The following is a 72,089-nucleotide window of genomic DNA, read 5'->3' as shown; positions in this document are numbered from 1 at the left end:
CTGCAAAATCAAGCTGGAAATCTTGCAAGATGTAAGTGAATGGTTTGTTTGGCTAACTATCCAAACAAGTGAATTCTTTTCTGAACCCAGCCTGAACTCCAACCCTTCACTGCTCACTCCTCTGGGGGTGTCTTTTGTACTCCTCACAACACACTCACGCGGACTGCAATAATTCAGCATGACTGGCATTTAAGAGAGGTTCAGGATAAGTTCAGGACTAGAACAGCAGGTCAGGATTCAGGTACATTAGTGAAGCTCTGTCAGGAACTCGGCAGAGTGGCGATTTTCTCTGCGTGGTGCTCTTACCAATTGCCTTAATCTCTCACTTTCATAAGCACTAAATTTATTCCAACTTTATATTTCAAAAATTGAGAAATAAAACCTGTAAATCATCTTGCTGTAAGTGACTGTTCTGAGGAAGGTGACTAATTCTCAATTCTCCCTGCCAATCCACTTCTTTGGGGCCAAAAATATTTTAAAAGAAAGAAAATGGACATACTAAAACAGAAAATCAAGCCACACCATACACACATTCAGCCAGAAAGTTGGTGGACAATGAGATTATTTATATGTACAGACTGTTCACACCTGATTGTACTAGACTAGACACAATACCAGGATTCAAAACTCCTTAAATTCATGGGATTTTGAAAATTCAGATCCCAAAACAAACAAATATCAAGTCATGTTCAAGGTCTCAGCCCTTGACTTCAAAGTGCTCAAGGGTTTGGGTCCAGGACCCCTGAAAGATCAGCTAAAGTTCCAGGATGAGGACTGTGGTTGACAACTCTTCTCCTTGGGCATAACTGAGCTTCTACCACACAGGTAAAGCTCACCTATGCAGGTGACAGAGCTTTCTTGGGGTCCAGTCCCAGATTGTGGAGTGAACTCCACCAGGAAGTAAGGACCATCACAAGCCGCAGCACTTTATGTTCCAAGTGCAATGAGCACATCTTTGACTTGCCTTCACTAACATAAACACAGAGCACTGTAAACATAAGATATAATTTATTTAAAAAAAAAACCACCAAAGGAAAAACACTCTGCTACACACATATTCCCCATGAAGAGTATCTGAGAAAAAGAACCACTCCAGATGTTAGTCATATCAGTTACAACACTACTGGGAAGGGCTTAGATATTAGGGTGGTAATATAGGAACCTGTATAACTATTATTTATGTGTATAAAAGTAGCACCTACAGGCTGCAAACAAAATCAGAACACTGTACAAACACTGTTAGAGTCAGTGCCTACCCTGAAAAGCTTCCAATCTGAAGGCAAGACAGACTGGGAAAAGAAAACAGGTCTGAAGTGATTTGCGTAAGGTCACACAGCAGGCCAATGGCTGAGCCAATAACAGAAACCCACTTCTTTGAGTCACACTTCAGTGCCCAATCCACTGGTCCATGCTGCAATAGCTGGAATTGACTCTATATCTGCTCATAATAAATCCAAACCTTGTTCTGATTTGTCCTTAAACTGAGGCAAAGCCTAGACTTAAGAAATCCAGATATACACTACTGAAGTTTTACACCATCTCCAATTTATTTAGGACACTTAAATGTAGATTGATTATGATCTAGTTTTATCTAATGGTTTATCGACACTGATGGGCTATTTAATTATGTATTTGCAATACAGCCTCACATACTTAAGATAACCAGATATGGTTATATTTAGATTTGTTTTTTCTCTCATAGTCTTTCTCAATAACATGTATTTTAGTGCAATTCCTTTGATACTGGGAGTATTTCTGAGAAATGCAAGTACCATGCTTTCATCTTTAACATTAAAATACAATCATCTTAATACTTTATTAACAAGCTGATATTGAGGCACCAGGGACTTTCCCTTATTAAACTAGATCTGAATATGTTTTAAATAAATACTTAAACACACCCAGGCTCCATCACGGGCTAGTTATTCAATAATATATCCAGGGTTGCTCAGTAATGCATATAATGTCATGGCTTGTAACGTTTCTGTCTTTATTAATCCCCCACACTTATTGTTTATTATTATTTTTGGGTAGTGCCCACCAGAGATCAGGGCCCCATTGTGCTAGGCTTTGTACAAACAGGGCAGCCAAACACGTGTCAGGGAAGGTCTAGATATACTTGGCCCTGCCTCAGCACAAGAAGCTGGACTAGATCAACTCTTGAGGTCCCTTCCAGCCCTATATTTCTGTGATTCTTTGAAACGTAAAGAGTGAGACAGCCCTATCCTCAAGGTTTTTATCTAAGCATTCAAGATGGATGACAGGTGGGAGAAAATAGTTTTTTTTTATCCCCATACTACAGATGGCACAGAACCAAGGTTGCTCAAGGCCCCATGAAATGCCTTAACCATAATACTAGACTGCCCGTCAGAGTTACTGAGGAACCTGTTTTGCTGAAAATGGTATCATAATAACCAGCCTTGTACCTATGTCACTTTGTGGATCAGCTAGAAGTCAACGCATCAAAAGGTAGATACAAACATATTTTATGTATTTATGTTTTTATAAATGAAGACCTTTATTTTTAGCAATTCAATAGTTTCAAGGTCAATACAATGGCTATACTAGCCACGGATTCAATGATTACATTACATTTATATATTAGCACTTTGCCTAGTAGGAAACAGGCTTATGCAATATCTTTGAGGAACAATAGAGAGATCCTTTTGTGGTCAAGCAATGAGTTTGAGATCCCTGTCCATTTCCTCCTGGGAAAGGAAATGTCCAGCAGAGGATAACACTGAAATTTACATCACATATTCCAGATTAATGTTACACAAACTGCACATGTGGCAGAGTGGATTAGCATAAAGCAGAAGGGATGAGACAAATGCACATGTAAACATGTTATTTGGGAGATGAGATTGCATCTGATAGATTAATTCTTGGGATGGGTTGTTCTTGCATTGTGAGAGGGCAAGACAACCTTTAGACAACACCTGGGGACCAAAATAGTGGATGGACCCACCTGCTTTATATATCAGCAAAATATCCATGGGTAACGCAGGATACTGAGATTTTTGAAAGCTGCTTTCATCTAAAGAGCTAAAACCAGGCATCAGCTCAAGTATGGGATATGCAACCTACAGAGCACCCTCTAATCCAGGGCCCAGTGGGGGTTTGGGTCAGGATAGTGCTGTGCTGTAAATAATGCAGATGTTGTGGCCTGGCTGGTGGCTCTGGAGCTGTACAGCTCCCTTGGTCAGCCCTCTAACATCAAAGGAGGAATGTGGGTTCTAGAAGCAACAGTAATATCTACTGCAGTGCCATGGTCGCACAGGAAGTCTGGGGCATTGTTGCTCAGTGGGGAGGACTTAGTCCCCTTCCATTTTGGTACCCAGATGTTGCTGAAACATGTGTGCACACAGCACACCCCATTTTGGTTTGCTGTGAGGTCCATCCTTGTGCCTATGCGATTAATTTTTTTATGAGGTTCTTAGCCCACTGGAGACAAGGTCAACTGGTGAGATATGTCCAAGAGTTCAGTCGAGTGCTGGATGAGGGTCTTCTTTTGGTTTAGAGGAGGATCCAGAATCAAGGGAGGAAGTTTTGCCTCTGAGAGGGAATGAAGATTTACTTAGATTGTAAACCCTTCAGGCCTGAGGCCATATTGATATCACGTCTGCACAGTGCCCAGCACAATAGGGCCCTAGACCCTAATGGGAACCTCTGGGTGCTACTGTAATACCAATAATTATTATTAATCATAATGATAACGTGAATGTTAAAAACAAAACAACCCCCCCAGAGTAAAATTATCAAGGATTAAAGAATAATGACTCAAAGATGAGAGTAAAAGGCATTACAATACGAATGAAAATGGATTACAGGGCTAAGGCCTGTCAAGTACTTTCCTCCATCCTCCCACCTCTGCTTTTTATTGCTTGTTTGCGGCAGATTTTTTTCAAGCCATTACATATGTGTTCATGATGGGGGGAGTAGAGCGTGGAATGAATCCCTCCTTCTCTGTGTAGATCCCAGGCAAGACCCTGTCATAGTTGCACTCAAAGAAATGAAGTTATAGCTCACCCGTGCACGTCAACAGGGACAGGAAGAATTGGGGCTTTAGTACTGCCTGACCCATGGGCCTCACAAGGTCAAACATAAATTATTTTAGGGACATTATCTGCCCTGGGCTGTATAGGAGGTCAGACTAGATGATCCCAATAGTCTCTTCTGGCCTTGGAATCTATGAATAGTAAACCAGGGCATGAAGTAGGAGCAGGAGTGGTGAAACCTGAATAGGCAGGGCTGGATTAAGGTATAGGCACCACAGTCCTCAGGTTATCGAGTCTCAGTTTTTCATTAAAATAAAACAAAATTAAGTTTCTGGACCTCCTGGTTGGGAAGAAAAGTTTGAAAATGTGAGTCAAGTGTAACCAACGTAAAGTTGTCTGTTCAAGTCTGTGGACAGCCTGAAATTATGCTCTGAACAGTGCGTGATCTCTGTGGGGCATAAAAGTCCTAGACCAACTACTGTCTGGGGCCCTGCCAACACTATCTTAGTAGAGGATGTGTGTGCAGCAGAAGACTATGTCAGGCCTGCCCAGTTTATCCAAGTAGATACTCTGGCTCCTGGGCTAAGTGTGTGTGTTGGGGGAGAGGGGGCACGCTTGCTGCCAGGTTATCCTCTGTGGGGGGTGGGAAGGGACCCTTGCTGCCACCCCTGAGGGGAATGGGGTCCTGCTGCCATTCCTAGGAGAGAAAAGTAGGGAACCATATTGATGCCCGTGCCTCTGTGGAGTGAGAAGAGGGACACTTCCACTATCACTCCAACTAAGGGGAGGAGACATGGGGGGTGGGCAGATTCTTTTAATCATGATTCTCTTAGTCACTCTCTGTGCACTTTGCAACTTGAGGGACTGTCCCTCGCCAAGTATCCCATGGGAGGGCTAAACTAGTCTCCATCCTCTGCATAAATCAGTGGCCCAGATCCTTATAGGTATTTTGGCTGCTAACTTCTATTGATTTCAGTAGAAGTTACACTCCTAAATACCTAAATGCAGGGCTGCCCAGAGGATTTAGGGGGCCTGGGGCAAAGCGGGGGAGCTGCGGCGCGTGTACTCACCCAGCGGTGGTCCGGGTCTCTGGCGGCATTTCGGTGGAGAGTGGCCCTTCCGTTGCTCCACATCTTCGGCAGCATTGAAGAGCCCCCCCGCCACCGAAGACCCGGAACGACTGAAGGGCCCCCCGCCGCCAAAATGCTGCCGAAGACCCGGACCGCCGTTGGGCCAGGGCTCACGGGGCCCTTGCAGGGCCCAGGGCCTGGGGCAAATTGCCCCACTTGGCCCCCTCTCTGGGCGGCCCTGCCTAAATGCCCCAAATTGGCTGCTATACCACACTTCAGAGCAGGCCAACAACTCTGTAAAGCCCTATTCATGCATAGTGCTACATAAAATCATTTTTGGTCACATTATGTAAAGCACAAATCTACAGTTTCAGAACTTTATCTCTTTCCCCACCCCCATCTTCATTTCCTTTAGAAAGACACCTTTCATTCTATGTTGCTCAGATGTCACTCATTTTAATAAACACACATTTGATTATGTGGAGGCACAGGGGCCAGCTTGCCTTTGTTGATAGTCTTTGTGGCATAGTTAAATGTTATTTAGATGAAGTCACTTTCCAAGAAAATTACTCTCCTCAGGGGAATGAGAGTGGCAAAGTTTAAAAAAAAAAAAAATTGGAATCCATGCAGTGTTTCTTGCATGTGAATAGCTGTGAGCAGGTGGTTATGGAATTTTAATGCTTTGATTATAACTTCTATTTTTATAAAGAAGTACAGTTACTACAGTTTGAAGTATGTTGTCTCTTTTTTTTTAACTAATTGCACATGAATTGTCTTGAAACAGCAATATGCTTCAGATACTGAGTTCTTACACTTAATATACAATATACCTGGGATGGAGGGCATGTAAATCTTCAGAATATCAGGGTTGAAGGGAGCTCAAAAAGTCATCTAGTCCAACCTTGTGCTCAAAGGAGAACTACTCCCCAGGTAGAGTTTTACCCTAGATCCCTAAATGGCCCCCTTAAGGATTGGACTCACAACCTGGGGTTTAATAACCCAATGCTCAAAACACTGAGCTATTCCTTCTCTTCTCATAGAAAGCCAAGGTTAAAACAATGTCTGCTGGATTGTTTTTTTAATCTTTAAATGTGGACTGTAACCTGTTTTTCATGGATTAGGAAAGAGAATGGAAAAACAACATAATAAGAGAAGGCAGCCATAGGACAGAGTAACGGATTTGGCATCAGTGGATTATAGTCTGAGCCCTATGTGGACCAGTTGTGTGATCTTGAGTCAGTCACTTCACCTCTATTTCTCCTCCCACTCTTTGTCAATCTTCTGTCTGTATGGAGTCAGGTGTTCAGGACAGTGACAGGCTCTTTCCAGGAGTTTGTGCTGTCTCAACACCATGGGGCACTGATCTCGGTTGGGGCTTTTAGGAAAGAGAAAATAAGCATTGAAATCTCAGTCCTCACCTTCACTGGGAAACTGCTGATATTTTCAAACAGCAGAGACTGACCTTAAAAGCTATTCCAGGTTCTGTAGTCAGGCAAGCTGTTGCTGAACAATGTGGATGTAGAAAAAATTTTCAGAGAGTCTCCAGATTTGTCATGTTGTTTTCAACAACTGTCATGGAATACATCATAAACAGAGGCCAGCTCAGCTAGTACAAAAGCTCATTCCAGGAGAGGGTGTCTGATGTTGATTGCTGTCTGCTGGGCCTGATTTCAAGGGTTTGCAGACTCAAAATGCCAACCGAAGCCAAAGGGAGCTATGAATGCTCATTACCTCTGATAATCAATCCCACTGATTGGAGAAAACCTGCTCCTATTGACTTAAATGGGAATCTGTTCTTAGTTTTCAATGGGAGCTAAATGGGACCTTAGTTTTATATCAAATTTTCTTAGTCATACAAGACTTAACTGGTATCTGAAGTCTCAGGATTGATAGTAGGAGCCTCTCTTTCCTAGGAAACAAATGATCAGTTCATCAAGTTCATAGGAAGACATTAAAGCATATTACAGTACACTAACAGACAAGTTTTTTAGGTTTAACCCTAGGGAAGAATGTGGTTGCTTAAACGATGTTTCAGACAGCCCTCTATACAGATGTACAAGCTTAACTTTGTTGATCTCCCAGGATTTCTTTGTTGCTATGGTAATTAATGGATAAAGATACAGTGGTTTAAGGCAAAACGCTACAGGAAAAAAAGGTGTATTGACTCGAATTGGATAAATGTAACTGATGTACAAACAGCGTAGCTTCAAAGGCTTTTCACTGTAGAAGTGACAGTTGAAACCTAAGAATAGGTAACTCAACTTCTGCTAACAAGATGCTGCAGAGATCATTTATGGTCTGGAAATGCAGGGGGAGGGGCTGCATTTTCTACTCAAGTAAGGTTGACTGAATGGAAGAAAATAATACATTTATATTCCTAGATTGGAGGTGAGAAGATCTTGCCTTTTTCTCAAAGACTTTGGAAAATAAATTCCACAGAAGGACTCATGGTGTCTAGCATAACTGTTCTTTTCTGTATTAAAATCCCAAATCAGAAAAACACTTGAGCACATGAGTTATCTATCTCCTTTACTTTGATTAAGTTACATTTAAAGATAAGCATACACTTAAGTGTTCTGCTGTATCAGGCCCTAGTGTAGTTTAAATGAGACGAAATAATAAGGCAGCCATTTTCAATCATTGGTGCCTAACATTGGTGCCTTACATTTGTCCTGTTTAGGTCACCTGCTGGGTGATCTTGGGCAAGTCACTTAATCTCTCTGTACCTCAGTTTCCTCATCTGTAAAATGGAGATAATGACCTCTTTGTAAAGCACTTTGAGATTTCCTAATGAAAAGGGTTATCTATGATCTAGTGTTAATTATTTTTATTATTAATAATTATTATGATTTTATTGTAATTAGGCACTTACATATTTATGTAAGTGTCTAATATTAGAGCATTTCATTTGAAAGTTATTGGCCTATATCTTTAAATATACTTGGTTGGAGATGGTAACTCAACTTCTACTCCCCATCCTGAAAGCCCAAAGTGAAGTATCTCTAACCGCAGTATGAAAGGGAATAATAAAGGCCAATCTGGGATTTAAAATACCAGGATTGATGTAAGCTTCTGAGCAGAGCTGTACAAAAGCTTCCTACATAAAATGAAATGATTATTAATTATGATTATTCATATTTCACACTGCTACAGCACTGTTCACTCAAAATGATCCTACAGTGCTTCAGAACTATATATAGAGATTGCAGATGATACCACCACTCAAACAGTCATCTCTGCCTAGAGCATGGCAGCCAACTGGCACAGAGTGCTGTGTGTAATATTGGGCAGAAGGAACAAAAACTTAAACCAAGGACTCCAGGCAAATCCCTACCCACAGAAAAAGTTCCATTAGTTCTTTGATGTCCACACAGAACAGGCAAGATCTTAAACTTATAAATGTGGGTTAACTAAAAAAGTCGCTTTAAGTTAAAATCTGTACAGTTGCTGAGGTTGTATCCAGATGTGAAGATCAATTCTGGCCTGTGCATTTACACTGCATCCCTCCTGTTCAACAATCTTGAAAATTGTGATCTGTTTGATGTGATGTGCAGGGCAAAAAAATGTGTGATGTAGCTCCTTGCTGGAAAGAATACCTGACATTATTGAGACAGGAAATCGGAATGACTGGAGATGTTGGTCCCCAGTTCTCATTTACAGGCCACTTCATATCATTCTGACAATGGAAAGAGGATCCCTTAATGTGGAAGTGTGAAGATCAGAGTTTAGATAGCCTGAAGGCAGAACAGAAGGTTTAAAGCCCAAAATGAAGCAGTTAAATCAACCAATTACATACAATCGTTCTGCATAATAAAAATATCCTGAGTGAGGTCTTTTACAAAGGCTAGTAATGTTCCATATTCAGTAATGCTTATGAGAAAGGAACAGACGGTGGTTATGAATTTGTTTATACAGAAAACTATGTGGGCTGGTGAAAGCCAGGGCTGACTACCGGTGTCGGGGGTCTGACCCATAGCTCCACAGTACAATGGCTCCCAAAGTTATAGGGCAGGTAGGACAAACTCTTTACTGGGCTGGGTGGTTCCCAAAACATCACAGGAAGTAAATTACATTTACTGTTATGGAGTGAAATTCTACCCGCACTGATGGGGTGAAACTCTATCTTCACTGAACCCAATGGCAAAACCCTCATTGACTTTAGTGGAGCTGGAATTTTAGCCATAATCATGTTTATTGCTGCCACTTTCTCCTTTTCCAAGAGGTACAACAAGAAGGGAAGTCTTCTGCTTACAGTACCCATATCATTATCAGTGGAACTGCAGTCAGAGGGTCTGTATTCCCTTGAGGGACTTTATTGTGGGGACACCATGAAAACAGGGAATGCAGGGAGTTAGGCTGGAAGCAACTGAACTTAAAGTCTAAATAGGATAAAAATAACAAAAGTTGGGTGAAAAGAAGCATCTTTGCCCCCACTGTGCAAATGAGTCACAGAGAGCCAAGGGTATGTTTACATTACAGCAGTGGGCTAGGGGTGAAGGCTGCTCATGTTGACATACCAGCACTAGCTCACTAAAAACAATGGTGAGAATGCAGCAGTGAGCCTTCAGCACCAGCAAGTGTGCACCCAGGAGTTTCAGGTGGCCATGTGCAGCACAGGGTGCAGGTAGCACAAATACATCTGCATGAATGACTATTCAGTCCTCTGGCTGCAATATAGATATACCTGAAGTGACTTGTCCAAGGTCATACACAAAGTCTGTGGCAGAGCCAGGAGTTGACTTCGGATTTCCTGAGTCTCAATCCAGTGTTTTAGCCACAAGGCCAACCTTCCTCTAGAACCATTTGGAAAAGGAAACAGTAGCAGCTTAAAACATCAGTCCATGAAGAAAAATGAAAAAGACCAGGGATTCAAATGGGGAACTAGCTGAATTAAAACACAATAAAAAAATAATGGCACATTAATGCAATTATTCCCCTACGTGTCTCTCAGAGTAAGAATGGCTGTATATGTAGCCACGTCTGCTATGCAAGGATGGCAATGGATAAAGACAGCACAGTCTCTTACCAAGCTCAAAGCTAACTAACAAGCAATACATGAATAACAGAAGCAAACTGCAGCTAAAGGGAGAAAGTTAGAAAAGTCCACAGTTTAAAGTAAGAATAGGGAAAAACATCATTTTGAAAGAATTCAAGAAAAAGGAAGAAAACAAAAAGAACTGGAAAGAGACCAATATTCTCCTTAAAAGAGGACTAGCACAGAAGACATAACTACATTTACTTTCTAAAACTAAACTAGACCTTATGGTAAAACAAAGGTGGAGCGATTTTTATTTTGAAAGTTTTGCCAACTTCTTTTTGTCAAAATTCAAAATTTGGACACAGCTTTTCATTGAAATTTCAACATATGGAGAACTGTTGACGAGCTTTAAATGTAGTGGAACATGGAAATGTAACAAGAAGTCAAGAAGTAAGAAGAATGCAGGAATGCCAAGGAAACCTCAGTGCTAACATTTGGGAAATTCATTCAATGGCTTAAAACAATAAGAGGGAAAAATTGCTGCTAAGAAGCCCAAACAAACAACAACAAATGTTCTAGCTGGGGTAGCTGCAGAGAAGGAGGCTGCGAAAGGGGGAGATAGGAAAAGAGAAGGAAAAAAGGAAGCAAATATGGCAAAAAAAGAAAACTTGTTATTCCAAAGAAAACTTGCAAAATGGGCAAATGAGGTTGGTTGATGTCTGCAATAATGCTCAAAAAGGATGCTGATTCAAAGTCTATTGAAATCAGTAGGAGTTGTTCTCTTGATATGATGGGGTCCAGCTGAGGCCCAAATATGTGTGGGCTATCTGCAGAATCATCTTTTGCTACTGTTAACTGTCCACTGAATCTTTTCTCTGAGGACATTATAGAATGTGGATCATCTTCAAACTGAGCTCTGTTGATTGGTCACCTAAGTCACATGATCTTACTTCTGTACTGGATGACTGAACTGTTTTAAGCAGAAGAATTAAGAAAGGCAAACCACGAATAAGAAATAGACTCATTCCGATGTAGATAGTGGTGTTTGATGAACCACTGGCCCCTCACTAACATTTCAAATGAACAGCAGCCAGTTGTCAGGATGCTCATGGAAAATTAAAATAGGAAGGGGCATGGATAACACTGAATGGAAACTGGAGGCAGGATTTGCATCCGTGTCCACAGATGCATTTTCCCATGAGTAAGAAGGCAAAGATAAAAGACCCTGTATTTCCAATCTGGAGCTCAGGCTCCTAGACTACACCTCAATTTGCCTCCCTCCGCCCCCTGTACACACACACTCATTGCTACTGTATTTAAATAGACTACAGTGCAGTTTGTTCCATAGTCCATGTTATAGAGGGCCAGACTGTTACCAGCTATTGCATTGCAGGAAGAGCAGAAGGTAAGACACAAAGATCCTTCCCTCCCCAGTCCTGCAATATCCAGGGGGCTAGGAACACTCCTGAGCACAAGGACCACGTGTGGCCTACATTATCAAGGCAGGGAATGGAGGGAAGCAAGGCATGATGCTCCCTTTTCCCCTGCTCTGCAGCAGGCAAGCTTGGCCAATGGGAGGATAATACACTGTACCCTCGCTAAGAGTGTGCTACAAAGATCTGTGAGACATAATGCTCTCAGAGTTTCCATTGGGGCAGCAATGAGGCTGTGCCACACTCTCCGAATGTAGACACAGACATATAGGGCCTGATCCAAAGTCTATTAAAGTCAATAGGAACCTTTCCCTGGACTTAATTTGGCTTCAGAACATTATTATCACTAATTATTGGTACTGCAGAGGCACCTAGGACACACAGAAATGTGCTGGGACCCCACTGTGCTAGGTGCTGTACAAACACAGAACCAGCAGATGTTTGCTGTCTCAAAGAGCTGACGATATCAGGACCGTAAGCGACAATGGAGCTCAAAGTTCTTGGCATTTCAGTTTCTCTGAATGTTCCAGCGTGTGGGTTATTTACATCGCTACTTCTCACACTCCCTGTAGTGCCTTATGCAGGAAGAACAAGTGAAGCAGGTGAGCAGCATAATTGCCAATTTAAGATATTATGTGGCCCTTGGAATTTGAAATGTACAGAGTCAGCTCTATGCCCTGCCATGCTTCTTGGGAAGAGAAGATTTGTGTTTGTGCCCATATATAGGAACATATATATACACACATATATATGTGTGTGTAGATAGATAGATAGATAATGTTCCTAACGACTTCTTTAAAATTTTGTAATTAATATTTCAGGATTTATATTCCTAGTCCTCATAAAACAAGTCAAGAATAGTATTAAACAATGAGCGAAAAGGACCAAAATCACGGAGCCAGTTCATACAGTGCTGATATAGTATGGGAAGAGTCATTTCTGGAATAATGAATTTCTTACATCTACAGCCGCCGTTTAATGCAACGGATAAAATCTCTTACAGGAGGGGGCTGTCTCTTACTTTGTGTTTGTACAGCACCTTGCACAGTTAGGCCCTGCTCTTAGTCAAAGTGTCTGGGTGCTACTGCAGGCACATTTCCATTAATTAAAAACCCCAAAACACTCGTGTCAGTGACTTAGAGCCTGGGTCAACTGATTTGGGCTCTTGAGGCTTGTGCTACAGGGCTATCAATAATAGACGTTCGTGCTTGGGCTCCAAAATCTGGTGAGATGGGAGGATCTCAGAGCCCAAGCTCCAGCCTGAGTAGGAATGTCTACACTGCTATTTTAGCCCCATAGCATGAACCCTGCGAGCCTGAGTCAGTTAACACAGACTCTGAGAGTTGCTACATGTTTTTTGTTTATTCGTTTTGCAGTGTAGACGTACCCTGAAATACGGGGGGAGGGATAGCTCAGGGGTTTGAGCATTGGCCTACTAAACCCAGGGTTGTGAGTTCAATCCCTGAGGGGGCCATTAAGGGAACTGGGGTAAAAATCTGGGGATTGGTCCTGCTTGGAGCAGGGGGTTGGACTAGATGACCTCCTGAGGTCCCTTCCAACCCTAATAGTCTATGATTCTATGATAATATAGTGTTAAATACCATATATTACAATATATGATAAAGTATATAATATATATATAGTAAATTATATAGAATACATATACTATATACATGCATGTATTATATATATAGTAATGTATAGTATACAAATACATACTATATACTTACATGTATACTATATATAGTTTACAGTATATTACTATATATAAATATATGGTAATAAATGTATTACAAAGTAGAAATAAAAACCCATGAACATTTTTGCCTCAGTAAATTCACAGGGAAAATCTCTTTGCATAATAAATGACCAAAACCCGAATCAAAACAAAAAATCACCAAACCCTAATCTTGTGCTCTTAGTGTGTCAAAGCACGTTATTATTATAAGCAATTTTGCAAGTGTTGAGACAACAAAGTGGCAGAAAACAAACGCTAACAGCCACTCTCTCCAGATCAATATTAGGGAATTGTTGCAGCACAGTTATCCTGCAACCTGCAGAAAAGAAAAAAAACCACCTGTTTTGTGCTGCCAAAATAATAAATTGAAGCAGGGGATGTGACCAGTAAGCTACAGACCTATTAGTATGGGGTGAAAATAGCATTTTAACACATACATTCGTTCAAATGATAGCATAGCCTTGTAACTGCTGTGTGCACCCTTGTAATTTGTCACAGATGGGGCATGAAATGTTCCAATGGCCCTTAATGGTCTTGTTGAAAGTATTGTAGTATCTGCTGATGAAAAATACTGCATTTAGAGATTTATTTTGCCATTCATAAAGACAAAGGAGATATCGAGGTGACAGTGATTACAGCTGACAGGAAAAACAGGAGCTTAGATGCACGAATGAGGAAAGCCAAATCAACTTCTAACTGCAGAGCCACTTCTGGATGACAGGAAGCTGCACACATAGGAAACCCAAATAAGACAGAGTTGACTTAGGTTTCAAACATCTATTAGTTACAGTGTGTTGGGGGCGGGAGGAGCGAGAGGAAGAGGAATGTTTGATGTGTTATCGGACCAGTTCTTGGAGATCAGTGCTGCTTCGGACTAAACCTATCTCTGGGCAAATGTGAGGAATATTCAGAATTCACAATATAATCAGTGTTTAAAAGTACATGGAGACATGGTGATCTACATTTTCTAATAACGTGGGCCTCAATTGCATCTGCAATATCAGCTTGTGCATGTGGGTGATTGCCCATGGAAAAAAAATCTACCACATAATGCTTTGACTAGTGGGTGATAAATAGTTTGTAAGAGTCGCAGGTACCTAGCGATGGGTGCAGTATTAAGAACTCTGACCAGATTTACACAGGTAGTTAGGTGCCTAAAGTTACAGATAAGTACCTACTGGGATGTACAAAAGGTGCCTAAGTGAATTAGGCACTTAACTTCCATTAAATTTCAGTGGGACTTGCGGGTTGTTATGAGCTCTACAGGGGAGTTATGTCTAAAACTCACTATATTAAAGCACACTAGAAAACCTTTAGAGCATGCCAGCAGGGTCTACACAGATCAATTAATGCACAAAATATCAGTGCATGACAATGTTCCAGTTGCAATTTTGGTTACAGTGAATTTCCACTGACCAGAAATTTTTCAGCTGAAAAATATAAACAAAATTATATAGAAGGGTCAGATCCTCGGCTGTTTTTTTGGGCCTGATCCACTGCCCTTTGAAATCAATGGAAAGATTCCATTAGCTTCAGCGGGTTCTGAGCCTGCAAACACACATATGCTTAAATTTATTATCATGAACAGTTCCATTAATTTTACTGGGACTAATCATGGTAATAAAGTTAAGTGTTTGTGGGAGGGGGATATAACTTGTCTCTCCTGTTACATTTATAGTTATAGCGATAGATTGACGGAGCTCAATGTATTTAACTTAACAAAGAGAAGGTTAAGGGTTACTTGATTACAATGTGCAAGTACCTACATGGGGAACAAATATTTCATAAGGAGTTCTTCCGTCTAGTGGGGAGGGGTCTAACACCATCCAGTGGCTGGAAGTTGAAGCTAAACAAATTCAGGCTGGAAATAAGGCATGAATTCTTAGTAGTCAGAGTAACTAACCATTGAAACAATTTACTAACGGTCCTGGTGGAGTCTCCATCACTGACAATTTTTAAATCTTTTCCTAAAAGACACGCTTTAGGAATTTTTTCATGGGAGTTCTATGGCCTGTGTTATACAGAAGGGAAGACTAAATGATAGCAGTGGTCCCTTCTGACCTTGGAATCCATGAATCTATAAGAAGCAGATCCTGGCTGGATCACAGGCAAAACTGTTAAGGTTTTTTAAAGCCATACTGGGCATTACATTCTGAAAATTTATCGACAATTTGCAAACGTAATAAAAAATAAACCAGCTTTACAAATAAAAATCCTATACTGCCAACTTCAGTGTTAACTTTAGTCAGACATATGAACAACCCCAATGCTTGTAATGTGTAATTGCATTTAAACACCTCTGTTTGAAGTGCTAATTAATTAGGAGGATTTTCATTTCTAAAAGCAGAGTAGCTGAAGATAATGAACACATTCACAGAGACAAAAAAAAAGAATCAAGAAATTGGGAATTCAGCATTTCTCGGGGGCACAATGGAAAGTTCAATGCACTTCACATCTTTTTGTTTTTAAAGGTCTCATTTTCAGCTTTCAATTTTTCCTCATTTAGGCCTCCATCCAGCAAGCACTTAAGCACTTGCTTAATGTTAAGCTCCTGAGCAGTCTTACTGAAGTCAATGGGAAAGTATGAAGTCAGTGGGACTTACTCACACGCTTAAAGGAAAGCACTTCAGTGCTTTGCTATCCGGGAGCCAGACTGCTCAGCACTGTGTAGGATGGAGCCATTTGTTAGTTAGTAGCTTGTTATATGATTATCACATTTTATTTTGAGAATTAACTTGAGATGCCCTTGAGAAATAAGGTCGCTCTTCATGCTAAAAGCTATTACATACTGTCATGTTGCTAATTTCTTTTTAAAGGCTGTTATTTCCTGTAATAGTCACTTGTAACACAATGGCCAGTGTCATGGGTCATGGAATGCTTGCTGAAGAGTTATTTTTAAAACCATAGGAAGGGATCACCTTTGCCTCAGAATGAAGACCAGGCTGCCTGATTTTTACTAGTCAGTGATTGAGGCGTTGATCCTGCCAGCACTTATCCATATGTGTAACTTTCTTGAAGTGAGTAGGCCCCCCTAGAGTCAATGGAATTAGTCCCTGGGGATGAAGATAGGCATGTGCATAAGCGTATTTAGGACTAGTCTTCACAAGTCTTCATATGTCTTATGGTAACTCCAGAAATTTAGGCAACATTTGTAATTGTCCTGTAAAGTTACCCAGACCTTGACTGGGCAGCCTATTTTACCGCCCGTAGACAACCACTCAGTTACACCAGGGCAGCACAATATAGAGCAAGGGTGTTTCTCATCTGATGCAGCTCCCATTTAATGACTGCTGTGGATGGCCACCTGTGCCCTCTCCCACTAATTATTACTATAAGTATGAGGGATGACCTTGAATTCGTTAGAGTCAATGGCACACTTCCATTGACTTCAGTGGGTGTAGGAAAGAGACATAAGACATTAATCGCTATAGCATCACAGTGCCAACTGGAGCACCAATAAGTGGGATTATCTCTTTTGCAGGGAAATGTATGCCCAGCAAAATTTCACCCCCTAAATAATAGCACCATGAACAGGAAAAAACATTTATTGTGGCTGTTTGTCATCCTATGCATCATCACAAGAGTTAAGCCTAGCAGTTTGGTGAATTTGGAAGTGCTGAGAATCCCATTGTACAATCTCTACATTCAGGTCTACTACTATTATTTCTAATCATAAACCAGGATAGTACAGTTAGGTGCTGTACTATCAAAGGTGACTGTGAAAATGGCATCCTCACAGGCAGCAGATTTGCAGATTTCTGTGTAAAAGACAGAGATAGACAGAGTCTCTCATGGACCATCATCTCCTAAGACCCCATAACTGGGTTCATCGAAAATGTTTCACTCTGCACCCACCACCAGGAAAAGCTCTACGGGACATAAGTGACCAGTGGACCATAGTTTTGAGAATCATTGGGTTAAAGAGATACCCATCAGAATGTCTAACTTAGATTGTACGCTTTTGGGGACAAGAACAGTCTCTTTTTATGTGCACGTACTGTGCCCAACATACTGGGTACAACTAAGAATAGCATCAGATTGTGATAGTTTGTTTTTCTGTTAAGTTATATCAAGTCCCCGCAGCACCTGCCAATGCAGCCTGGTCGCAATACAACCATCAGTAAAGTTGTCTGTTCAGATTTTGTCTGTGGGTGCTCCACATTCACACAGATTTTGCTGAAAGACAAAGTCAAGTGACAAACATATCAAGCAGCAGCAGTTTGCTGTTGGCACACCATCCAGGACATGTCTTTCAAATGCCACATTATTTCGAAGCTCAGAAGAATATCCATCAGTCTACTCTGGGCTGTTTTAAGACTTGTCCTCTGTGCTCCCAGAAATGTCCTACACTTCAGATCTAGCCTGATGCACATTGATTACCTGTTCTTGTTTAATAATTATTTTGACTCCCAATAGCAGCTTGATAGTCAGTTCTTCTGGATGTGGTCCACCTTTGTCAAAGGTTGATTTGATCTTGTTGTACAACTAACAGCACTACAGGTAGATGATAATGCTGTTTTGACAAAGGTGGACCACATACAGAATAATTCCATATGGGCAATATTACATATGTCCATGTAGCTTCATTGGCTTTGCATATCAGCGATACTAAACTGCAAAGTATTCTAAACAACACCATTTGTATTTCATGCATACTTTTATTGCCTAGAATTATTTGCACAGAGCACGTTCAGTAAGAGATGGAGTTCACAGGGATAACATTTTCTGAGCAAAAATAACTTGACAGATAGTTCTTACCACTAGTATAATTGATAGATTATTGGAAACTCAAACTTGGGACTTTTATTGGAGCTACGCAACTAAAACAAACAAAAACTCCTCTCAAATCTAGTGAAAATTCACATTTTCATTAGTTTGCTAAAGAGCAGCCTCAATTTTATAGCCAAAACTGAAAGCTGTTTTGCCTGTGAAAGTGGCCAATTTTACTCAAGAATGGAATTTTGCTTTTTTTGTTGCAAAGCCAAAACCAATAACTACTTGGAGTGTAATTTTTTGTGCCGGAACAAAATCCTTAAATCCTTGTGAAAATAATCGCTTTTTGCACTCAAACAATTGAAGAATAAAAATTGAGCAGATCTGCAAAGCCCTGCTTGATTCATATCCCTGCGAAATAAAGAAAGTAACCCTGACTGTGATAATTTCTAACTGAGTTTTATTTCCAAGGAAGTGCCTTTCCTGCAAAAGAACCCTAAAGGGCTGAAATGAGAGTAATAATATATTTGTTTTTATGCTGCAGGCGGAGAACAGTAAATGTTCCCAATAGACATGATAATGGCAAAAGTAGTAATGTTTTCAGGGGTCCCTATGCAGTATGCACTTCATCCTGCTACACCTATTGGAAAGTTTTAAGCTGTGCTCGTTCCATTGCTCCTGATCCCATATGTATGTACTTATAGTTTGTGATTAAATCACCTCTCAACTTTCTCTTTGATACACTAAATAGATTGAGCTCCTTTAGTCTCTGACTGTATGGTATATATTCCAGGTCGCATATCATTCTTGTGGTTTTTGTCTGAATCCTTTCCAGTTACTCAGTGTCCCTTCTAAAGTGTGGACCCCAGAACTGGGCACAATAGTGGTCTTTCCAATGCTGTGTACAGAAGTAATATCTGCTCTCTGCCCTTTTTCAAATTTCCCTGTTCTGTTCTCACCCCACTCCCTGCTACAAGTCCTCTCCACCTGCTCAAGTGTGAATGTAGGAGCCCTGGGATACTCCACTTTGATAGACTAAGGAGACTAAAGGCCTTGAACTTCCTGACCTTCCCAGTCTGGACTTTTAAAGTATAATTTAGCAACTAACAACAAACTTTACTTAAAGAGGCAAATAGGGAATATCATCTGTAGAGTTTATTAACTTAAACCTCTTGGTCAATTATATGAGCAAAAGAACTTTCCGAGTAACAGCTTTGACCTTTACAGGGCACATTACTCCACTTTAACTTATTTATTTTTAGAAATAAAATAGCATAATTATTTTATGAATACACTTAATTGCCAAAATGTCCTTGTATAAATAGGGAAGATGGCTTATAATTACTATCAGGTGTTCAGAAGTGAAATACCTGTTAAATCAAAAGTAGATGTTCTATCTCTTTGGGTATTTTAATAATATGGGATGATGATGAGAGCAAGTGATTAGCAAATTGTAATAGGAAAAGTATAGTTAATCTCTTCTGTTTTGTAAGGGTATGAGGCTCATTAAGTCTATTACTTAGATCTGACCCAAGGAGGCGACTGAGCTGGTGCATTGTAACAGCACTTCTCTGGTGGCCCAGTCAGTTTCTGCAAATTTCAGCTTCTATTGAAAGAAAACTGTTGTTTGTTATTAATTTTTGTTATTCTTATTTTTTGTAGTAAAGTAGCAGTCAGAGATCTCTGCTGAAATTGAGTCCCCAGTATATTGGGCACAGTACACTCCTAAAAAGAGACCATCTCTACCCCCAAAAGCTTACAATCTAAGTAGATAAGACATAAAGAGGAAATATCCCCATTTTACACATGAGGAACTGAAGCTCAGGGAAATTAAGTCATTTATTCAAAAAGTCACATAGGAAATCTGTGACAGAATCAGGAATTATACCAAGGTCTCATAAGACCCAGTCCTAACCACTGAACAATTCTTCCTCTAGAATTAAGTTTCTAACAGTGAAAGATGGAAGTTCAGATCCTCGCCTGGGAACTTCACTGGATTTGTGATGGTTTATACCGGTGGAAGTTCTGGATCAAAGCTCTGAACAGGAACTATGATAGTGCTGAGTCTGTAGCTGCTCAGTCCTGAACAATAGCTGTAAAGGCACAGTGCTGTCCTGCGCCTCTCTCTGCAGACATCAAAGGTCTTAAGTTCAGAGGAAGTGGAGAGGTTCCAAAGAAGAGATGTGCAGGCCACACGGGGGGCTTCACACAGGAGAAGGGTTGTTGGAATGGCAAAGGCAATGAAGGAAAAAAGGCAGCAAACCCACATGTTACAGAAAGAGAATCATAGTCTTAATACCATTAGTAAAACTGATTTTTCTAACAGATTTTTTTTTCCCATTAGAAGATGCTGCTTTGTTGAAACCCAAACTTTCTGTGGGAACATGCCAATTTCTGAAAAAAAATAATTAAAAATAATGAAACAAATCATTTTGATACAAGGTCTTATCTAATTTTTTTATTTGAAAATGTCTTTTTGTTTAGAAGTGTATTTTATTTCATATTATTATAAATTATACAATTAAAAATCAAAATTGGAATGAAACATTTACATTTTATAGAACTGGAAAATTTGGCCTGACCCCAAATTAATTGGTTTTTTAAATTATGTTTCACAGGAAGTTTCTAAGTTCTGTATTGCAATTTGCAATGAAATCAAATTTAGTAATCATGATGTTTCCCACAAAACAGAAATTCCGGTTCCCACACAGTTGTAGCTATTAGTACAGGAAAAGCACTTTGAGGTCCCCAGAATGGCAGCGAGGTTGTCTGGGCTGCATTTTGCTTCTCCAGCTGTGGAGCACAGCAGTCACAGATATGGTTTGAACTGGCCTAATTCAGTAGGAATTAATTCAGAGCTCTGTAGATTAGGAACGGGACTTTGAATTCTATTCTGAAGTGAACAGTGAGCTGGCGCCATTTACCAAGCACAGGTGTGGGAGGCTTTGTTGTTGAATCAAACTCAGCTTCATTGTGTCAATTGCACTCAGGGCCAAGTAGTTGGAGCTGAAATAGTCTAACTTGGAGGACTCTCATGGCTGGGTCCCTGTGTGAGAGGAAGGGGCCAGCTGAAGATGCAAAGAGGAATTCCAATTAACTGCAGCAATCTGCATGTCCAGAAAAGTGAGACAGTCAGTATTACCCCAAAACTTCACACTCCATGAACAATCTGAGGCCAGTTACTCATAAGAGTGGTGAGATTGGAGTATGGGTATTGTCCTTCCTCTGTCCTTCCCCCCCAAGGCTTTCTTGGGTTGAGCCTTGATCCAGCTACATATACATATCCACATATTTATTCCAGGCATTAGAATGTGGGTGATGGCAGCGGTTGCATTAGTGGAGAAGGATACAAATGCAGCTGAGCACTATCCACTCCCAGTGGTGTAAGTCCGCAACATCTCACAGTCACTCCAAGTTGTCTCAGGCACCATGGGATGTATGCATTAGCATGCCGCAGCCGCATACAATATACCCTGCACAATCATGTTCTTTGTGTTCACTGGTTTGCTGTATATTTTGTTGGAGTATAGCAGATGTCCACAATGAATGTTAGCTGCATATAATCTGTTCATTTCACTTCTTAAAGGTATGTTTTAATCCATGTTAAAAAAAATAGACTCCTCAATGAACAAAGAACTCCAGCCTAGGAAAAAACAGTGAACAGATTTTGAATCCAGCCAAGTCTCCTATTAACAAATCTCAAGATACTGTATTTGCTGTTACAGCCCAGGTGCATTAGAGTTGGATTAAACACACTAACCAAAGAGGAAACACAAGGTAGAGGGCTTTTGAAAGTTACGAACTTTCCCAATAGCTCATAACAGCAGACTCTCCTGTAGTAAAGACTGACTCACTGAGAGCATTCTTCATGTTCAATAGCCCCAAAGGTTTTCATATCTTGCCTGTGGCTTGTTGGTCTAGTAGTTGTGTATTAAGCTGTAAAGTAAGTAAATGGGGAAATGGTCCTAGATCTCTTAATGGGTTTTTAGTTGTTGATTTCTTTTTGATTTTTAAACTCTGTCTGAGAGAAATCAGTGCCATTTAACTTGAGAATCTATCTATCTATCTATCTATCTATCTATCTATCTATCTATCTATCTATCGATACACACACTGGAATACCAAGAGTCACATCCAAAAGTAAGCACTGATGACTGAGTTTCAATTCATTGTTAAGCAGGGGGTTTTATCACAGAAAGGTTGATATACCAATAATTGTATGCGGCAATGCTGGTGGGTTCCATGAAAATCCGTTAACTCTATTAGGTATGTTGTCTTTGTGTTTTTTTTCCCTGTTGCCATGTGATACAGATGTCCTTGCATTGGGAGTCAGATAACCTTGCCTTCAAATTGTATATCTGGTTTGTTCTATCCTTACAAGGAGGGAAGGATAAAATATGAGAAACTAAGTTTTGATGAGATAAGTTCTGGTGTCCTAACAAAAAATAAGTGTTTTAAAATCCAGATGAAATGGCATGCTGGAAGGGTTTTTAAATATGACAATATCTAGGGATGGATTATTTGCAATTCATTTTTTTCCCTTCTTGCTTTACCCTTATGAAGTGTCCAGCTTGTTCATGATTTATTACGACTGGTCTTTTAATCAGAGACTACACAGAAAATCAGCGATAATAATATCAATATTGTTTGTTTATTTCTTAGCTTTGGTTATTTCTTCTTCTTCGTCTCCATTTTAGATTACATACATCTTACAATTAAACACACTAGCTGTCCCAAATGTGTCAACAATAATGACAAATGATCAAATAAGGGTTGAGTTTCTATCATTTTAGTGCCTTCATTCAGGCTGGCAAACTCTCTTCAGAGACAGTTTTCTGCCATTATACCTGATTCCTGCCTCCCCACCATTTTAAAGCAAAATTATTTGCTATTCATTGTCATATCTTTATAACACCCTTCACCTAAGGACCTTAATTCACCTAAAATGTCTGATAAATCCCCACAGTACCCTCTTGAGGTAGACTAACTGCTTCCTGCTCATTTTAGAGATGGATACACTGGGGCACCAAAGGTTAAGTGACCTCCCTAAAGTCATGCAATGAGAGAAAGGCAGAGGCTGTGACTACTGAGACCACTGTAATTATGCATTTAAGAAGTCACATCTCTATCTGTTATTAGTTGGACTCGCACCATCTCTCATCAGCTTTGGGGTGGTTTATTAATCTGTTATATGTCTAATTCCCAGACTGGGGAGGGGCTATACTTGTTGTATGTCTGTATGGCATCAAGTACAATGGGGATGTTATCCTTGTTTGAGATCCTTCCGTACTGAACAATACAAATACGAAACAACAAATAACTAAATAATAGCAAAAGCGGCAGCCAGTGATCAAAGCCCGAGTCCCCTTCTCCAGTTATCTTACCACAGTACAATGCAACGTACAACTGCCTCCAAGCTCACTCCTGTAAATATCATTAGAATATTAATAACTTCCATGACCAAGCAAGAGAAAGTTGTGAGATGCCTGAAAGTTTTCTAGAAGCAAGCAGACATATGGCACCAATATTATGATTATTATGGTATCCCTTAGAAACCCTAATTGACGGTGAGGGCCCTATTGTGCTAAGTACTGGACAGACATATAACCTATACCTGCTTCATGTAGTAATCTGTCCTTCTCTGGTGGCTTCTATCCAGCTAGAGATTAAACCTTAGCTCATGCAGTAGGGACACATACTCTAAGCTTCAGAGGTCCCACCTTCAATCGTGCCTGTTGAGAACTGGGATCTGTTGGTGTCACAGACAAGCAACAAGGAAGTCAGTAGAGCATTTCAGGAATTTTTTGATACATTGTTTTTTTTCATCTAAAAATGTCTATTTGTCAAAACCAAAACTGTTTGCAGGAAACGGTCGGTTTTGACAAATTTCTTATTTTAAAATATGTTGGAAAAAAGTTTCAAAATTGTCAGACTGACCCATTTTGATACTTTAGAAATGAAAAATGTGAAAAATTATGATGTTTCATTTAGAAATGTAAACTAATTATAGTACAAAATAAATTTTAAAAGGTTGAAATTGAAATCAGAATGAAATGTTTGAGTGACGTAAACAAAAATATTTTTACAGGATTTTTCAGCTTGCAAAATTTGAGATTTCATCTTGTCAAAATTTGGGACAGGAAAAAGTTTAAAAATCACAACTAATTTTTGGGATGGGAAAACCATTTCCTGCACAGTTCAAAGTCAGTCCCTGGTCCAGAGAGTTCACAATCTAGGTGTCAGAGAGGACACATCAAGTGGAGGTCAGTTGACAGGAGGTGCTAAAAATGAAACAAATGGGTGTAGTCCAAAATCAAAAGACTTAGCTCAACACTTACAGAACTAATACCAGATAGGAGTGAGTTTTAGCCTTGAAGAGATGGTGATGTTCTCTGAAATTTCTATAAAGAATTCCTTACTCAGGGCCAGACCATGCTGCTCTTCTTTTACTGTAATGAGATTGCTTGAGGAGAAAAGTGCTATTTTATAGCCTTATGTGAATAAAAATAGAATTCACCTCAGAACCAAAATAAATTTAAGGCTCAGATTTTTAATACTTCCACCAGAATTTGAACCCTCAATTCCCATTATAATTATTAAAATAAAAACCCTAAATTTAATTATTTTAAAAAAAAATCTCAGATATTGGATAAGTATAAAAAATTCCTTTCTTAGGTGAATTCTTCAATACCAGGACTCATGGCTTGAAATACCAATTTCCTTTCTTCTTCTTCTTGTGGAATTTTGCCCAGAACTCCCCATTAGCTCAAAGGAGAACGATCGCTGGATTGGAAAACTCCAACGTGCAGTAGAGTGGAACAGCTGATTTTATTATCATCTTCCAGATATAAGAAGGCTAATATGAAAAACAGTAAGTTGTACAGGCTAAAAGTATGCTTCTTACAGCAGTAGGTAGGTGGTCATCCTTGTTTGTAAGAAACAGCTGCATGAGACGCCAGTGAAAGTCTCCTTAATGCAGTAGAAAGATTTTGTGTTTAAATGGAATATTTGCAGGTTTTAACTTTCCTGCATGGAGATTAAGCTTCTATGGTACTGTATCTATGTCAGGGAAAGCTTAAACAAAGATTACAAAAGTAAATCCACGGTCATCTACAAAAGCTCAACAATTACCATGGAACATGTAGGCATTATATTTTATTAACATATATACACTTGTAATTATATGCAATCATTTGCTTATCTTATTTGGAATTCCTGCTTCTGTACACTTTACAGATCTTTTTTAAACTCTTGGGCAGAGTCAATTACATGTGGCTCAATAATTTACAATGTACAAAAGAAGGCGACAACAATGTGATAAGTAGAGTTAAATATAGCAATGCTAGATGCTGGTGCTTTTTCATTCACCCAGGAGGGACTTCGAGCTCACCCCTGAGCTATTTTGTTAGATTAATAATACTATTCATGCATTTTTTAAACTGAGTTTTCCCACCTCTTTGATCTTTGATTTTTGTCTTCCAGTTTGCTTCTACAATGAAGTATCCAATGTTGTATTGTTTTTTTTGGCTGACTTTTCACCTCTTGTCTCCTTTTAGGCCTAGATTTAACGTCTCAATGGAGAAAAGTGTGTGCTTATCTTTAAACCTTTAAATAGGACTTAAATATGCTTAATTGTTTTGTTGAGATGGGATTTAAGTGCAGAATTCCATGAGTGACAAACAAAGCTTAGTCACATGTTGTGAATCCTCAGAAGGGTGAAATTCAAGGTAGGCCCAGAATCATAGAATCACAGGACTGGAAGGGACCTCGTGAGGTCATCTAGTCCAGTCCCCCGCACTCATGGCAGAACTAAGTTTTATCTAGACCTTCCCTGAGAGGTGTTTGTCTAACCTGATCTTAAAAATCTCCAATGATGGAGATTCCACTATCTCTGTAGGCAATTTATTCCAGTGCTTAACCACCCTGACAGTTAGGAAGTTTTTCCTTATGTCCACCCTAAACCTCCCTTGCTGGAATTTAAGCCCATTGCTTCTTGTCCTATCCTCAGAGGTTAAGAAGATCAATTCTTTTCCCTCCTCATTGTAATAACCTTTTATGTACTTGAAACAACCTTTTATGTACTTGAAACAACCTTTTATGTACTTGAAGAATACTGAAAGAAGAGGCATTGTCTGATTGAGAGTTGATGCTATTCCACTGTGTCATCATTGGAACAATGCTCTTCGGTGGGTGCTAGACAGCACTGGGCTGTTTTTCATGAGAGACATTAAAACAAGGTCTATCGCCTGATTCACTAAGGAATTAAAGATCTTACTTTGCCCAAAAAGAGTATTGTCAATCTGGTATTTCAGCCATTCCTTGTGATTTCCATAAAGTACAGTATTCCACAAAAATACCTAAACTGTCATGCAATGTAGCTGTTAAACTGCTGTCTTGTTCCATTCAAGAGAAGGCTACATTTCAGTTCCTGGTGAAGAGATTCAATTATACATACAGGCCAGGATTTTGGAAAATGTCTGATAGTACATAAGAACATAGGAGCTGCCATACCAGATCAGACCAAGGTCCATCTTGTCCAGTATACTGTCTCTAACAGTGCTCCTTAACAGAGCTTCAAGGGGAGTGTACAGAACTGGTCAGTTACCGAGTGATTCACCCCCAGCTTCCAGTACTTATAGGTTTAGGGTTGCCATAATCATGGATTTGTATTCCTGACCATCTTGGCTAATAGCCATTGATGCACCTATCCTCCATGAAATTATCTCATTTTCTTTTAATCCAGTTATATTTTTGGCCACAACATCCTCTGGCAATGAGTTCCAAAAAGTCAGTTCTGTTCTCTGTGTGGAAAAAGTACTTCCTCTTGTTTGCATTAAATCAGTTGCCTATTAAGTTCATTGGGTGACCCATGTTTGTTTTGTTTTTTGTATTGTGTGAAAGAGTAAAGAACACTTTTCTGTTCACTTTCTCCACACCATTTATGATTTTATAGGCCTCTATCGCATCCCCCCTTTGTCTCTTTTCTAAGCTGAAAAGCACTAATGTTTTTAGTCTCTGCTCATATGGAAGCCATTCCATACCCTTGATCATCTTTGTTGACCTTCTCTGAATCTTTTCCAGTTCCACTACATCCTTTTTCAGATGCAGCAACTAGAACTGAACACAGTATTTAAGGTGTGGGAGCGCCATGGATCTATATAGTGGCATTATGGTATTTTTCTGCCTTATTTTCAATCTCTTTCCTAATATAATCTTAGCCATTCAGAATGCTGCTGCACATTGAACAGAAGTTTTCAGAGAACTATCCACGATGACTCCAAGTTCTCTTTCTTGAGTGGTAACAGCTCATTAAAAACCTATTATTTTATATGTATAGTTTGGGTTATTTTTTCCAGTACATTACTTTGCACTTATCAGTGTTAAATTTCAGTTGCCATTTTGTTTCCCAGAAATCCAGTTTTGTGAGACAGTTTTGTGAGATCTCGCTAAACTCCTCACAGTCAGGTCAGATTTAATTATACTGAATAATTTTGTATTGTCTGCAAACTTTGCCACTTCACTGTTCACCCCCTTTTCCAGATCATGAATGAATATGTTAAACAGCACAGGTCCCAGGGCAGATCCTTAGGACCTGTGCTGTTTAACATATTCATTCATGATCTGGACTGTGCACTCTCTCCATTGTGAAAACAGACCATTTATTCCTACCCTTTCTTTCCATTTTTCAACCAGTTACTGATCCATGAGAGGACCTTGCCTTTTATCCCATTGCTTCTTAGATAAGAGCCATTAGTTGAGGGTCAAAAGTTTTCTGAAAATCCAAGAACATTGTATTGACTGGATCACACTTATAATTCTTCTCTTTACTATAGTTTTAGGTACTGACATTGAGACACATGAAAGAGCCTGATCCTTATTAAATACTCAGCCCCTGGCCTCTGAAAATTAGGCCCATTTCATGGGGAGCAAATTGGGTATTCAATATAATCAGTTACATTTGAAAATCTTCTCTTCAGAGTTGGCACCACTGAACAGCTCTTTCTTTGCCAGCAGTTACAATACAATGATATCTGAGATGCTATCTTTTTTCCCTCTTTGCACCTGGGATAAAAACTAACTGCAGAAACTGTTCAGCAAATATTACTTTTCAAAAGGGGGCATTCACTGTGCATGTGTGGCAGCCACCATCTTGACTGATATATCTGGAATTGAACTGGATAATTTAAAGAGCCAAATTCTATATACAGGAAGTGTAGCTAAGAGACTGGGAGAACAGGAAGTTGTCACCCAATTTAGCACCATGCAAATCTCTCTCTTGCTGAGGCAGGAGGCTTACATGGTGATCTCCAGTTTTGGGCGCCCTGAGAAAGTATCACAAACACACTTTTTTTCCCCTAAAGAAGAAAACTACTTAGCCCAATATATCCTCAGGATCCTGTCAGAGAAAAAGGAACCCTTTTGAGGCCTCAGTTTGGAGCATGTGCCCCACCCTGCCTCACAGCATGTGAGTGGAGCATGGCCACTAGCTCTGATTTCCTCTGAACAGCTGCTGATAGACCTCAATGCACACACAGCTTTTCTAACTGCCTGTTGGTGAGCTCAACATCTGGTTTTTTTTGCTCATCCTGCCTTTTCTGCTGCCTACTCATCTTTACAGTTTTGTTCTAAATCCTTTACTCAAAATAAACAAACAGAAAATATTAAAACTGTAACCTTTTTTTAGTGTCCAACCTTCTCACTTGTCAATCTCTTAAAATGTAGGTTATCAGTGCTTCAAGCATGAACCTCTGTCAATCAGTAAACTGTATTATGTCACTGTGACATTTTGGGGGGTCATCTAGAACTATGGGTGATCTTAGCAGAAGAGAGGTTTGTTGGTGTGAAACTGAGTAATAGCTCCCTGTCTCCCCAGTTTGTTAGCTGGTCAAACAAACTCCCTTGCCTTGCAGGTAACACTTGATAAGCACAAGCCTCCTAGAAGAGTGTCTCCATCAATGGACACTCACAGAAATTACAGATTCTGCTGTCTACTAACAGACAGTACAAACATCAGCCTGTTGGCTTGGCTGAGGATTCACACTTTACTTTAACATCTTGCACTGGGACAAACTTATAATCAAACCAATAAGCTTATTAATAAAGAACAGAGGTTTAAGTGATACTAAGCAAAGACTACCAACATGGTCTTCTCACTGAGACAACTACAAGAGAAATGCAGAGAACAAACAAAGAAACAAAAACAGCCTCTACATAGCCTTCATCGATCTCACAAAGGCTTTTGACTATGTCAGTAGAAAAGGACTATCTGCGCTTTTAGAAAAGATCGGATGTCCCCCTAAAGGTCTTAAGCATGATTCGATCCTTCCATGAAAAGATGTATGGTACAGTCCAATATGATGGCTCAGTGTCTGAGGCTTTCCAGATTCGTAATGGAGTCAAGCAAGGCTGCGTACTTGCTCTAATTCTGTTTGGGATCTTCTTCTCCTTGCTACTGAAACAAGCTTTTACTTCCTCAACTGAGGGAATCTACTTGCACACAAGATCTGATGGAAAGCTGTTCAATCTTGCAAGACTTAGACCTAAAACCAAAACTTGGGAGACCCTTATCCAACACCTTCTCTTCACTGACGACGCAGCAGTGACAATCCACACAGAAGCCCATTGCCAAAAGCCTGCCAAGACTTTGGGCTCACCGTAAGCCTAATAAGGATGAACATAATGTGTCAAGGAGTTGAGGAACCACCTCCATCAAGATCAACAACTATGAACTCAAAGTGGTGAACGAGTTCACAGACCCGGGGTCCACTATCACAGTCAACCTTTCACGTGAAACAGAACTCAACAGCTGCACTGGAGAAGCCACCACAACAATGTCTAGACTGAACAAGAGGGTCTGGCAAAACAACAAACTGACAGACCACACAAAAATCTGCATGTATTGTGCATGTGTTATCCGCACATTTTTGTATGGGAGCGAGACATGAACCTTATACTCTCATTAGGAAAAAAGGCTCAAAAGCTTTCATATGTGTTGCCTTCATCAAATCTTTGGCATCTGCTGGAAGGATGGAGTCACCAACACTGAGGTGCTCAAATGGGCCAGTATACCCAGCATGCAAACACTCTTCCAACAGAAACGCCCCACTGGCTTGGGCATGTGTGCCAGATGAATGATGGACACATCCCAGAGGACATCCTCTATGGCGAACTGGCATCTGGAAAAAGACCCAAAGGACGCCCAAAATTGTGCTTCAAGGATGTGTGTAAGTGAGACCTCAAAGAAATGGACATGGATGTGGAAAAATGGGAAGATCACACTCAAGACCTCAGCTTTTGGAAACAAGAGCTTAACAAAGGTCTCCGGAGTTATGAGAGGAAGCCATCCAGCTTAGCAGAGGAGAAAGGAGCTCACAGAAGGCAGAGCCAAAGGGTTGAAACATGATCTTTAAATATGACAGGTGTGTCAGAGATTGTCTCTCTCAAGTGGGTCTCTTCAACCACGTTCAAAGCTGCCATAAAACCAACTGAGTAAATTCTTTACCTCTCAGAGGCGCGTCCCCAAGGTCTCTCGAAACTGAAGGATGTCTAATACTACAAAGCAAATATAATAGAAACAGAAATGGTAACAAATACAACTTAAGTATAACATGCTTCTAAGAGACCACATATAACTTTAGTAGGCTCCAGTCTTGGACTAAAGAAGGTTTTCACACCTACAGCCACTTCTCAGCATCACCAAACCACATGGATGGGGATCCATGCAAAGAGGGCTGACCCATTTGTTCTCTCAGTGATGAATACCAAAATGTCTTTTTGCTTCACCTTGGATTTCCCCAAAACTCATTGCTTTGACACCAGAGACAAGACAACCTCCTATGGCCTTGGTCTCTCAGAGGGACTTCACATTCCCCCAGTCAACCTGGCTTTTCGTACAAGTGGAGATTCCTTTGTGTTGATTTCCCAGTGGATTCTAAGTATCCCATTACACCTTGCGTTTGCTGAAGTTAGCTTTTGACACAAGCAGAAAGGAAATGTCAAAATCAAGATACATTCACTCAATGTCTTAGCACAAGCTAGGGAAGTATGTTGACGGACCAGTACTTGGACTGCTGGTATCCAAAATAAAGATAAGGAAGGAACAGAAGAACAATTTAGGGAATTGAGACAAACTGATGGGTTGGATTTGAGTGGCATACAAAAGTAACGTGTAACTTGTAAAATCATATAAATAATACCAGCTGAAAATGTGTAACTTGGGGAGCACGATTTCTGTGTAAGGTGAATGTAACATTGCTGTATGAAACTGGTATCGTAAAGAAACTTTTTCCTTTACCATATTAATAAACCTGACTGATGTTGGTTATTTGGTCTCTTGAGTATATTTTGTAGTGAACCAAAGTGTGGTCAAGGAATTGTCTATATAATTTATCAACATTTGTGTACCATTAATACATTCATTTCAAAATGGTATTAATCCCTTAGTATGTTACCAGCTTTCATTTGTTACTTTACAAGACACAAATATAAACCCCATATTTATGCATGTGCAATTTGGAAGGCATGCTGCAGTTCTTCAGACTGAAATGCTCTCTATATATTTAAGTTATTTTATTAATAAAATATAGTTGTGACACTGAGCCAGAAAGGATTAAATAACCAACAGGCTAAGTAACCCAATATCAACCTTTAAAAACATATTAGAGAAGTATTGAAATGGTAAACAGGGCCATTTCTGATAGATAGTTATCAAAAACATGTTAGGCCACAGTATTGGAAATGCAAACTGGTATTGTAGAGAATTAGAAATAAATACTAATTATAGTTGCCTGTGTTTATCTATGTCTTGTTAAAACAATATGATTTAATTAGCTTGTAGATAGTAAACTTCTATTCCTGTCTGTTACTATACTCTGTTGATTCAGAGATCAAAATGGAATATTAGCAATTAGATACAACGTGTGGTTTAATAATATCATTGTTCTTTATTTCTCTTTGAAGTTTGTAGTAAACTACCGACGAACCTTTGGATGGTTAATGACCGTATGGTAATCAATGCAACTACTTACCTGTGTATACATAGGAAACAGGAATTAACTGTTCAAAATAGGAATTGACTGTTCAAAGCAACAATGTACATGACCTAATCTTTGTGTTACCTGCAGACAAGAGGCTATCACAGCCTGCCAGAGATCTATAAAGGAATTTTGGGACCTGCTGTTTTTTTCATCTCACGTCTGCTTGAACCTTATCAGGGGAGGCAACGCCAGAAACCACAGTCACAGTAGTCATAATCATATTATAAAAATTAAAATTCTGGTTCAGTTGTAGGCCAAAATGAGCCTATTGTTATAATATATATGTATGTTCTAAAGACATGTCAGGCTCCCTTTCCCTGGCTTGGTTAGTACTACTGATGATATGAAGAAGAAACCATCTATCTGATAATAGCAAGAGGCTCAGTCTGCTCAACTCTCCATCTTCTCTTCCAGTCACCTCAAAACAGAGGATTTGACCCCCAGTGACTCCGCAGTATTCTATGTAATAGCAGTGTTGCATTATGAAACTACTGTCTGCCTTGCCATAAGTCATGAGAAATATCAGTATCCAGAAAATACTAGCTCCAAATCAGCCATTGGTGCTTGCTGAGCATTGCTCAGAACTATGTTCTCCAGTGTATCAAACATATTTTTCAAAGGGATTTTTTAAATTTCTCAATACCCTCTGTGTATTCCCAGGAATGACATTCATGCTTGAATTAAGAATTATGTTCAAATTCCAATCACCCACTTGAGTGATCAGAACACTCAAAGAAACAATGAAGAGTGATACAGCTCATCTAAAGGAATTGAGTGACAGAAGTATCAAAGCTCCAGCAACTCCCTCATCTAGGTGATTCAAGAGGGCAGAGCACTTCTGTTCACTGATGGATTGCCTTCCTGAAAATAATCTGAAGTGACAAGGCTTTGTGGTTTATCCAATTCACCTCCAATAACTATCAGGTAACAAATAGGGTTTGGGAATATGGTAGCAGAAAAGTTGATATTTTTATAGTTCCGCTTGGAAATGCTGTATTACAGTCAGTAGTTACCTTTATTTTTTAAAGTATTTTAAAGTTTTATATTAAACCAAATTATTTCCTCACTCGGTGCCAGAATAATACACAGTCCCAGATGTGAAAGATATTTCATCCTCCTCTCCCTGACAATGCAGGATTATTCCCTACAGTGAATGTTCCTGTGTTTCATCCAGACTGGTTTTAAAAGTCAGAAATAGTGGAAGCTTCCATGACTCCCTTTGGGATGCCCCTCTGCAGCTGAATAGATGCAAATATCAGAAAGTTGTCCCTGATGTTCAGCGTAAATTTTCCTTGTCTTAATTTCATCCTATTACTTCTAGCTACGCGTCCTTGTACAAAAGGAAGGACATTAAAGCCAAATACATTCCAATTAGAAATAAGGCACACATTTTTTAACAGTGAGGGCAAATAACCAATGGCAGGAACTACCAAGGGAAGCAGTGGATTCTCCATCTCTTGATGTCTTCAGATCATGACTGGATGCCTTTCTGGAAGATATGCTTTAGCCATACACAAGTTATTCGGCTCAATACAGAGTAACTGGGCAAAATTCTAGGGAATTTGGTATACAGGAAGTAAGGCTAGATCATCTAATCATGTAATCATGTAATCATCTTACAATCTATGAGGTAGAATTTATAATATGGTTCATCGTGGTGGCTGTCCTTTGTAGCAAGTCATGGTGGGGAAAGGGGATAGGAACTTCACTATAAAAATAACTCTCTTTTTCCAGGCTGAGCAAGAGTCTGAAGGAGAGAGACTGCAAAGAGACCCTTTTGGAAACAACAAGAGCTTAACCTGAGATAAACTGTGGCTCTCAAAATTTCAGTGCTGCTAGTTTCTCCTAATCTTCTTCTTTTTATCTCTACTTTACCAGTGCTTTCTTTTTGTTTCTGTGTTATGCATATATATCTCACTTGGTGTAAAAGGACTGCAGTTTTTGGATAGAAATCATGGTATTAACTTATATAAATATCTTAATTTTTCACCTACATTTCCATCTGTCTGCTCCATCCTGGGATTCAAAGCATTCAGGTGACAAGTCCTGGTGTACCAGATGAGGGAGTAACATGGGTGGAAAGTCAGTGAGAGGGAGAGAAACTACTCTTGATGGCAGGAACTACACAGTGTTTGGTGCAATTGTGTGAAGGCAATGAGAGGGTGCCTGTCCTAACTCAGATGAGGGATCCAGGAGGCCAGTGGATGGAGACCAAAACTTTCTGATGAAGGCTGTTGCTGTGGAAACCAGTAATTGGGAGGCAGAGAAGACATTTCAGGAAAGATTAAAAATAAAACTTCACCACTCGCTTTTCTACACCACTCACCAGCAGGGTGTCCTGCTCCAACAGTCAGATCAAGAGTGCAGCCTGCCTCATTCAACCTGTACCTTAATCATAGAGTCATAAAATCCCAGGACTGGAAGGGATCTCAAGAGGTCATCTAGTCCTGTCCCCTGCACTTATGGCAGGACTAAGTATTATCTAGACCATCCTTGAAATTAGACTAAGGTTTCTGACCATTAGGGGAGTGAAGTTCTGGAATAGCCTTCCGAGGGAAGTAGTAGGGGCAAAAGACTTTCCTGGCTTTAAGACAAAGCTTGATAAGTATATGGAGGGGATGTTATGATAGGATCGTTAATTTGGGCAATTGATCTTGAATTACCACCAGACAGGTCTGCTCAATGGTCTGCGGGGTGAAGTTGCATGCGATGGGTACTGAGCTGCTGCGGAGAACTCCTTCTTGGGTGCTGGCTGGTGACTCTTGCCCACATGCTCAGGGTTTAGCTGATCGCCATATTTGGGGTCGGGAAGGAATTTTCCTCCAGGGCGGATTGGCAGGTGCCCTGGAGGTTTTTCGCCTTCCCCTGCAGCGTGGGGCACGGGTCGCTTGCTGGTGGTGTCTCTGCAGCTTGAGGTCTTCAAACCATTTTTGAGGATTTCAATAACTCGGTCCTGGGATAGGGGTTGTACAAAATTGGATGGGTGGGGTTCTGTGCCCTGCCTTGTGCAGGAGGTCAGACTAGATGATCAGATTGGTCCCTTCTGACCTATGAGTCTTGACAAGTGTTTGTCTAACCTGCTCTTAAAAATCTTCAGTGATGGAGATTCCACAACCTCCCTAGGCAATTTATTCCAGTGCTTAACCACCCTGACAGTTAGGAAGTTTTTCCTAATGTCCAACCTAAACTGCCCTTGCTGCAGTGTAAGCCCATTTTTTCTTGTCCTATAGTCAGAGGTTAAGGAAAACAATTTTTCTCCTTCTTCCTCTTAACAACCTTTTATGTACTTGCAAACTGTTATCATGTTCCCCCTAAGTCTTCTTTTCTCCAAACTAAACGAACTCAGTTTTTTTCAATCATCTCTCAGAATCATCATGTTTTCTGGACCTGTAAACATTTTGTGCTCTTCTCTGGACTTTCTCCAATTTGTCCACATCCTTCCTGAAATGTGGCACCCAGAACTCCAGTTGAGGCCTTATCAGCATGAAGTAGAGCAGAACATTACGTCTCGTCTCATGCTTTCAACATTCCTGCTTACATATTCCTGAAGGATGTTTTCTTTCTTTTTTGCAACAGTGACCCCCCGGATCCTTTTGTACAGTACTCCTTCATAGACAGCCATTAACCATTTTGTATGTGTGCAAATGATTGTTCCTTCCTAGGTGGAGTGCATTGCATTTGTCCTTATTGAATTTCATCCTATCAACTTCAGACCATTTCTCCAGTTTGTCCAGATCATTTTGAATTTGAATCCAATCCTCCAAAAGAACTTGAGACCCCCTCCCAGCTTGGTATCATCCACAAACTTTATAAGTGTACTCTCTATGCCATTATCTAAATCATTGATGAAGATATGGAACAAAACCAGACCCAGAAGTGATCCCTGCGGGATCTTAGCTGATATGCTCTTCCTGCTTGACTGTAAAACACTGATATCTACTATCTGGGAATGGATTTCCAACCAGTTTTGCACCCACTTTATAATGGCTGCATCTAAGTTGCATTTCCCTAGTTTGTTTATGAGAAGGTCATGTGAGACAGTAACAAAAGTCTTACTGATGTCAAAATGTACCACATCTACCACTTCCCCCTATCAATAAAGCTTGTTACCCCATCAAAGAAAGCTATTAGGTTGATTTGACATAATTAGTCCTTGACAAATCCATGCTGACTGTTACTTTTCACCTTATTATCTTCTAGGTGTTTGCAAATTGAATGCTTAATTATTTGCTCCATTATCTTTCTGGGTATTGACATTAAGCTGACTGTTCTGTAATTCCCCCGGTTGTCCTTACTTCCCTTTTTATAGATTGGAACTATATTTGCCCTATACCAGTCATCTGGAATTTCTCCCATCTTCCATGACTTTTCAAAGATAATCACTAATGGTTCAGATATCTCCTCAATCAGTTCCTTGAGTATTCTAGGATGTATTTTATCAGGCCCTGGTGACTTGAACACATCTAATTTGTCTATAATTTTTTTACTTGTTCTTTCCATATTTTAGCTTCTGATCCTACCTCATTTTCACTGGCATTCACTATGTTAGATGTCCAATCATTAGCAACCTTTTTAATGATGCCACTTTCCATGATCAACCTAGTCTCTCTCAGTCAGTGCATACTTGAGTGCTGGAAGATCATTATTCAAAAGTTTTATTACCAATCTTGCTCCCTCAAACAAACAAACAAACAAAAAGCTATTGTGCATAGATGAGATACAGTTTTAAAACTTTTATAAATCAGCTATGTCTAACCCAGCTTTCATTAGTGTAGCCAAAACATTTTTACACCCGATTGACTGTCGACCTGCCAAATTTCAATTTTCCACCTCAAATATTTGGGAGCTAAGGGTCTCAAAATAAAGATGAATTATTTATTTGTTTTAAATAAGTGCATGCATTTAATAAAAGTGCAGTTTCTCCTTCCTCCCTCCTCCATTCTCTTTATATTAAAAACTTGCTGAATTGTTGTTTTTTTGCTTTAGGGGTTTTTTTTGCTAAAACTTTTAAAGGAAAAATTTGCCCTTAGGCCAAGATGAGATCTGGGGAAAATTTCAGGCTTTTATCTTCAAAACACGTACACACATGCACAGTAGTGATCTCCTTGACTTCTCTGATGGGTCCATGAGTAAGAGATGTTAGAGTGGAAAAACAGACTCCACATGGATTGGTAAACGAAGAGGTCCAGAGAAAGGGTTTGTTTTTTTTTAAAACTACCAACTCCAATTGTTTCATATATCCTTTCAGCACAGCAGATTATCCAAGAGGGAGATTCTAACTGCTAACCCTGCTGTAAGCATAAAAAACCAAAAGACAGAACAATTGTGGGGGCTGCATTCATAAAATTCAATGAGCTAGAGTAAAGTGAAAGGAAGCTTTCACAAACCTCCCTCTATTCATTTCCTGTCTTATTTTCTCCTTTTGTAATTCCCCTTTCTGCAGCCCTCTCTCCCCATAGACACCAGAAAACAGAATGAATTTAACACATAGAGAGGTTTTATCAAATCATAAATAACTCTGGAGCTTCCACTTCCATGCCCCTCCGTTCTTTGTATCTTGTTTACTCAACAAGAACAACTTACCTTTACTAGGTCACAGAGAGAGGGCAGCTACAGTCACCCATCTGCAACTTATAACAGCCATCCTTTGTTCTGGAAGGAACTTAACAGCATCTTCCTAACTTTACTCATGCTTACATAGGAAATGAAACCTGAGACACAGCTTATTCCCCATCGCCCACCCCCAGATACAGTGCCAAATGATATGGATGTTGACTCTGTAACTACCTAAGGTACTTAGATATCACTGTAGCATCTTAGCACTTCAACGTCTTTAGTTATTTATCCTCACAACAGTTCTATGAGGTACGGAATTGCTATTATCCCCACTTTATAGGTGGGGAACTGAGGTACAGAGAGGATAAGTCACTTGCCCAAGGTTACACAGGGAGTCTTGGCAGGTTTAGACCCAGATGACAAGTTCTAAGCTAGCACTCTAACCATTGGACAATCCCTGCTTTCCATCCTTCCTTTCCATAGACTACTGTGGACTTACTCTTCAAACGTATACAGTACGCTATCCATGAGAGAAAACAAAATACTCAAGAAACCCTACATTTGCCTTTTTTCTAAATTTACTCTGTGGCTTCTGGTTACTTCCTGCCTGAAAGACATAGCATTAGAGAGTGTGAAGGGATAAGGGATACCATTCCTCTGGGGTCAGAGGCCAGCAGCTGGCTAGCTGGCTGATTAGCCCCAACTGCTGCCCCTGGGAAAAGACCTGCAGCTTAATGGGCAGATGCTCATGAAAGGAGGAACAGGAAATGGAGAGGAGCTGCAATACCTGCCAGAAGCAGGAACTACTGCTATGAGGAACTGTAATCACAAAGGCTCTGAGATAAGAGCCCTCAACTTTTGGGCTGAGGAACTTGCAGGGGTGATGGACAGACTTGGAGAAGTCTGATCTTGTTTTGTTGAGGAGACTTGAAAGAAAAGAAAATAAACCACCACAAGTGACCCTGCTGGAAATGGCCTTTCCTGACCTGTGTGAGAAGATTCCAGACAGAAGTCCCCCAGAGAACATGCTGGCACAGTAAGGACAATCTTGGGTCCAGTCAGAAGAGGGGGCTATAAGAAAGGGCCCAGTCATTTGCAGAGTGAAAAACCAAGAAATTTAAAGCATTGACTGGTGTCACTATTAAGGTTAATGCTGTATTAAATTGCAGGGTGGAGATTGAGAAGAAATCTCCATTTTGTTATGAATACCAGAAGAATCTGCGACTGACTTTGACACATTAATTAACTTTTTAGAATCAACATTGCCTTATGATTGTATTCTGGGCCTGATTCAAAGCTCCCGCTGACTTCCATTTGGACTCTGGAATCAGGGCCTCTGAGCTGGTTTCAAAATCCATGGGTAAAAATGTGTCTGTCTGCCATGCTCATGTCAGTGTTCTTATCTAGAATGTTATGTGTTTTTCATCTATAAGGACTAAAGTGGTGCACAGGGTTGTAGTAAAATACAAGGGAATGAGAATCCATGTTTTTCAGACCTGGTTAAGACAAATCCAGTTATATAGAAGAAGACATCTGCACCTTAGATCATAGTTTATTTCATTAGAGATTAATGTCTCTGATCTTTCCCCAGCTAAATTACAACTAATAAATGTGGACAAAATATATTCCTTTTCAATGCAAGATTGGTATTTCTCAGTGAGAAAAGTACCATGGTGATGAACATGCTATCAAAATGTCGAGCGAATGGGCAGGAAGAAAGAGATGTAGGCAGTGATAATGGGTCCAATGTTGAAGTTCTGTAATCCTCTGCTCCCTACATCACAGTAATATGATGATGTATTTGTGTTTGTCAATATGGTCCAGTAGATAGGACACTGTACTTGAATGAGGAAACCTGCCATCTATAACCAGCTCTCTCTCTGACCATTGGCAAGTCATGTCACTTCTCCATGCCTCTATTTCCCCTCCAACCTTACATCTGCCTTGTCTAATTAGACTTTAAGATTTGTAGGTACGGGTGGTATCTCACTGTGTGTTTGCACAGTGCCTAGCACAATGGGGCTCTGATCTCACTTTGGGATTCTAGGAGCTACTGTACTACAAAATATTACTATTTGAAAAGCTAGACGTACCAAAGGACATTGCAAGCAAGCTCCAATATGGGACATATTTGCAAGATGCGTTCCTGGAATTTCTTGTGAGTGCCTTTTTGGAAGTGTTTTATAAGATCGACACAATCAATAGAGTATTAAAATGATTTAAGGTGGGATTTTCACAAGAATTCATCATTGCCCCAACTCAGCCACCAGGAAAGTCAATGGTAAAAATGCACTTGACTTTCATGGGATCAGAGTTGAAAATCCCACCCTTAAAAAGACCATCTGAAATATTTTTTGTCAGATTCTCAGGCTGGTGTAAATCAGTATAAACTTTCATTTAGTTTATACTAGATGTGTGGCCCTTCGTGATTGTACTTTGTGTAATTATTTTTTGATACAACACCAGTATTAAAGATTATTTTCATTGGTCTTGTGGGGTGCTTACTTCAATGAAGTATTTTTGCATGGGGTTGCATTGGGGGTACTTGAATAATTTTGAATCATTATATTCTATCATAAACCTGCCTCTACCCTCTTTTCCTTTCTCCTCCCGCCCCCCCTTCATTACTAGCATGTACCTGGGATGCTTCTTGAAGACTCTGTATTGACAGTTTTGAATTGGACAGTGGGAATGTTTTCTCCTTATTTTTATTTGTCAGAAATGATCAATGTCTTAATTGATGTAATTCTCTGATGTAGATGTGTAATTATATGTCATCTATCTCCCCTTCCTAGAAGCGCACCCCATTCAACTGGGGTTTTAACATTGCTTATGGTTTCGTTTTCATACTACTGAACTATCCATACACACCGGTGCTGATTTTCACATTGAGCGGAGATTCAATACCAGAAACTTCTGACTAATTTGAATGGAAAAGAATTAAAGTAAAAACTATTCAGCTTTATTAGGTGCTTTTCTGACCTCATTACCATAGTGTCTGAGCACTTCACTGCCCATGATAATTAGGTCATGTTCTGTGCATTTGATCAGGAGAAGAATTCCATTGGAATTGGTCTTGCTCCTGGACTTCCTTACCAATCGTGCCATTTCAAAGCTCCGACTCACACCCAACTTTTGCATTAAAATTGCCAAGGAGTATGAGCTTGTCCTCTTTGGGTACAGCAGAGAGAATTTGATCAAGTTTGTCATAAAATCCTTCTTTGATTTCATCACTGTCACGGGATGGAGTGTACGCACTGATAAGTGCTGCATGCTGATTCTTGGCCAGTTTAAAGTGGAGGGTCATTAGTTGTTCATTGATGCTAACTGGTAATTTCAAGAGTTGGTTGATGATTTCATTTTTGATAACAAAACCAACACCATAGATTTGTCATTCATTGTCACCTGCTCCTTTCCAAAAAAAGAGTGTAACTATCACCTTGTTCTTTGAGCTGTCCTTCTCCTGCATGCTAGGTCTCACTCAATGCAGCAATGCTGACGTCATGTCTCTTGAGTTCTCTTGCCGCAGTTGCTGTTCTTTGCTTTGGCAGATTACTTTTCAGGTTGTCCATCAGGGTTCGAACGTTCCAAGTTCCAAATTTCATTGTTTGGGTTCAACCACAGTAAGATCATCCCTCTAAACATAGTTACCCAGTGGGTGGGATGTAAGGCAGACTATGCTTAGGGCATCTTTTCTAGCTCTCCTCCCCATGTGGAGCAAGCCGAGTGAATCCTAAAAAGCTAAGCTGCACTCCTGCGTCTTTCGAAATGCAAAAACAGCCATCTGACAGCTGCCACCTGCATGCTGGTCCATGGCTAGGAACTTCAGGTCATCACTGTCCTGCTCCCTCGCCAATCGCTGATCCATTGTGCTATACAGTGTACAAACATAGAACAAAAGGATGGTGCCTACCCCAAAGAGCTTACATTCTAAGTGTTAGGTAAGAGAGAACAGGTAGATACAGGGAGACACCTGGGGGAGCACAAGGAAACAATGAGACAGTATTAGTCAGGAGGATCAGCATTACTCACAGCACACCAGCTGAAATTCAAGTGAAGAGCCTAGTGTTTAGAGGGTTCTGATTCAGTGTCCCATTCCAGAGATGGCACAAATCTTGGAATTTGCATCTGGGTTTAGATTTCAAAGTTCAGACCTGAACATCCCCAAACTTTGGAGTTCCCATTCGATTAATTATGTGGTTGAGCTGATCGGGGAATTCAGAACTAGGTGGTCCATTTGGATTTTGAACCATCAATTACATTTGGGATAGTTCTTATTTGTGATTCCAATCCACAGAGATTTATCCGTGTTTTGACAATTTAGGGTCTTCAGTGTAAAAATGAACCCTAAACTGAGGCCCAAATACAAAATACGGATGTACCACTATAATGTAAAGACCAAATAAACCTCACCACTTTTCACTCCAAGTGCAGGTGCATTTAATTGACCCACTTTTTTAAAAATAAAAACAAAGCAGCATATACATATGTTTTGGTAGTTTCAAAGTGTATATATATATATATATATATATATATATATATATATATATATATATATATATATATATATATATATATATATATATATATCACTGCACCACACATTCGATCCTCTCCCTTGGAAGAGGATGAGAAAGAAAATAAGCCATATGTGGCATATGTTAGTCATGTCACAATGCATAACTGGAAGGCACACACAGATTTACAGTAGTGAGGGTAGTATAAGAACCTATATAGAATAGACTTCTCTTATTCAGTTACACTGATGTAAGATGAAATCAGAATCTTGTATTAAGGCCTATTGCACATATACATTAGGGAGCAACGTTAGGGTTACTCTTGCACTGCTAATGTAATTTCCAGACTTTTGAGTGCTTCACTGAGCACCTTTATCCTTGCACTTATAAATGAAATGCAAAACAATTCATCTGTATTTTAATCTAGGCTTTAAATAATCTTAGTTTTAACAATAAAATATGAAAGAATCTTTTATTCATGAAACATTTGTTTAGTACAAAATTTATTAGAACTGACTGAATTATTCAGAATTGATACCCAAAAAATTCTCACTTAAAACCCACAATTTGTATTTATAAAAATTTTATTGTACAGAAAAAAATGAGCTGATGAGTGACACAAGAGATTATTATTAATAGACATGAATGCTTGAGGGTTGTGTGTGTAAAATATATGCATGGAAGAAGCTATTTGTTCATGATGTTCCAGAGCCTAGTGTTGTGAGGCATGAAAATCACTGACCCTATGAAACTGAGAAGCAAGGCTCAGGCAGGTGATTATTAGCGCTGTGCAACATATTTTCTTCATGAAGCAAAAGCACTGGAATTTGTTGCCTTTTGTGCATGCATGACTGTGTACTGGCTTTAAGATGGTGAATCAATTCTTTTTTTACCCCCTGGAGCTTTGCATAATTCTGTGTCAGAGGAAAAGTGATCTTCACTCCTTCCCCAAAGGATTGCTTTTTGCTTAACAAAGGCTGAACTGGTGCATTGCGGGGGAAGATGGGCTGAGCTGGAATTAACATGTTGCATCTCATACTTCCACTTGGCCAAGATCAGCCATACAATAAACTGACCCAGATACCAGGGCCATAGAAGTAGAACTGTTTTTTTTTTTTTTAAAAAAACTTGTTTCCAATTACTGTGTGCCCAACCGCACAGTAGAGCAACACTGATGTAACTGACTCTCTGATTAAGTTAAGGTATTTTAATGGCTCAAATAAGTTTTCCCCTTTCCCCCCTGCCCTTTCACTCCATACCAACAGAAATAAATTCATGGTAGGTTAAAAATATAAAGTCACCAGTTAAATTTAAGTCAAAATTTTGGCTCAGGATTCTAAGAAAACTAGAACCAGTTGTAAGAGTCACTGATTTTTTCATTTTTGCTAAAGTCTTTGGTTGGTTGTGAATAACATATGTCAGATGACATGGGTTCTAGGTCTCTGATTGGTTGAGTGCATGCCGTATGGTTAAGAGGGTTGCCATTGGGCCCATTTTTGTGAGTGGGTTCTGCTTTTCTTAGAGCTGATATAAGAAAAGGAAATGAAAGCCAGATTCTCAGCTGGTTTAAATCAGCATAGTGCCATTGACTTCTTTTTCTGCTGTTACTACATGTAAATATCCATATGAAGATGCATTGTCAAGGACAGAAGCAAGTGAATGCATGAATAACCTATTATGGCAGGTACAAAGCCAAATGATCAAATGTTTCCTCTGCTAAATAGTTCAATCTGAAGAAAGGCAATAGATGTCACCATTTGTCTGGGGGAAAAATATTGTTCTAAGGAATGCAACATGGGACTTGCTCTATAAGAAGGGAATTCTTGATTAAAAAGAGCTGTTCTTTCAAAATAGTATGGTCTGCCTGAGCAAAGCCCAAGCAAGTCAATGGAGTGGCTCCCATTGACTTTAATGGTCTTTGGCATGGGCCATTGATCAGGCATCTAATGAGTTAATATACATTCCTTCAAATAGAAGAGATCAGATTGCACTCTCTGTCTCTGTCCTTTGAGATTTCCCAAGATTTTTTATCCTAATTAATTCCCCAAAGACACACTTTTGAGTTTATGTAAATTCTGTTATGAATATATTTCCCATTGTTTTGCAGAATAACTCCCAGAAGCCATGCAAGTCATGAGAGGACCACCTAAAGCAGTGGTTCCCAAACTTTAACAATCCGCAAACCCCTTTCACTAAAATGTCAAGTCTCGTGAACCGCCTACTAAAAATGAATATTTTCAGGGATTTTCTCCCTTACCTCAGCATAAACTATAAAAGCAGTGGTCTTGGAAATATAAAATTTGTTTTCATGACATGCTTGTTACACACTATTTATTAATTATGATTTATCATTACAGTGAAGTGAGGCAGAATCAGAAGCTAACAGAGGGAAAGAACTAGTTAAACATTACTTAGATAAGTTAGATGTCTTCAAGTCACCAGGGCCTGAAGAAATACCTCCTAGAATACTCCAGAAGCTGACTGAGGAAATATCTGAGCCATTAGTAATTATCTTCAAAAAGTCATGGAAGATGAAAGATCCCAGAGGACAGAAAAAAGACAAATATAGTGCCAATCTATAAAAAGGGGGAAAAAGACAACCCAGGCCAGTCAACTTAACTTCAGTACCCAGAAAGATAACAAAGAAAATAATTAAGCAGATCTAGATAATACTTAACCCTGCCCTGAGTGCAAAGGATTGGACTAGAAGACCTCTCAAGGTCTCTTCCACTCCTATACTTTTATGAATCTATGGTTCTTTCTCTTCCCCACCCCATCTGAGGTGAACAGTGTCTCTAGGAGAACAGGAAGAAGCACAGAGACTCTATTGCTCGTGAAGGTTGCAAGGCGGCAGATGGAGGCTTGAGGTGTCTCTACCTCCATGCACTCGCATACTCACACAGGGGCCAGACAGAGTGAGGTCCAAAGTACATTGAATTCTCATTAAACTTCACCTGTGTGCATGAGCTAGGTTCTGCCACCATGTCTGCATTTTCAGCTCTGGATCTGATTGGAAATTTTTTGATGAATCTGTTTTTATGAGAAAATGCCAATTTTTCAAAACTGAAACAGTGAGAGAGATGCCCTGACAATAGCCCCATGGTTAGGGTATCACCTGCGATATGGGAGGCCAGGTTCAATTCCCTGGTCTGATTCAGCCAGAATGGGGATTTTATCCTGGCCCTCCCACATCCTAACCGAATGCCCTGACAACCAGGCTATTGGCTAGTATGGAGTGTGGGGTGTCTCTCTCTGAAAAATGTTTGAAAACTCAAAAAACGTCATGAGACAGGACAACTGTTCCCACCCAGTTCTATTCAACTTCCCAATGAAGAATAATACTCTTACAGCAACAGGTGCTAATGTCCATAAGCCCAAAGTTTTCAGCTAACTTGAATTTACCAATTTCAGCTCCAATGGAAAATTGATCTCCAAGCCACTGATATCTGCTACCACTGAGTAAAGGGACAAAAATAATAATGCTTTCCATTTTTATACACCTTCTACCCAATGACTTACATGCATTAATTAATTGAGATGCATAACATGCCAGGAGGCACAATTTACTTGTACAATAGGTTAGACAAATACCTTACTGCTTGGGAAATTGAGAGAGGTTAGGGGCCTCATTCTGAGAGGTACTGATCACTCACAGCATCCACTGACTTCAGTAGGTGTGTGCTCAGCATCTCTGAAAAATAAGTCCTGGAGTCCAGATCCTCAAAGGTATTTAGGCAACCAGTGGAAGTCAAATACCTAAATACCTTTGAGGCGTTCAACTTTCCCAAGGTCACACTGTAAATCTGTGCCAGAGCCAAGAAGAGACACCAGATCTCATGATACCTGGTCCTGTGTTACAATCACAAGATCTTTTGTGCAATCAGTGAAGTCAATAGGACTTTTCTTGCCTTTTGGAGGACAGAATTCAGTCCTAGGTATATAAACAAAAAGTGGCAGGTGTGAATTACTTTTCATTGAAAGAGACAAAATGACAGCAAACTTTTGAGAGGCACAACCTCTTGATCTTGCTGGTGTACTTATTTTTCAAACATCAACTTATATTATTTTAGAGAAAAATGTAGAGAAAAGCAAGGCAGTAAACTTTATGAGGTCATATTCATTCCAGCATTGTAGCTAGGTTTTTTTCCTACCACCAAATAACTATCTCAATTATCTAAAATATTTTAATAGATCAGTCAAAATAGTGGGTAATAACAATAAAGCTGAAAGTGTCTTACCTAATTAATGTCTATCCAGATACATTAAGTTGCCTGAAAAACAAGCCAGACACATAACAACATGACATTAAAAATTTAGCATCCTCAAACAATATGGTTATTGCTTATTAATTATACTGAAGTGGTGCTACTAATTAGTTTAATAGGAAGCATTGTGTATGTAAGTATCATAAACAGATAGCTAAAATAAATCACTGTGCTACATAGTTTTTGTTCTACAGTTAAATAAAAAAGATCCATTCCAAAGTCAAAAACACACAATTATTCCTCTGGTAGTAGAAAGAAGTATTGTCATTGTATCTAATTACTAAAAGACTCCTCAAACACATGTAACTTACTGTTCAATGTGTGTTAGGTATCCACCTTTGTGTCTTATCCACACTGGATATGAATCCCTCAAAATGGGAAGTTGGCCCCTTGGTGAAAGCTGTAGAGAGCTGCGCTTCTTAGGGTCTGTCTACACTACCCGCAGGATCGGCAGGTAGTGACCAATCTATGGGGGATTGATTTATTGCATCTAATGTAGACGCGATAAAATCGCTCCCTGATCGCTCTGCCATCAACTCCGGAACTCCACCATCCGACGGGGGAGTAGCAGCGGTTGACTTGCCAACATCCTCACAGCCAGGTAAATCAACCTAAGATACGCCGACTTCAGCTATGATATTTGCGTAGCTGAAGTTGTGTATCTTAGGTCGACTCCCCCCCTAGTGTAGACCTAGCCTGAGCTCTGGAGTTTCCTTGATCCTGTTCCTAAGCGACCAAGCTAGTGGTCATTACATAAGAATATGTTTCTACTGCAGCCACTGGGTGTGATTACAGCTCTTGTCAACATACTCAAACTACCTTTAATCTAGCTAGCTCAGGTCCCAGAGCAGTGAAATTACAGCACTGTGTTCTTCAGAGTGGGCTGTACAAGCCCACCAGACTCTGGGTAATTATTTGCAGGGCTAGCTTGTACTATTGCAGTCTTCCAGTCTCCGAGCTAGCTGGATTAAAGCTAGTTTGGGGATATATATATGCGCTCTAATCCCAAACTCTGATTGTGATCTAGACATGCCCTTAGATATTCTAGCTCAGGCAGAGTGAGCTTTACATTGAATCTAATTCTGCACTCAACCCTACAATCCTTCTCCTGACAAGCAGATAGAGCTACTCACTTTTTGTTTAAAACAAAAAGGGTTTTCGTAGAAAAAAGCCTGTTTCAGAAATGAGCATGTCTGTGAATTATTTTTCTTTTGTTCAAATAGTTTTGTTTTTCAAGACAAACCCAAACAGATTAATTTTTTTATTTTGTTTTGCCCACCCACTTTCCCTCTTTTCAGGGGGGAAAGTGAAGGAAAGAATAAAAAGCAGGGAAAAGGGCAGGAAACTGAAGGCGGAACCCCCAGCCAAGGTTTTCCAAACCAAGTTTATTTGTGAAAAAAATTGAATAAACAAAAAAATGTTCCATCTCAACCTGTATAGGAAAAAATATTTCAACATTTTTAGTTTTTTAGCAAAAAATCTTATTTTTTTTCATTCTTTCCTGTGTAGGTTCTTATGCCACCGTCATCACCACAGTATCTAAGGCCTTCTAGTAGTGCTTTAAGCAACATGACTGAAACTCTCACGTTTGTTTCAGTCTCTCTCTCATTCTTTCCCCAGGAGAACAGTTATTATGGAGATGGAGATTACCTATGTGAGGAGGAAGAGGGAAAAATGGCACAGCCTGATCTTGCCCTCACTGATGTCATAGACAAAAATCCCACTGACCTCAGCTGGAGCACAGCTATGGGCTAGTCTAAGGGTATGTCTAAACTACCTGCTGGATCGGCGGGTAGTGATCAATCTATTGGGGATCGATTTATCATGTCTAGTGTAGACACGATAAAATCGATCCCCGATGCTCTGCCATCGACTCTGGAACTCCACCGTAGCTGAAGTTGCGTATCTTAGGTTGACTCCTCCTGTCCAGTGTAGACCTAGCCTAACACATGGAGTTGTTCTAGAATAGCTATTCCAGAATAACTCCATGTGTAGACACTCTTATGCCACTTTGAACATGGATCAGGTTGAACAGGAACAAAACACTTATTCTAGAATTACAGTGCAATAGTTGTTCCTGAGTTACACCATGGGTGGACATTCTTATTCTGGAATAAGAGTATCCAGAATAAGAGTGCCCACACTTGGAGTTATCTCAGAGCAGCTATTGTGCTTTAATTTCACATTCTCCCTCAGGGGTTGGCAACCTTTCAGAAGTGGTGTGCCAAGTTTTCATTTATTCACTTTAATTTAAGGTTTCGCATGACAGTAATACATTAACCTTTTTAGAAGGTCTCTTTCTGTAAGTCTATAATATATAACTAAACTATTGTTGTATGTAAAGTAAATAAGGTTTCAAAATGTTTAAGATGTTTAATTTAAAATTAAATTAAAATGCAGAGCTGCCCCTCACCCCAGCCAGACCTGAGCAGGACCTGGGCAGTGTGAGTGCCACTGAAAATCAGCCATAGGTTGCCTATCCCTGCTCTACCTTAACTTTCCGTTGTAGACAAGCCCTAAAATTGAAAGGAGAAAATGACTCAAGTGGTCATAAAACATTTGCAGATGTTAAAGCTTTTGTAAATGTCCTTCTCTGGCCCAGCATTTTGGCACTTTGACACAGGTCATTTTCTTTGTTCTTTTGGAGGTTTTTGTTGTTGCTGGTGTTTTTCTTCATGTCAGTTTTGAAGTTCTGACTTCAGTTGAAGAGAGTGAAGAAATGATACTATAATGATAGGTGCAATAATAGAGTTTAACTACTAGATAAAACAGAAAATCAAGCTTAGATACAGAAAATGAGAACAATTAGATACCTTGGAACTGCAGCTGGGCAAACAGTTAAGAAATTCTGAGCCAATCAGAGTTCGCCATCTCATCTTGCAGAGTGCAGGAACCAATCAGAGCAGAGAGATGTTCACAATCTCAGTATGGTAACTGAAAAATAACCAGTGCCATGTCTATGCAAATACTACAGTCTCACTGGCTAATATGCTCTTTTAGTCAGTCAGATTAAACAATTTGCATATTGCATGTTTACTGAGAAATACATGTATGGTGATTATGCCAGTCATACAACCAGGCCAATCAGAATGTAGAGAATTACATACTGGGGGAAAATGAATGACTGTGTATAATGAGTGATGCCCACATACTTGCAGACACCATGGATTTTAGCAGCGATCAAACATGGGACCTTCACTACTGAAAGCACTAAACTATTGGGATCAGGGACTCTGTCTTCACATGTATTTATACAACACTTAGCACAATAGAGCACCTACCATGATATGGACCCTTAGTGCTACTGCAATATAAGTATGAAATAATAATAACAAAACCCCCTACTGCATAAGCTAAATTAGTAACTCTGTTAACTGCCACTACATAACAGGTTGTTACAGTCACTAGAGTAGTCACTAGACGGAGACATGAACTCTGAGGCCACACATGCAACTCATGCTGAAGTCAATTGGAAATACACCTCCTTGCCTTCAGTAGGAGATGAACTGGAAACTAAGCCACTTTATTAAATATGCTCCAGTAACTGAATAGCCTCCCTCTTCTGATTAGTACAGACAGTGCCATCCCACCACTGAGATTACAAAATCCATTAAGAGAATTGTCCCAAATTATCAAGGTATTAAGACTACTCAGTTCCAATTCCTGTAAAGCATTTTTGCAGCAAACATTGGCTGTGCAATGTGTTCATGGCTCTGTGACAAACTCAAACAGTAACAGCTTAGGACACTTTAATTAATAACTTAGCAAACAATTATGACCTCTAAGTAGCATGCTGTTTGTATTTCACAAGTTAACATAAGAAAAAAATCTGCTGTTTAATTTATTATGGGCCCATGAGCTAGATTGACGCATACTCAGGTGTTGCAATCAGGCTAACCCATGTTTTTATATTTCCAAAAATAAAGGAAAACATTTATTTTTAGCCTTCATTCTCCAGGAAAACCAGGTGTTACTGTTGTGTTTAATTACTTTTTTGTTATATTAATTGCTGTGCATTAAATTCTAATGAAATGTTGGCAATTAATGCCAAGTAATTAACAAGCAATAGTTGTTTTCTTGTGTGTCAATTGCTTATCTATGGCAATTAATTTGAAAGATTACTTTTATAATCACCCTAAACTCAGTTCCAGTAAACTTATTGTTCCCTATTTAAAATAAAAAAGTTGGAATGTGGCTTGTACAGATAGATATGCAATCAAACTGAATGGGTACTGTGGTCAAGTGAAACACTATTCTTACTTAGCACTGCCTGAATATCTTCCTCTGTTCTCTCTGTACACAGAAGTTTAGACTATTTTTACCATTAGTTTGTATTTCCCATTGGTTTGTAGCTCACCAGTTGCACTAGAAGGCCCATCCCTTCCATGGAGTATTGACATATAGTCTTTAGCCTGTTTCTTCACCACCAAAATCTCTGTGACTTCCAATACCCTCTTGGCAGAGTCGTCTTCAGCCTGCTCCCTCCTTCTGCCTGGGAAAAGGAGCTACTGCTTCTTTCCCAGAATTTCTTTGTCCAAAGCCTGCAACTTCGCTCGGACCTAGGAACTGCAAATCCCAGCATTCCCCTGGTGTTGGTTAAAAATGATTAGGGGGATGGAGCACATGGTATATGAGGAGAAGTTGAGGGAACTGGGATTATTTAGTCTGCAGAAGAGAAGAATGAAGGGAGATTTGATAGCTGCTTTCAACTACCTGAAAGGGGGTTCCAAAGAGGATGGATCTAGACTGTTCTCAGTGGTAGCAGATGACAGAACAAGGAGTAGTGGTCTCAAGTTGCAGTAGGGAGAGGTTTAGGTTGGATATTAGAAAAAACTTTTTCATTAGGAGGGTTGTGAAGCACTGGAATAGGTTACCTAGGGAGGTGGTGGAATCTCCTTCCTTAGAAGTATTTAAGATCAGGCTTGATGAAGCCCTGGCTGGGATGATTTAATTGGAGATTGGTCCTGCTTTGATCAGGGGGTTGGACTAGATGAACTCTTGAGGTCCCTTCCAACCCTGATATTCTATGCTTCTATGATTCTAAGCCTTGAATGCAGAGATTATCTCAAAGGGCCAGCACACCTGATATATGTAATAAAGCTGGTCCAAAAATGGTAAAGGTTTTTCACAAAAAAAAATTTGAAATAACTTTCATTCTGCATGTTTTGAAAAGGAATGAGTGATTTTTTTTAGTTAAAATGTTATGTACTTATAAATTTTCATTTTCCCCCTTCCCCCTTTTCTCTTCCTTTATTTGTTTTCCCATTTTGCCTTTGAAAAAGAGAAGAAAAAAGGCATAAAAAGGGAGGAAAAAACTGCTGCCCCCCAAATACTGGACCTTACTTGTTTTCAAGGTCTTTGTTGAGGAAAAAAATAAAAAAATAAAAAAAAAATCAGATGAAAAATGTCATTGTTAAAAAATGCACTTTTTTAACAACAATAAAAATGTTTGAAATATCTATGGGCTCTAATGGGCAGAAGTGAGAGGCTTTTTCTGTGGCAAGAGCTGAGGCAGGAGGTCTCCATGGATACTGAGAGTTACAAAATGGTGAAAGCACTTCCCTAGTGCACCCTTCAATCCATTATCAAATGCACTCAGATTCCGAACTTTCTTCACAAAGAAGCAAAGTGGATTGGCTTCTGTTTATTGTGCATGGTGAATGAAATGGAAATATAAAAACCTTGCACAAATGGTTAAATAAATGTCAGAGGAGTTTTTCCAGCAGAGAATTTGGCCCAGCACATACTTATTTATTTAAACAACAATAATTTGAAACTAGATAGAACTGGGTTAAATTTCTTCAAATTTTCAACATTTCTATTACATTTTATATACAAAAGAACTTCAAAAGCTTGTCTGTAAACATTTTTCTCCATTCTCTGAATAAGCTGTTTGGAACTATGTAATGCTGCACATTTCTATCCCATGTAACTTGGTTCAGTTTTAAGTGTGTTACCCTTCCTAATGGTGTCGAGTATCAGATTGGTAGCCGTGTTAGTCTGGATCTGTAAAAGCAGGAAAGAATCCTATGGCACCTTATAGACTAACAGACGTTTTGGAGCATGAGCTTTCGTGGGTGAATGCATGCATCTGACGAAGTGGGTATTCAGCCATGAAAGCTCATGCTCCAAAACGTCTGTTAGTCTATAAGGTGCCACAGGATTCTTTCCTTCTTAATGGCTATTAGAGTCACTTGTCACTTGTTTTAAACTGATCCTGATTGGGACTTCTGGGCTCTACCGCAATGCAAATAATACACTAATTCTTTTTTTACCAATTTCTTTTATTCACAGTGGGTCCGTTTCAGCAGAGAATCTGTGCCACATTGGAGACTGCATTGAGGTGGGCATGGACTCTGGAAACACCATCATTGCCGGGAGTGAAAGACAACAAGGTCAGAGCTGTAGGTTGTGGCTGAGTGATGTCTGAGCTTGAAAGAAAGGACAAAAAGCTTGAACTAACTGCAGATACAATGGCAGAGTGCAGATACTATCTATCCTAGTTACATATGATGTTTTAACAATTGGTCCTAAAAAAGAAGTGAGTGAAATTTCTTAAAACGTCACAATAACTTCTAACAATAGATGTTGATGGGAAATGGTACAAAAGGGAGAAAACTGAATTAGTTCAAACAAGAAGACCTACTGATATAATTCAAGGATTGTGGTAGAATCATGCCTGATAAATAAGAGAAATGTGGGACTGGAAATTAATGGTACAAAATTGGTGTGTCAGAAACTAATCCTAATTGGTGGACAAAATAAGGAGAGGTTGGGCTATTTTGCCCACCACTTCCCTTTGGGGTTTTAAAAAGAAAGGACGTAAGTGGCATGGGAAATTAATTAAGAAGAATAAACTGCCAACAATTGCTGCAGCGAGCTTTAACATCACAGCTGCCACTTGGCCCAGGAACCACCACAACACTGGTGGTGCCTTGTTGTCCTGGTCCTGAGAAATGTCTTGACCAGACTGGGCCAGAGAGAGAGCACCAGATGACATCCCCATCTCCACTGGTTTCAGCTAACTCCCAAATACCATCTGAGATGTGAGACTTTGTCTTGACCCCACCCCTGATTTCTTCTCTTTCCTGTCTATCTCCTTTTGCCTTCAATCCAGTAAAAGCCTGGCTTAGCCAGCCACGACTGTATATTTTGCAACATTGCCAGTGATCAGAAAGAGGCAGTCAAAAGCAATGCCCTAAACAGCCCAACTCTGGTACTAATGTGCCAGATCTTGGTGTGGCTATTAAGACATTGTCCCATACCTGTCAAGTTGGGACAAAATTGTAAAAAGTCAACATTAGAAACAGAAGTTGTGTTCTTTTATTCTGTGCTGCTCTTTTCTCTCCCCTCTTGCTTGTTTTTGTCTTGTTTTGTCTTCTGAGAAATGGGTTCTGACACCAACAATAGCAACAACTATCCCTGTCGTCCATTTCAACTAACTTGTTCTCTTTTCCTCCAGAGGGACAGTTATTAGCATCTTTAAAACCACCTGAAAACAGTCAAGTGGACAGGGAGATGACTTCCTTTAAAAATTCCCTCTGACTAGAGAGAATGTTGTTGAAATGAGAGCCTCATTTAATATTTTACGTTTCAAAAGCTTTAACTGGGATTGCGTCTTTTATTTCTTTTTAATAAAAGGTTAAAATCGATTTTAGTGGTGTGTTTGCCCTGGGGCGAAGCCAGCTGAGGTCTCTGTATGCCAAACCCTAAACTTGTTTAAAACTGTTTAATGTTGGATGGTTACAGTGTTGTTTTAACACCTTTGACTCTGGGCCATTTATTCCATCTCAATTAATACACTAGCTTCCCCCGCACCAGAGAATTTGAGCACTTTGCAATATTTAATAGCTTTATCCTCCTAACTCTCCTGTGAGGCAGGATAGTGCTAGTAGCCCTATTTTACAAAAGGGGCAGACAGAGATTAAGTGACTTGCCCAAGGAAACACAGAAAACTTGTGGCTGAGCAAGGGATTGCACCCACACCACATGTAGCTACCACACTAGCCACCCGACCATCCCTCTTCAGTACAGATGGCTTTGTTATAAAAAACTGCACACTACAAAGATTCAAAACATGGTGTGAATCTGTTCAAAAGATGTTTTTTTGGGCAGTGCGCATGTTGTCACCATGCAACCCAATAGGCTACTGTACCAAACCACAAAGAGAATACTGTCATTACGGGCAAGAGAGTTAGAATGAACTTTTAATTTCCTTTTTTTGGTGTTAGTTTTGCATCAGCCTTAACTTTATGGTAAATTCACTGTATGCTGTTTATGAACCAAAAGCCTCTCACCTTGAAAACGTTGATTGGTGAGCTCTGTAGGAATCAGCACAAATCCAGACACTCTGCATTCCTCTCTGCCCATAATTCAGCTGCTCTCTTTCCTTTTCCCAGATGTAATGGATCCCGAGGCTAAACACATAAGAGCTGTCTTATGTAAGTGTTTTCATTTTGCAAATAAGTGAGCTGCAGGCCTCAGTTAATTTAGAGAATACTCTGGAACTTGGGAACATTTCTAAAGGAGACAAACATGCAGGAGAACTAGAGAACAATATCATTTTGCTATTATGAATAATAAAACCGACATTTATAGCCAGTGTAATAACACAGTTGAAATCTGTGTCACCTGGATGTTCAGAAATAAACAATGAAGTGCTTAGATGTAATTTAGACATGGGCTTCCTAACCAACTTATATGCTAAAATGGGGTTTTGAGAGCACACAGATTGTGTGTGCAAGATTCTGGCAGTTTTAAAGCAGGACTGAGATCCCTTATAAAATTGGGATTGATGTCCACAACACTTAGGTATTGTTGTATTGTATAACCTAGAGGGAGTAAATGTCAGCAAAACGCACAAGCCTGTACCACTTGAGTTAAAGGAACAGCGCCTTGAGCTATAAGTAAGCATCAGGTTGTTATAGTCACTGGTCTGGTATAAAGAGTTAAGCAGTAGCACTAATAAGGATTCAGCAGATGGGGTGTGTGGGACTCAAAAACTCTGAGTTCAAATCCTGTCTCTGCCAATGTCCTGCTTTGTGACTCTGGAAAATTCACTTTGCTTCTCTGGCCTGTTGTCTATTTAGATGTAATCTCATTGGGGCAGGGACTGTCCTTTACCATGTGTTGTACTGTGCCATGCACAAGGGGGTCCTGATTTTAGTTGGTGTGTCTGGGTGCTCTGGAACATCAATATTATAATATAGTAATGCTTGCATGAGCTAAGCCCGTGTATTACACTTGACTGCATCACATAAAAGTAGACCAAATAAAAGTAAATATTGCTTCATGTAGCTTATAAACTCTCTGCCATCTGAATAGAGGGCCAAATACCATGCTGGAGTTCAAAAAGCTAGATCTTATAAATAAAAAGTTTTTTGTCAAATAATATGGTATCACCAGTAAAATGTGCAACTACACCTCTACCTCAATATAATGCTGTCCTTGGGAGCCAAAAAATCTTACTGCGTTATAGGTGAAACCGTTATATTGAACTTGCTTTGATCCACCGGAGTGCACAGCCCCGCCCCGCCCGCCCCCCCCGGGGCACTGCTTTACTGCGTTATATCCAAATTCATGTTATATTGGGTGGTGTTATATCGAGGCAGTGCTGTACTATTTTAATCAAAGATAAGAATAGTCAAATTGCAACCCTCAGGGCATATGCCTCCTCACCCCCAAACAACATATAACATTGCACCATTGACTATTCCATCTATTCTACCCAAATGACTTCTCTGGTCCTCATTCCCATAGTATGTAGGCACTTCATAGTCTTTAATGATTCTATTCTCTCAATACCCCTGTGAGATGAGGCAGTGTTGTTATTCTTATTTAATGCAGGGCGAACAGAGGCCCAGAGGGCCTGATCGACTTGTTCAAGGTCATAGAGGAAGCCTATAGCGGAGCAGGAAAGTGAACCCAGCTCTCCCAAGTGCTACAGTGGCACCATAACCACTACCCCATCCTTAGGAATAGGAGCCTGACTACACACATGAGGAAAGTTATGCATATATAACAGATGACTATGTAGTGTGTCAGGCACTGCACGAGGCAGGATAAAAGCAGTGATCTTAACCCAGCTGATGTTCCAGTGTTCCTCAGTTTCAGATATTTTATGGTTAATTTTGTGCGAAAAATAATAGCTGATCCAATGGTACAAAATTTATCTGGTGACAAAACTGTGTGATGGTGAATAATCTGATGTGGACATTACCCAGGCCTCCTGATGTTATCAAAGAGCAAAAATAAATGGTAACCCAACACTGCTGACATTGCTAAATATGAACATAAACCCGGCCCCTAAAATCGAAGACCTGCAGTGCACAGTTTGATGCTTACATGACCCAGCGATGACACAAATTCAATAATGAGAGGTTGCTGGCAGAGTCTGTAAGAGGGCAATGAGAATACAGTGTAACTGAATCCAATGCTGGCAGCATGTTGTAATGTTTGAATGAGCTGATACCAAAGCGATCCTATGCTGATATGATCTGAGAGTGGTGCAGATCAGTCAGGACATGAGCTGCTGATATCAACAACACTCAAGTCTGCAGTGACAATCCCATGGCAATGTCAATGTTATTGGCATCAGTGTGAGGCTGTGTTTGCTATACACTGGAATGACTTCAGAGTCTGTTAAAATTATCCTGTATTAACCAGCTGAAAAATGCTTCAACTCTTAAAAGAATGAAGTTTCTAAAAGCATGTTATTATGAGGCAGGAGGGCTCCAAGACTAGCTAGGCATTTAGAGTTGTCTAGTATGTGCATTATTAGCATCATTATCCTGATTAGCAGTCTCTATTTGGCTCATTTACCTGTGGATATATACCCTGTGGATATATGTGAGTTAAGTTAAAAGGCAGATGATATAAAATGGTGATTCAACCCATCCTAATGTGTGGAACAGAGATTTGGCCAGCCGCAAGAAAAGAAATCTGTATCCTTACCACCACAGAAATGAAAATGTTGAGATGGTCAAATGGTTGGATAGTCCGTGACAGGAAATGAAATGAGGTTGTGAGGGGCCTAATGTTGGTTGCAGCAAAGGAAGATAAGATGAGGGAGGTTAGGGTACACTGGTATGAGCATGTCCAGTGGACACCTGAGAGTTATATTGGTAGAATATCCCTTGCAGTGATTGTAGATGAAAGACAACCAAGGGAGAGGCCAAAGATTTGGTGCATGGACTGGATCTCAGCAAATGTAGAGAGACTGGTTTGCATGACAGGCAAGTGTGTGAGAATGAGTTTTGGAAGAAAGCTATAAAAGTCCCCAACCCTGAATAGGGAAGTGGCAAGAAAGAAGAAGAGGAGGGAGAAGATATACCCTTGTGCTTATACTACCATTCACTGAGAATACAGCAATGATCCATTGCATGGAATGCAGGAAATAGTATTTTCTTATTTTGAAATCTATCTTAAATGATCACCTCACATCCCTGCATTAGAGATACATGCATATTGGTTTCTGAAATATTTGCCACTCAGAGGCACCTCCAACTGTGCACCATATTCTATTTATCTCGATGCTAATGACATACCCATGAATGTGGTATCTGAACACCTCAAAGTATTAATAGTTATTATTATTTGTGTTGTCATAGTGACTACGAGCCCTAGCCATTGAAAAGGATCCCATTGTGCTAGGCTCTGTTCAAACATAGAACAAAAAGATGACCCCTGACTCAAGGAGCTTACAATCTAAGAATAACACAAGAGATAACAGAGGGATACAGACAGACATAGAAGTACAAGTGAACAGTGAGACAATACTGGTCAGCATAATAGGCTGTGGTCTCTGCATGCCAAAACATCATGGCAAAGGAGGATTCTGAAGTATGTAAAAAGTTGTTACAACGAGGAGGAAGAAAAAATGTTTTTCTTAACCTCCTAGGATAGGACAAGAAGCAATGGTCTTAAATTGCAGCAAGGGAGGTTTAGGTTGGACATTAGGAAAAACTTCCTAACTGTCAGAGTGGTTAAGCATTGGAATAAATTGCCTAGGGAGGTGGAAGAATCTCCATTACTGGGGATTTTTGAGAGCAGGTTGGACAAACACCTGTCAGGGATGGTCTGGATAATACCTAGTCCTGCCTTGAGTGCAGGGGACTGGACTAGATGAACTCTCAAGGTCCCTTCCTGTTCTATGATTCTGTGAATGAGTTGGAGGTGACACTCCATTTCCTAGTGGGAAGTTGTCCAAAGTTTCTGTGAAAAGGGATGGAGATTGCACTAGCCTTTTATACCTAAGGACTGCCAGACCAGGTCAGGTTTGAGGGTACACTGGCACTGAGTGTATTGAAGCTTTTTCTGTTGCTGCCTGTGCCTGCCTACTCTGGAGTACGTGGTGAGTTCCATGTCTGTTTTCACCCATTCAACTCTTATGCCATTCACGGTTATTTGTGGGTAAAATGTGGACAAATGCTTGTCCAGCAAGAACTGAGCTAAGGTCACCTCTTTATTTCACACAGATTGCCAAACACTGTCAGATGAATACAACATACACATGATGTGTTTCATGATATATTTACATTCCTCTTCTCCACCCTCCACTAGTCACCCTTCTTAACTACACTTAGTAAGATCTCTAGCTCCTTGCTTTGGTTTTTGAAGGACAGTGGGAAAGGAGTCATGTGAATGAATGTTTTTCTCCTCAAAACAGCTGTCTGTGATGCATGCTGGATTTGACACCTGGTGTCATGGCTCAATGCATTACATTGCTTCTGCTGTTTGTGACTATCACACATCATGACACTAAAGCAGTCTCTTTGCAGTGTTGTTGTAGCCATGTTGGTCCCAGGATATTAGAGTGTCAAGGTGAGCAAGGTAATATCTTTTATTGGACCAACATCTGTCAGTCAGAGATACAAGCTTTTGAGCCAAATGGAGCTCTTCTTCAGGTCAGATCTACTCAGGTCAAACCTGAAGAAGAGCTCTATGTAGCTTGAAATCTTCTCTCTTTCACCAACAGAAGCTGATCCAATAAACGTTATTACCTCGCCCACTTATACTCACTAAAGCAATCTGTCATTTTACAGGGCCTGATTTTCTTCCCCAGTGTATGTGCACTGACCTAAATGGATTTACTCCTGATTTATATCAGCATAAGTGAGATCAGTATGAGGCTCATTGGACATATGCAGATTGGCAAGTGTTATACTTTTAATAAAACTTTGGGGCCAGATTCTGACACTTTAGCTCGAGTTAGCTAGCACCTTACTCAACAAGGTGTCCCATTAATTTCAGTGAGATTACTGAAGAATTAATAGCCTACCAGATGGACGACTAATAACCAAAAAATAAATTTTAAGTGGGACTTAAGTAATGCAGAAGACCTGTGCTGGCTCGCTGCACAGAAGGTATATTTCACCCAGTATAAGCATGATAGAATCAGACTCAGTTACCTCTTTTAGTAGAGAATGTAGGGGAAATTAAATAATGGCTCTTGAAAGGTGGATGTTCTCTCATTGTTTCCAGGAAGAAGCAATTGTTGGCAGACACAGCCATTAGCACTCATCTCACTTTTTCATAGGAGTAATGTCATTGGAAAGATTGCTTTGGAGTCGCTGACAGTTTTTAGTTGGATGGGTAGATCTTTAAACACATGTTTCTGCCTACAGCTTTTCAAAAAACAGAGATAAGGCTTCATCTGCTCAAGTGTCATGCTCCTGGGAGGGTACATTTTGGCATTTATTTGTCAGAAAATAGAAATATCGTACTCGAGTGGCTGAAGTCTGAAATGTTCCACAGAAAGCAAATTAAAATTATCTATTAAAAAAAACCCAAAAAAACAGAAACTCACCCTAAATTTCATGGAAATGTTGGGTTGGTAAAATTCCTGTGGAAAATCCTAGCGATAAGCACTGAAGAATAAAAATTTAGAATGGAGCATTTCTCCTTTAAAGTAAAAATACATATGTATGTACCAAGATGAATCTAGAAAATGTCTATAGTGTTTCCTTAAACTATGAGTTCATTGAGAACTTTCAACCAGCTGTAGTCCTGACACAGGACAGTGATTAGTATTTCAGCAGCCATGAGCAGACAGCATTGTTATGGCTCCTCATAAGAAAAGTGTTAATATATACCTGCCCCCTACTATTATATTCCCTCTATTGTCGGTGGCTGTCCTGCAAATGCTTCTGGAAGATGGTCTGATTCTTTAGAGGCACTGGGCTCAACCTTGCCTGTGACCTAGCATTTAGCACTCAGCTGATGCTGGTTTCCACACAATTGCAATTAGCAGTCCTAGCTGTGGAAAGGTGAGGAAGGACTATATGAGTTCTCAATGAGGGAGGAGGTCTAGGAGATAGGACCAAGGGGAGTTCCTGTTCCCTGGGATGGCAAGTAGGCTTGAGAGATGACAGGAAGCATGTTAGATTCCTGAGGGAGACCCTGAGTTAGGGCCTGTAAGAAACAGGAGGTCCCTGGGAAAAGATGCCTGAGCAGTGGGAAAACCTGTTCGGAAGAAGGACCTCCAGGGAGAATGGAGCAAATAAGGAACTCTACAATCCATGAGAGTAGGGATAACAAACAAGGAATTTCAACATAGCCTAAGCTGGGCAGAAGGATCTTCTCTTTGGATATTGGTCTGGATTCTTTAGTTGGGCCAAACAGGAAAAGGAGTAGGCATTTATATGGATAACATGAGTAGCCATACTTAGAACAGTAAATAATTAAAAAAAATAGAACAGTTTTGGGAGGCATATAGCCCTCAAGTGTAGGAGCATAAGCAGAGCTCTAAGTATTGAGGTTAGGAGGGAATTTTCTCTGGGTGCAAGTTACTGCATAACTGCTTTCTGCAGGGTTTCTTTTTCTGAGGCAACTGGTTTTGTCCTCTGCCAGGAACAGAATACTAGACTGAGTGGACTACTGGCCTGATAAAATCTAGCAATTCCTGTGCCTTTAAGTCTATTGCCAAATGACAAACAGTTTTGTTTTTTTAAGTAATCAATTAATTAAATGGAAAACGCCCCCACAGTTATGACAAAGCAAACTAATGAGAACTCCAGCAACTTCCAACTCAAGCATTACATTAGAAGGCAAAGGAATAAAAGAAGTGAGTCAGCTGACATCCCTTGGCAGTAACGTGTAAGCCAGCAGGGATATCCAGAAGGAAATAATGTGACAAATTGGCAAGGCAGTGGCTGCATTCACCAGCCTGTACAATAGTTGGTTATTGAAAATCTTCAACTTAAAGAATCAAACTATGAAACTTCAACTCAAACGTTATTTCCAACTTAACATGTAGATGTGAATGCTGGAAATCCACCAAAGGTACAGACAGATGCCTAAATGCCTTCTAAAGCAAATGCCTTAGAAAAATACTAGATATTAAATAGAGTTAATGTATAACATATGCTGAGATTCATCAGAAAGTTCAGCAGTCTCTCATCTCTTATGTTACCCAGAAAAAAAGATGGAAATATCTGGGACATGAGTTAAGAAGGAAGCCAGAGCACCTGCCATGGCAGGCATGCCATTGGATAGCTGGAGGGACTTGCAAAAGGAGCCGACTGAAAGCATCTGTCTGTCGAACAATAGTTAGACAGGGAAAAGTTATCGGCCACAACACAAATAGGACTTAACAGAAGCAAAGAGCAGCCCAGAGAAGACAGAGAGAGTGAAGCTTTATCTGTGCCCATCTGACAGCATGCAAAGGGATTCAGATTCAGAATTAATTAAATAAAGCTAGTCTATGGCAATTAAAAATCCCACTGGCTGTTCATTTAAAAGGTTTTTCAGTTATAATGAACATTCTCTTTACATATAGTGACAAATAGATCTGAGTGGAGGACAGAAATTCCATTGTGCAAAGGATTTCAAAATTTGTTTTCATTCCAATTCAAAATGAAATCCCAAACCCTCAGAATTCTCTGTGAAATAAAAATGTTAAACTATTCATTTTGGATCAATCAAAATGTTTCATTTGGATTCTGACTTTTGTATTTTTTATTATGTAGTAATAAAAACACTGAAATGAAAAGCCATTTCAAAATGAAAAAAAAAATGAAATGTTTCTTTCAAAAAATGATTTGACATTGTTTGAACAACATACTTTGAGTGTTCCTAGCCTCTGTTTGCCAGAAGCTGGGTGTGGAGCATGGACCACTTGATACTGGCCTGTACTGTTCATTCCCTTGGAGGCACCTGGTATTGGCTACTGTTGGAAGAGAGAATACTGGGCTAGATGGACCATTGGTCTGACCCAATATGGCCATTCTTATGTTCTTTCCAAAATGAACTTTAAGCAAAATTGACATGATTTTGTGAAGCATTTCCATTTCAACTGAACCACATTTCCTGACAGAAAATGGTTCTGGCAAAGTTTTTCTGAACAACCCTAGTGACATATCTGCATTTGTTACTGCACTTTGCTGTTCATGGCGGGGAGATGGCACAGGTTACAGGGATGAATGTTGGACCAGACACACAAAATGCAAAAACAAACATAAAATAAGGGAAACTTGGGGAAAACCAAACAATAATGGTCTTCCTCAGGTCCTCTTGCCAAAAGTTCTCGTGTTTAGCTCTCTGATTTTGTTACAGTTTTCTGTACATGAAGGGCAAAGCATGGATTTCTCAGTCCAAGTGACAGTGCAGATAAAGGAAAACAACAGAGGAAGAAAGACCATAATCGTTGCCAAATTTTCAAAAGTGGCCATTTGTCCTGGCTGTTGCAATTCAGAGAGTGTCACCTGAGACACAATAAGGACACACAAAACTGGTGGCATCTAAAAACAATGAAAATTTGGCCACAAAGACTGACTGACTAGAAAGAGGCAGAAACAGGGTAAAAACCTAACCTTGTTAAAGTCGATGGAAGTTTTGTCATTGACTTCACTGGGGCCAAGATTTCACTCAAAACTCCCAGTCTGGAGAATTCTGCAGCTGACCTCCGATACAAAATAGCAGCTTCTGCGAGTGCAGACAGAGAGGATACTTTTCATTTTCATTTAAGATGCAGTGCACAGAATAGCAACATCTCTGCCAAATTAAATAGCTCCATATGCCACCAGTATCTACCTCAATATTATTTTAGAACCAAATATAGCCAAGGCATTTGGATGAAGAAGCTGTAGTCACATGTAAAAAGAAGGCATACTAAGAAAATGAAACCACCACATATGCTGAAAATAGTGACCCTTGAGGTTACAGGCAGAGTATGAATAACTTACAGCATTAATAACTCAAGCTGATGAGAGTGAAAGAGTGAGACCCTAAATGGGGTCTGGTGCACTGAAGGCGTCCTCCCAGGGCCTGTTCCAGAACACCAGCTCTGTGACTCATGGGACTGGTGTCTAGTTGAGCTCCAAGCTGCCCATATTGTGGTCAGGTGGCATATTCCTGTAGATCACAGACAACGTGATGAGCCAATAATATCTTTCTGTGCCGAGTGCTTGTGTAGTCAAATAACCGGCTTGATTCTCATTAGACCCTCAAGTATTAAGAAGCTATAAACCAGGGTTTCTCAAACAGGGGTTGCCGCCTGTGTAGGGAAAGCCCCTGGCGGGCCGGGCCAGTGGGTTTACCTGTCCCGTCCGCAGGTCTGGCCGATCGCGACTCCCACTGGCTGCGGATCGCTGCTCCAGGCCAATGGGAGTTGCTGGAAACGGTGGCCAGTAATTCTCTCGGCCACTTCCAGCAGCTCCAATTGGCCCGGAGCAGCAATCCACACCAGACCGGCCCGCCAGGGGCTTTCCCTACACAAGCGGTGACCCTTGTTTGAGAAACCCTGCTATAAATAAAACAGCTGTAAGTTATGGGTGTTTTATCTCCTCTGATTGGAGCATTATCTCCTTCACAGCTGGGGGTGTCAACTTCTTTTGGCTTCATTCTGCAGCTTTCTCATCTGAGTGATCCATGAAGTGACATTCCTATCAGATAAGAGGCACTCAGAATTGGACTGTTCGTTGGCATTTACATCAAAAGGCAAAGGAGGGGGCAGCTATGAGCCGCTCTGGCTGTGATAGAACAAGGCTGCCTTTGTTCTTGCATTGTGTTTCTTTTAACACCTGGCTGTTCTCTCTTGCCTTCACTCTCATGGTGGAAAAATAACACTTTCTACCTATAACTGCCTCTAGGAATGTCCTGCAATTAAATATCTAAATCAATTATACCATAGCTGCCTTCACAAGAGGAAGTTCAAATTGCTCTGCAGTATCAATGTGTGAGTTAAGACTGGAAGTTAGCAAAAATGAGAGGGAGGTGAGGACAGACTTACATTGAAGTGATTAACTAGGCAAAGCCATTGGGGACCTGCAAGCAAGAAGCCGCCCCATAGGCCAACAGGCTGGGGACTGAACCAGGGGCCTCCAGAGCTAAAAATAGGAGCTACCATAGCGTGACCTAAAGAGCCGAGTTTCTATATGGTGAGGATATAATAACTCGTATCCTCTGTGGATCAGCACACGGCATGTCCTGTCAGTGGGTTAGAAAGGATTGCCCATTGGGTTGGATTGGACCAAGGTAAATTCATTAATGAGAATAAAAAAGAAAAATATTTTTCTTTTGTTCTTTTCATTCCATTTTTAATTTCTGAATGTTCTGAAGGGCTGGCTCTCTGGGGTTATTTCATTGAAATGATATTTATCTTTGGTCCTGGGTATCAGATTACACTCCTTGGAAAAACAAACCCCATCTATGCTTCTCCTCCTTCCTGTGCCCATGCAGTGAATACCACAGCTCAGCAGACTGTCTGCACTGTATTCATGATTTAGAGTAGATAGTTTATGTGTGGAGATAGCTAAGCAAATTCTCTTCCTCCCACCTAGCGAAGGAACTGACTCTTAAGTTACTAGGCTGGACTGACAGTAGTTGACAATTATGTAACCTGACCCTGAGCTTACAAAAAGGATCAGGTTACCATAGGACCAGCATGAGTCTAAGGTTGCCATTTCTCTTGGAAGTGGTCTCCTGACCTCAACTTCAGTGCTGGATTTTGTATCTTCCCCAGCCCTCGTTACCCAATGACTAAATATTTGGGGCCCCCTGACTGTCCATCAGTCAGAAGATGTTGGTCCCTTTTACCCAATCAACACTAAAACCATGTCTGCTCTGACAGACAGAGATCTATTGTTTATTGTAATGCCCTAATATAACCGCTGGGATAGTGTGTCTGTCTGTCCTCTCTGTTTGTCCTAGCTGGCCCAGGCATCAGGACAGAGTAATGCCAGCTCTTTCTTTCAAGCAGGAATATATGACCCCTACCTGGTTTCTGTATGGTATCGTTCTGTTGACCTATTGATCTGTCAGATGAAGTTATAGCAGGGCTGAGTTTGGAAACATATTTTCATAAAGACTTCAAGTTTCCCCATGCTTTTGCTCCCAGCTTATTGTTATTTATTGTTTTTGTTGTGCCATATGTCTGCAGTATGTAGGAAACTAATGGGTTGCCTTATTCTCATGAGCTTACATTTTAGGGTATATCACTGGAGAGAGAGAACAATTCACTGGAGGAACTTGGAACTGTAGGGGTGTTTATGTTTGAAGGGAAGGGTTGAAATTTCTGCCATGATCTCTGGGCTAGAACCAGAGATGATGGACACACCGTTTAGCTGTTACACTAGGGTACTGTGTTGGGCACCATCTTAGCATCATAGGGCAACAGGGATGAAACTGGTGCAAAGACCTGAAATAGCAAACTTTTTCTCTGGTGAATCTATCTATCCAATCTCACTGTGCATCTGCTATACCCATCTGTCTACCTATCCTAGTTAGTCTGGGGTGTAACAGTCCCATTGCAACATGCAATAAAGGTTGTGGGGTAATGTATAGCTAAACTTTTAACCCCCTTTATCTTGCCAGGAATCTTCTAGGCCTATGCGACATTTTCAAGTGTTTTTATTTATTTATTTTTACAATAACATGAAGGGCATTCTTGCTATATTCTCATCTTAACTGTCATAGTTGAAGGCATAGGGAATTGGGTATAAAGTTCTTGAGGACAAACTTGTCCCCATGGACAGCTTTTTATTTCAGTCTGTTCTGTAGCACAATGATTATTCTAAAACCAAATCCATAAAATAAAAAAAAAAAATCTAATCATGACTGAATATCCCCAGGGCTGTACACCAGAAAGCTGGGATATGATAGACATCAGAATCCCTGAAACTGATGATTTGCTTTTGAGAGCTCAGCAGTTTGAACCATGACCTTTCACTTCCAAAAGCCTTGTTGCCACTTCTCATCATCCAGCTGAGTGTCATTCTCTGCAACATCTCAGACCCTCATTATAGCAAGTGGGTGGCATGTTTGTAATGGCTTTTTATCCTCTGCATTTCCATTAGCTTCATTCTCAAGTGCATAATATTGCTAATATGTTTCTGAATAGATGTTTTATTTAGTGCCTTTTTTTAAAAAAAAGAGATGGTTTTAATTAAAAATTTGATCTACAAGAAAGCTTGATGATTTATGAGATGGGAAAAAAATGGTCAGTAGATCCTTGTTCCTCTTGGTCTCTGGTTCAAATCCAACCTTTCTTGACAAGGACTGAAATTTACCATCTGAAGGCTGTTTGGTGGCCTATGTCAAATGAGTTTGGAAGGTTTCAGTATAATCCACATGACCAAAGCTACATCTGTGTTGGGGGCAGGGGTTCCAGCAAGGAGGCCCTGGAGAATAAATTCTCCTGGCACTTGGATAGGTGGTTGCACCATCTCATGGTTGAAGCAATGTGGAAAAAGCTGCAGAGCTGCTATCTGCTCTGTAGATAGAAGGACTGCTCTAAGGCTAACTCAAGTCAAAGCTTTTAGGGCCAGGTGGGACCACAAGGATCATCTCCTGCATAACTCAGACCTTAGAATTTCACCCAGTAATTCCTCCATCAAGCCCATGACTTCTGGAACATATTTTATTGCATGGAGACATAAAGTTCCCACTCCCACACGTCATCAGTACAGTTTGCTTGTTAGACCTTCAAGTCTCCAGTTAAGGCCACTTCCATGAAACCTACAGATGTAATTATAACTGGGAGTCTTGGCGCATCTTCCAATTGACTTCACAAACTTTAATTGGGCCTAGTTTGAAGGCTTGGATCTCTAGAAATGTCAGTGTAGCAACCTTCCTGAGCACTAAATTCACTACAAAAGAGGTGGGTTGGGGGAGATGACTTACATGTCAAATATGCCAACAGCAGAAGTTACTAATGCACACGCAGACCCAGTATGCTGCAATTTAAACATCTATCATTCTTAACACACAAACAGTGTTTGCTGAAAGAGTTGTATGAGATGTTCTTGGCTATGTGTTTTCAGAGATCTCTCTTGAGTGTAATAATGTGACCTCAGTTTGTGTAAATGTGCTTGAAACAAATATTTACAGACTGTAAAAGCAGCAAAGAATCCTGTGGCACCTTATAAACTAACAGACATTTTGGAGCATGAACTTTCGTAGGTGAATACCCACTTCGTCAGATGCATCTGACGAAGTGGGTATTCACCCATGGAAGCTCATGCTCCAAAATGTCTGTTAGTTTATAAGGTGCCACAGGATTCTTTGCTGCTTTTACAGATCCAGACTAACACGGCTACCCCTCTGATAATTTACAGACTAGGTCACTTACTATTTTAAGGGCTTGATCCTGCAAAGACTGACATACCTGAGTAACTTTGCTCGTCTGAGTAGCCCCATTGACTCCAAAGGAACAAAAGATACTGAACTGGAAGCTTCTGAGAAGAATATCCTTGAAGAATTCAGTTTGTCTTAAATTGTTATTACACTGTTATTATTCATGGACTATTTGAGTCTACTTTGTTGGACTGACTTACCATATTTACACAGTTTGGACCAAATCCTGGGCTCAGATATTCACACGCTACTGCCACCACTTGGCATGGAAAAGGAGTGGTGTGTGTAACAGAAGACAGAATTTGACCAGACATTGGTAATTCTTTCTCTCTGTTCCTTATCACCACAATTTCTGAGCATCTCCCAGATCTTTAAAAATAGAAAGAACTTACTTGGGTAGATAGCAGCCTGCTGGGCCAGATCCTTGACTTCAGTGGTGCAATACCAGCTAAGGATCTACTATGCTTGGTGAACAACAATAATTGCATGTGTAGACAATACATTTGGAATATTTGGATTAATACCAGCATACATTATTGTACCTGTACCCATGCAGATATTTATTGTGTAGCAAAGACTTTGGTGCTGTAAAACAGAAAACAAGACAAAAGAAGAAGGGGGAAAGACCAGCAGTATTAGCACTCTCAATTATTTACCAATGATGTATGCTTCCCCACTGTGACAATGACTTATATGGTATATTGCCCAGGTTGTAGTGCACTGGTAAATTCACTCTCCTTTGCTACTCTAGAATATATCTATGGTAAGAGTAATGGATTAGAACCTTATTACCATCAAGTCCAGGATCTGCTCCATCCTTCACACTTTCTATGTATTTGGTTTTTTCTGTTCTAACTTATCCTCTTTTTTCCCCCCATAGAACATTTTTTCTTTGATCTCGCTTTGATTCTTTTTTCATAGTCTCTCCTAAGTGGATGACAAACTCAATAACGTGGTCCTATGGTATCTCAATGAGTTCAAAAGTAGGCAGCATAAACTTTCCCCAATTAAAATAAATTCTTATTGCCCCAGATCATTTTCAATACTTCTCAGTGACAATCAGAACTATTAAAATAATTGCTGTGAAATTAACACTATGGAGAAAGAAATTAAAAAACCCCCAACAACAACAAACCCTCATGCCTCCAGACAACGCTTTAGCTGAAATTTCCCACTGCTTTCTATCAAACTTTCCATCCTGTCCCTGAATTTGGAAGGCGTGTAATGAGCCAGACATGAACTCTTTGTGTCCTTTATGCACAAACACCCAAGGGCTTGCTTCAAATACTCCTACTCAAATTAATAGTAATTTACTCCATGAGTGGTCCCATCGAAATCCGTGGGAGCACTCATGGAATGAATTATTACTCCACATGCGTAAGGGTATCAGTATTTGGCTTTAGAAGTGTTTAATCCTAAATTGCTTCCTCAAGCCTGCAAAGTCCTCCCTTTGCTGTTCAAATCCTTCTGCAAAATCCACAGTCTTTCAAACAATGATCCTCTAATTCCCCTTAAACAAATAATATATGTAGTTATAAACAAGCAAACCACTGGGTAGTAACACGATGTGGATTATACAAGGAAGCCATCCTATCGCCTTATTTAGTCTGTTCTTTCATCCATCCCCCTATCCCAATTGCCTGTTGTTATCTGCCACAGTGGCTTACCTTGTCTTTAAACATTAAGGTCGTGATCCTGAAATTTGCAACACGCTGGTGGATTCTCACGCTGCCCTGTTGCTTTCAACAATGCTCCACACAGGTACAGGGATCTTCTTGGACATTCTAAATTGCACTATTAGGACCTTAGATTGTGAGCTGTACGGGACAGTGACTGTGGGTGACATCCTGGCCCCAATGAAGTTGGTAGGAATTTTACCATTGACTTCAAGGGACCAGGATTTCACCCTGTGTCTTTATTCACTATGTAAACTGCCACACACACCTATGCCTCTGGATACAAACATTAAATAGTAATCTCCACATATGCCTTTTGGCATAATAGTATGTAAAGTGCTTTGAAATCCTCTGATAGAGATGCAGAAGGTGTATGCAAACAGCATTTTGAGTTGTCGTGAGTGCGCAAGATGAGACAGTCCCCAAAGACTTGTGATTTAATACAAATTCATTGAAATTATTACCATCTCCAAGATCTATTTGCATGATTTTTCAATCCCAGAGCATTCTGCACGTTTACAACACTGAGTGAATAAAACATGCCATCTCCTCACACTTAGTAACAAGTCTAGCATGCTCAGTAAATGGACATTTAATTTTAACCAAGATGTGAAAGGCAGCTATGACTTTGCATGTATTTAAATCTGTGACTATTGGCTAATTCCAATTAATCTGAAGCTCTAAGAAGTTTAACGTTCTGTCAGCTATAGAAAGATCATCCTCAGTAATATCATCCCTGAGCCAGGAAACCAAAATACTAGGTGTCACCAATTTTAATATTAGGATTGTGCCATAATGAAATACTCTTAAAATATGATAATTTAACTTTAGAAACTGTATCCATGTCAACAAAAGCCTGGTAAGTAGCTTTGAGGATCAAATTATGGGATAAGTGATCCAGTATAATCATAGTTTTTAACGTACTCATAAGAAATGGCCTAACACTTTTTCAGTTTCTCCATTTGAATCCCTTGCTGTACTTAAATCTAAACCCAACCCTTTTTTCTTTTCAAGTTCTATTTCTACCATCAGCCAGGCATAAAGAACAAGGATTTTCATGGGTGGACACTGGTTTTATATGCCACTGGTTGATTTGTTGTAGTTCTTTTGCATTCTGTTTGATTCCATAAGACTTTCCTAATAGGGTTGCCACTTTTGTCTGGACATATTCCTGGAGATTTATTCACATGACATAATCTTTAATTAACAATTAATCTTTAATTCCTGGAGACTCCAGGCCAATCCTGAAGGGTTGGCAACCCTATCTGCTAGACAATCCTCTAAAAGGTGCTCAGATGTAACAGTAATGAGGACCATATAAAAACCTGCATTGGTAGTAGTAGTACAGACAGAGTGAGAGGCAAACCTTGCCCTGAAGATCTTATATTCTAAGTAGGCAAAACAAATAAAGGGTAGACGAGAAAATAGAGGCACCGAGAGTGACTTGCCCCAGGTCTCACAGCAGATCAGTGGTTGAGCCTAGAATAGAATCTAGGTTTCCAGACACCTGCCCCAGTATCCTGTCCTCTACTGTTCTGGTTCTCAACTGGGGGACTGTGGCCCACTGGAGGTCCACAAGGAGGTTTCAGGGGGTCTGCCAAGGACAGGGCTTCAGCAGCAGGCAGTGGGGCTTGGGCTTCAACCCTGGGCGGTGGGGCTCGGACTCTGGCTTCAGCCCTGTGCAGTGGGGTTTGGGCTCAGGTTTCAGCCCATGTGGCGGGGCTCAGGGAGGGAAGGCCAGCTCCACCTCCTGACTCACCTCTGCAGGCCACTGGCCTCTCTGGGTTGCAGGGAGGAAGAAGGAAGGGGCACAACCAAAAATTGCAGCAGAGAGATCTCCCCCTGCCATCAGAAGGGATTGCCTCACAACCATTGTCTCCAGAAGCAGGCAGCAGCTAGCCAAGGAGAGGCACACTACTGCTCTACCCTGCCACATCAGTACTTCGGGGAGCAGGGCCAAATGGAAGGCAGAAATCTGGGGGAGGCACGTGAGGGACGTGACCCTGCAGCCTTCCTCCAGGTCACGTTTGGTTGGGGTCTGCAGGTTTGTCTATTTAAGTTTAGGGCTCCCCGGGTGAAAAAAGGTTAAGAACCAATGCTCTAGTGCACCTCCATTTTCACAGTCATTTACTGGTTTGCTCCTCTGGTAAACCAAATAACAAACAGCAGCTGGCATGCCAGATATTGCTAAGATTCAAGCTGCAGTGGCCTGGTAGCATAGCTGTATAATCAGGGATTGTGTAACCTTTATATTTAAATATTCCTAATTAATATTAAATTGATAAAGATCAGGGTGCCAAAACTCAGCTTAGTTTTCAGGGTTGAGTCTCTAGGTGGTTTACAGAACATTTATTTAGTAGAGGACCACTAAGCGGCACTTTGAATAGTAAAATCAAAGTTTATAATTATTTAAGCAAATAGGTATTAAATTACCATTTACACAATACTACAGTTACACTCAAAGGATGACATAGTGTATGAATGGGTGATCAATCCACTGACCACAGAATGAAGTATAATCTTATAATCCTGCAAC

Source organism: Gopherus flavomarginatus, chromosome 2 (genome assembly GCF_025201925.1).
Source record: "Gopherus flavomarginatus isolate rGopFla2 chromosome 2, rGopFla2.mat.asm, whole genome shotgun sequence".
NCBI classification, from domain to species: Eukaryota; Metazoa; Chordata; order Testudines; family Testudinidae; genus Gopherus; species Gopherus flavomarginatus.
The sequence above is the reverse complement of the archived record's forward strand: the minus strand, read 5'-3'. Positions refer to the sequence as shown.